Consider the following 72,089-nt stretch of genomic DNA (forward strand, 5'->3'; position numbering starts at 1 on the left):
AGTGAGTAAAATAAGTATTTGAACACGCTGCTATTTTGCAAGTTCTCCCACTTAGAAATCATGGAGGGGTCTGAAATTGTCATCGTAGGTGCATGTCCACTGTGAGAGACATAATCTAAAAAATAAAATCCAGAAATCACAATGTATGATTTTTAAACTATTTATTTGTATGATACAGCTGCAAATAAGTATTTGAACACCTGAGAAAGTCAATGTTAATATTTGGTACAGTAGCCTTTGTTTGCAATTACAGAGGTCAAACGTTTCCTGTAGTTTTTCACCAGGTTTGCACACACTGCAGGAGGGATTTTGGCCCACTCCTCCACACAGATCTTCTCTAGATCAGTCAGGTTTCTGGCCTGTCGCTGAGAAACACGGAGTTTGAGCTCCCTCCAAAGATTCTCTATTGGGTTTAGGTCTGGAGACTGGCTAGGCCACGCCAGAACCTTGATATGCTTCTTACAGAGCCACTCCTTGGTTATCCTGGCTGTGTGCTTCGGGTCATTGTCATGTTGGAAGACCCAGCATCGACCCATCTTTAATGCTCTAACTGAGGGAAGGAGGTTGTTCCCCAAAATCTCGCAATACATGGCCCCGGTCATCCTCTCCTTAATACAGTGCAGTCGCCCTGTCCCATGTGCAGAAAAACACCCCCAAAGCATGATGCTACCACCCCCATGCTTCACAGTAGGGATGGTATTCTTGGGATGGTACTCATCAATCTTCTTCCTCCAAACACGTTTAGTGTTTTAGATGACAATTTCAGACCCTCCATGATTTCTAAGTGGGAGAACTTGCAAAATAGCAGCGTGTTCAAATACTTATTTTCCTCACTGTATATATATATAAAGTTTCTTTTCGGCTTCTCCCGTTAGGGGTCGCCACAGCGGATCCTCCGCACGTTTGATTTGGCACATGTTTTACGCTGGATGCCCTTCCTAACGCAACCCTCCCCAATTTATCCGGGCTTGGGACCGGCACTAAGAGTGGCTGGGGATGGTTCCCTGACCGGGAATCGAACCCGGGTCGCAGCGGTGGGAGCGCTGCATCTTAACCACTAGACCACCAGGGGACCTCCTCACTGTATATATATATGTGGCTGAATAATAAAATTCAGGATTGGGAATTTCAGCTCTGGATCTCCTGGTGCTATTGTTCAAATTCTGGCAAAAACACACGTCTTATCTTCATGGTTATCGACTTTAATGAGTAGTAGGCACCTTTCCAGTGGTTCCAGTAAATTCCTGTATATGCAGGTACCCCGGTTCCCCATTTGTACACACCATTGGGGTTGGAATGGTGGCAGTTATCAAACCAAAATCCTCCTTCATATGTCTTTGCACAGTTGTTGATGTCTTTGTCGAAAGTTCCAAATGCTTTCCCGTTGTGATACGCTAGAGAGTCTCCTGTGGAATAAAAACATTAAGGAATAAGGCACAATTCCATGAATTTGAGAAACTGGAGAAGAAAACAGCACCAGGAGTTTTGATCCTTCAGACAGTTTTGCTCTGCAAACATCAAGGACAGCTTGAACTTCTCAATGCTGAGAAGTGACCATGGTAGAAGGTCATCATTGTTTGATCATCCTTGGCTAGGTGTTAGACCTTACACCATCATCATGCTCTCAGGCCGTTCATCACCTCCACATCATGCACAATGTCCTGAACATACACAGGCAAGTTGCTTCCATCCTCATCTCCCTGACTTATGTTCTGAAATCTCAGTTGTTAAAATGCTGGTGGAAATTCATATGTATATTTCAGCTCGAAGTATAACTTCATCTTATACAGACACATTATCAACACAAATATTATCTAAATCTACTTTTATTTGATTTAATTACATTTCTAGGCTCATTGCAAGTTTCATTTTGTTTTACTGCATTGATATTTTATTACATTGTAAATTATTATTTATTCCTATATTATTATTATTACTTTTTTATTACTAACTTCTCTGCTTTATTTTCTTATTTCATAACAAATATTTATGTACGCCAGATTTTCACTGATTAGTTACTTCCATTAGCCTCATAGCTGCCGAGCAAAACTGAAGCAGAAACCATCAGACATCGATGTCCTTCTCCATCTACTTCTTCACTTTAACCACTGACATCAGATACATTTTCTCATTTACACACAAAAATCTCTTCCAGGAACCTTTTTTATTACATTTTTTATTCACTTTTTTAAATTCATTATGATTTTTCATTCATTATTATCTCTCACCTGCACCTCCGTTGATGAATCCAGAGACGTGCAGCATGTACTTCTCCGACTCGGCATCGATGTAGAAAGACGTGTATCTCGCGTAAACTTTTGCGTGCTCGAAATCTTCAAGGTCCACCCTCAGCTCGTGCTTCTCTCGCCACGTGATCAAAAATATGTTCTCAAGACCTTTTAGATTTAATTAGCACATTTCAGTATTAAATCACTCTGACTTATTTATTCTACCAAACCTACAGAGATTGTGTTTGATTTGTAAAAACAACGATAGAGAAAACCTGACCAAGCCAATATTCGCCTGCGGTGTCTCCAAAGCCACGTTTGTACGCTTCCCATGGCCGGTAGAAATTCACAGTGCCATCAATTCTCTTCTGAATCACCTGCAAGGAAGAAGGAAAAAGTAAAAAAAGATTAGATACTAATCTACAGAATCCACAATTTAAACATCAATCCCAGTTAAAATCCACATACTGTCCATTTCCCTTCACTGCGTTCATCATTTTCAGCACAGCCCATATCACAGTACACCTGCAGCGGTCTCTTCGGGCCTACAGGGTAGATGGTATAAACTCCACTGTGGATGGAGCCGTTATTGAAAATGTCCTGACAGTCCAGCGGCAGGAAATTCTGGTTAATAACATGGCACTGCACCAGCAGGGGAAGGGCTAGACTCCATAACACGTACATCGGAACCGAAGGAACCGTGACGTGAAGGACGTTCTGTTGTATACAACCCATTACTTGTAGTGCAAAGGTCAAATCTAAGAAATCAGTAAATGCATAAAAAATACACATTAATTCAAACACCACATGTTCATCTTTTACCTGGTAAATTAACAAGCACTTTATGATGTAGGCTGTAAATTATAAATCCCTGCAACCCATTCAGGGTTAAAAACGGTAAAAAAAACGATAAACGGTTACAGTAAAAAACTGTAAAATATTAATGGATCAAATTCTGAATAGGTTTTAATCACAGCTGCATTAGGTTTTGTTAATTCTTTCCAGATTTAATTCATGTACACAAATAATCATGTTAAATTAGTCAAGTAAAATTAGTTTAAATTGCTGGTTAAAAAGTATAAAAAACTAATTATAATTCTATAAATAAATCCTTGTTTACCTGGTGCTAAACGTTGCCTCCGAGTAGATACCTGATTTAGGGATGTCACTTCTGACATTCAGCAGGATTTTATATCCTCTCTCCGCCGTGCTCAATAAATAAAAATAAGTCGATTTATTATCAGTATCCATTTCAGGGATTCAGACCCAATCCTTTCCCAGAAACACCGGCGAAAGAAAACACCTGTATTCCCTGGAATATTGGATTCTCCAAAGTAACACTGTACAAAGACAGTAATCAGAGCTCAGGATCAGGCCATAGATTCATTTGAATGCAGCCAATTGTCTGTCCAACGAGCAGGAAGTAGCTTTGTGTAAAATGTTCTATTTAGTTTCTTTTTTTTTTTATGCCCCATGAGGAAACTGACCTTGTTGTTGTGTGGGTTTTATTATGGATTTTACAGATACACGATTCCCCAATAAAATCTCTCTATTGTTATTCTTGGCATCGCGTTACCTTTCACAGAACACCTGCGATGCACATGGTGTAAACATTATTGTGAATAATAAGTTGATCAGTCACACCATGAAGTTATGGGAAAGAGTAGTGGAAGCCAGGCTGAGAGAAGAGGTGACCATCTGTGAGCAGCAGTATGGTTTCATGCTGTGGAAAAGCACCACAGACGCATTATTTGCTTTGAGAATGTTGATGGAGAAGTATAGAGAAGGTCAGAAGGAGTTGCATTGTGTGTTTTTGGATTTAGAGAAAGTGTACGACAGGGTGCCGAGAGAGGAGTTGTGGTATTGTATGAGGAAGTCTGGTGTGTCAGAGAAGTATGGGGTCAACAGTGCAAAGTAATGGAGAGTGTGTTAGAGAAGTGAGGAAAAGAGTAAAGGCAGGGTGGAGTGATAGCAGGAGTGATGCAGGATGCTCTATTACATGCACTTTATGCTCTCTCACATGCACTTTATGCTCTCTCACATGCACTTTATGCTCTCTCACATGCACTTTATGCTCTATCACATGCACTTTATGCTCTATCACACGCACTTTATGCTCTATTACATGCACTTTATGCTCTATCACATGCACTTTATGCTCTCTCACATGCACTTTATGCTCTATTACATGCACTTTATGCTCTATCACATGCACTTTATGCTCTATCACATGCACTTTATGCTCTATCACCTGCACTTTATGCTCTCTCACATGCACTTTATGCTCTATTACATGCACTTTATGCTCTATCACATGCACTTTATGCTCTCTCACATGCACTTTATGCTCTATTACATGCACTTTATGCTCTATCACATAGAGTTTATGCTCTCTCACATGCACTTTATGCTCTATTACTTGCACTTTATGCTCTATTACATGCACTTTATGCTCTCTCACCTGCACTTTATGCTCTATCACATGCACTTTATGCTCTATTACATGCACTTTATGCTCTATCACATGCACTTAATGCTCTCTCACATGCACTTTATGCTCTCTCACCTGCACTTTATGCTCTATTACATGCACTTTATGCTCTCTCACATGCACTTTATGCTCTATCACATGCACTTTATGCTCTCTCACATGCACTTTATGCTCTATCACATGCACTTTATGCTCTATCACCTGCACTTTATGCTCTATTACATGCACTTTATGCTCTCTCACCTGTACTTTATGCTCTATCACCTGCACTTTATGCTCTATCACATGCACTTTATGCTCTCTCACCTGCACTTTATGCTCTATCACCTGCACTTTATGCTCTATCACATGCACTTTATGCTCTATCACACGCACTTTATGCTCTATCACACTCACTTTATGCTCTATCACACGCACTTTATGCTCTATCACACTCACTTTATGCTCTATTACATGCACTTTATGCTCTCTCACCTGCACTTTATGCTCTATCACCTGCACTTTATGCTCAATCACATGCACTTTATGCTCTCTCACCTGCACTTTATGCTCTATCACCTGCACTTTATGCTCTATCACAAGCACTTTATGCTCTATCACACTCACTTTATGCTCTATCACCTGCACTTTATGCTCTATCACATGCACTTTATGCTCTCTCACATGCACTTTATGCTCTATTACATGCACTTTATGCTCTATCACATGCACTTTATGCTCTATCACAAGCACTTTATGCTCTATCACACTCACTTTATGCTCTATCACCTGCACTTTATGCTCTATCACATGCACTTTATGCTCTCTCACATGCACTTTATGCTCTATTACATGCACTTTATGCTCTCTCACCTGCACTTTATGCTCTATCACATGCACTTTATGCTCTCTCACATGCACTTTATGCTCTCTCAACTGCACTTTATGCTCTCTCACCTGCACTTTATGCTCTATCACATGCACTTTATGCTCTATTACATGCACTTTATGCTCTCTCACATGCACTTTATGCTCTATTACCTGCACTTTATGCTCTCTCACCTGCACTTTATGCTCTATTACATGCACTTTATGCTCTCTCACATGCACTTTATGCTCTATCACATGCACTTTATGCTCTCTCACATGCACTTTATGCTCTATTACCTGCACTTTATGCTCTCTCACCTGCACTTTATGCTCTATCACATGCACTTTATGCTCTCTCACATGCACTTTATGCTCTATTACATGCACTTTATGCTCTCTCACCTGCACTTTATGCTCTATCACATGCACTTTATGCTCTATCACATGCACTTTATGCTCTATCACATGCACTTTATGCTCTATTACATGCACTGTATGCTCTCTCACCTGCACTTTATGCTCTATTACATGCACTTTATGCTCTCTCACCTGCACTTTATGCTCTCTCACATTCACTTTATGCTCTATTACCTGCACTTTATGCTCTCTCACCTGCACTTTATGCTCTATCACATGCACTTTATGCTCTCTCACATGCACTTTATGCTCTATTACTTGCACTTTATGCTCTCTCACCTGCACTTTATTCTCTATCACATGCACTTTATGCTCTATCACATGCACTTTATGCTCTATCACATGCACTTTATGCTCTCTCACATGCACTTTATGCTCTATTACCTGCACTTTATGCTCTATCACATGCACTTTATGCTCTATTACATGCACTTTATGCTCTCTCACATGCACTTTATGCTCTATTACCTGCACTTTATGCTCTCTCACATGCACTTTATGCTCTATTACCTGCACTTTATGCTCTCTCACCTGCACTTTATGCTCTATCACATGCACTTTATGCTCTCTCACATGCACTTTATGCTCTATTACCTGCACTTTATGCTCTCTCACATGCACTTTATGCTCTATTACCTGCACTTTATGCTCTCTCACATGCACTTTATGCTCTCTCAACTGCACTTTATGCTCTCTCACCTGCACTTTATGCTCTATCACACGCACTTTATGCTCTCTCACATGCACTTTATGCTCTATTACATGCACTGTATGCTCTATCACATGCACTTTATGCTCTATTACATGCACTTTATGCTCTCTCACCTGCACTTTATGCTCTCTCACATTCACTTTATGCTCTATTACATGCACTTTATGCTCTCTCACCTGCACTTTATGCTCTATCACATGCACTTTATGCTCTATCACACACACTTTATGCTCTATTACATGCACTTTATGCTCTCGCACATGCACTTTATGCTCTCTCAAGTGCACTTTATGCTCTATTACATGCACTTTATGCTCTCTCACCTGCACTTTATGCTCTATTACATGCACTTTATGCTCTATTACATGCACTTTATGCTCTATCACATGCACTTTATGCTTTATCACCTGCACTTTATGCTCTATCACATGCACTTTATGCTCTATTACCTGCACTTTATGCTCTCTCACCTGCACTTTATGCTCTATCACATGCACTTTATGCTCTATCGCATGCACTTTATGCTCTATCACCTGCACTTTATGCTGTATCACCTGCACTATATGCTCTATCACATGCACTTTATGCTCTCTCACATGCACTTTATGCTCTATTACCTGCACTTTATGCTTTCTCACATGCACTTTATGCTCTCTCACCTGCACTTTATGCTCTCTCACATGCACTTTATGCTCTCTCACCTGCACTTTATGCTCTCTCACATGCACTTTATGCTCTATTACATGCACTTTATGCTCTATTACATGCACTTTATGCTCTATCACATGCACTTTATGCTTTATCACCTGCACTTTATGCTCTATCACATGCACTTTATGCTCTATTACCTGCACTTTATGCTCTCTCACCTGCACTTTATGCTCTATCACATGCACTTTATGCTCTATCGCATGCACTTTATGCTCTATCACCTGCACTTTATGCTGTATCACCTGCACTATATGCTCTATCACATGCACTTTATGCTCTCTCACATGCACTTTATGCTCTATTACCTGCACTTTATGCTCTCTCACATGCACTTTATGCTCTCTCACCTGCACTTTATGCTCTATCACATGCACTTTATGCTCTCTCACCTGCACTTTATGCTCTATCACACGCACTTTATGCTCTATCACACGCACTTTATGCTCTATCACACGCACTTTATGCTCTCTCACATGAACTTTATGCTCTATCACCTGCACTTTATGCTCTATCACATGCACTTTATGCTCTCTCACCTGCACTTTATGCTCTATCACCTGCACTTTATGCTCTATCACATGCACTTTATGCTCTATCACATGCACTTTATGCTCTCTCACATGCACTTTATGCTCTCTCAACTGCACTTTATGCTCTCTCACCTGCACTTTATGCTCTCTCACATGCACTTTATGCTCTCTCACCTGCACTTCATGCTCTCTCACCTGCACTTTATGCTCTATCACATGCACTTTATGCTCTATTACATGCACTTTATGCTCTCTCACCTGCACTTTATGCTCTATCACCTGCACTTTATGCTCTCTCACCTGCACTTTATGCTCTATCACATGCACTTTATGCTCTATCACATGCACTTTATGCTCTCTCACATGCACTTTATGCTCTCTCACCTGCACTTTGTGCTCTATCACATGCACTTTATTCTCTATCACACACACTTTATGCTCTATCACACACACTTTATGCTCTATTACATGCACTTTATGCTCTCGCACATGCACTTTATGCTCTCTCACCTGCACTTTATGCTCTGTTACATGCACTTTATGCTCTCTCTCACCTGCACTTTATGCTCTATTACATGCACTTTATGCTCTATTACATGCACTTTATGCTCTCTCTCACCTGCACTTTATGCTCTATTACATGCACTTTATGCTCTCTCTCACCTTCACTTTATGCTCTATTACATGCACTTTATGCTCTATTACATGCACTTTATGCTCTCTCACCTGCACTTTATGCTCTATCACATGCACTTTATGCTCTATTACATGCACTTTATGCTCTATCACATGCACTTTATGCTCTCTCACATGCACTTTATGCTCTCTCACCTGCACTTTGTGCTCTATCACATGCACTTTATGCTCTATCACACACACTTTATGCTCTATCACACACACTTTATGCTCTATTACATGCACTTTATGCTCTCGCACATGCACTTTATGCTCTCTCACCTGCACTTTATGCTCTATTACATGCACTTTATGCTTTCTCACCTTCACTTTATGCTCTATTACATGCACTTTATGCTCTATTACATGCACTTTATGCTCTCTCACCTGCACTTTATGCTCTATCACATGCACTTTATGCTCTATTACATGCACTTTATGCTCTATCACATGCACTTTATGCTCTCTCACATGCACTTTATGCTCTCTCACCTGCACTTTGTGCTCTATCACATGCACTTTATGCTCTATCACACACACTTTATGCTCTATCACACACACTTTATGCTCTATTACATGCACTTTATGCTCTCGCACATGCACTTTATGCTCTCTCACCTGCACTTTATGCTCTATCACACGCACTTTATGCTCTCTCACATGCACTTTATGCTCTATTACATGCACTTTATGCTCTCTCACCTGCACTTTATGCTCTCTCACATTCACTTTATGCTCTATTACATGCACTTTATGCTCTCTCACCTGCACTTTATGCTCTATCACATGCACTTTATGCTCTATCACACACACTTTATGCTCTATTACATGCACTTTATGCTCTCGCACATGCACTTTATGCTCTCTCAAGTGCACTTTATGCTCTATTACATGCACTTTATGCTCTCTCACCTGCACTTTATGCTCTATTACATGCACTTTATGCTCTATCACATGCACTTTATGCTTTATCACCTGCACTTTATGCTCTATCACATGCACTTTATGCTCTATTACCTGCACTTTATGCTCTCTCACCTGCACTTTATGCTCTATCACATGCACTTTATGCTCTATCGCATGCACTTTATGCTCTATCACCTGCACTTTATGCTGTATCACCTGCACTATATGCTCTATCACATGCACTTTATGCTCTCTCACATGCACTTTATGCTCTATTACCTGCACTTTATGCTCTCTCACATGCACTTTATGCTCTCTCACCTGCACTTTATGCTCTCTCACATGCACTTTATGCTCTCTCACCTGCACTTTATGCTCTCTCACATGCACTTTATGCTCTATTACATGCACTTTATGCTCTCTCACATGCACTTTATGCTCTATTACCTGCACTTTATGCTCTTTTACATGCACTTTATGCTCTATCACATGCACTTTATGCTCTCTCACCTGCACTTTATGCTCTCTCACATGCACTTTATGCTCTATTACATGCACTTTATGCTCTCTCACATGCACTTTATGCTCTATTACCTGCACTTTATGCTCTTTTACATGCACTTTATGCTCTATCACATGCACTTTATGCTCTCTCACCTGCACTTTATGCTCTATCACATGCACTTTATGCTCTATCACCTGCACTTTATGCTCTATCACATGCACTTTATGCTCTATCACCTGCACTTTATGCTCTATCACCTGCACTTTATGCTCTATTACATGCACTTTATGCTCTATCACCTGCACTTTATGCTCTATCACACGCACTTTATGCTCTCTCACATGCACTTTATGCTCTATCACACGCACTTTATGCTCTATCACACGCACTTTATGCTCTATCACATGAACTTTATGCTCTATCACATGCACTTTATGCTCTCTCACCTGCACTTTATGCTCTATCACACGCACTTTATGCTCTCTCACATGCACTTTATGCTCTATCACATGCACTTTATGCTCTCTCACATGCACTTTATGCTCTCTCAACTGCACTTTATGCTCTCTCACCTGCACTTTATGCTCTCTCACATGTACTTTATGCTCTCTCACCTGCACTTTATGCTCTCTCACCTGCACTTTATGCTCTATCACATGCACTTTATGCTCTATTACATGCACTTTATGCTCTCTCACCTGCACTTTATGCTCTATCACCTGCACTTTATGCTCTCTCACCTGCACTTTATGCTCTATCACATGCACTTTATGCTCTCTCACATGCACTTTATGCTCTCTCACCTGCACTTTGTGCTCTATCACATGCACTTTATGCTCTATCACACACACTTTATGCTCTATCACACACACTTTATGCTCTATTACATGCACTTTATGCTCTCGCACATGCACTTTATGCTCTCTCACCTGCACTTTATGCTCTGTTACATGCACTTTATGCTCTCTCTCACCTGCACTTTATGCTCTATTACATGCACTTTATGCTCTATTACATGCACTTTATGCTCTCTCTCACCTGCACTTTATGCTCTATTACATGCACTTTATGCTCTCTCTCACCTTCACTTTATGCTCTATTACATGCACTTTATGCTCTATTACATGCACTTTATGCTCTCTCACCTGCACTTTATGCTCTATCACATGCACTTTATGCTCTATTACATGCACTTTATGCTCTATCACATGCACTTTATGCTCTCTCACATGCACTTTATGCTCTCTCACCTGCACTTTGTGCTCTATCACATGCACTTTATGCTCTATCACACACACTTTATGCTCTATCACACACACTTTATGCTCTATTACATGCACTTTATGCTCTCGCACATGCACTTTATGCTCTCTCACCTGCACTTTATGCTCTATTACATGCACTTTATGCTCTCTCTCACCTACATTTTATGCTCTATTACATGCACTTTATGCTCTATTACATGCACTTTATGCTCTCTCTCACCTGCACTTTATGCTCTATTACATGCACTTTATGCTCTCTCTCACCTTCACTTTATGCTCTATTACATGCACTTTATGCTCTATTACATGCACTTTATGCTCTCTCACCTGCACTTTATGCTCTATCACATGCACTTTATGCTCTATTACATGCACTTTATGCTCTATTACATGCACTTTATGCTCTCTCTCACCTGCACTTTATGCTCTATTACATGCACTTTATGCTCTCTCTCACCTTCACTTTATGCTCTATTACATGCACTTTATGCTCTATTACATGCACTTTATGCTCTATCACATGCACTTTATGCTTTATCACATGCACTTTATGCTCTATCACATGCACTTTATGCTCTATTACCTGCACTTTATGCTCTCTCACCTGCACTTTATGCTCTATCACATGCACTTTATGCTCTATCACATGCACTTTATACTCTATCACATGCACTTTATGCTCTCTCACATGCACTTTATGCTCTATCACCTGCACTTTATGCTCTATCACATGCTCTATCACCTGCACTTTATGCTCTATCACCTGCACTTTATGCTCTATCACCTGCACTTTATGCTCTATCACATGCACTTTATGCTCTATCACATGCACTTTATGCTCTATTACCTGCACTTTATGCTCTCTTACATGCACTTTATGCTCTATCACATGCACTTTATGCTCTATCACCTGCACTTTATGCTCTATCACCTGCACTTTATGCTCTATCACATGCACTTTATGCTCTATCACACGCACTTTATGCTCTGTCACACTCACTTTATGCTCTATTACCTGCACTTTATGCTCTATCACCTGCACTTTATGCTCTATCACATGCACTTTATACTCAATCACATGCACTTTATGCTCTATCACCTGCACTTTATGCTCTATCACCTGCACTTTATGCTCTATCACCTGCACTTTATGCTCTATCACATGCACTTTATGCTCTATCACACACACTTTAGGCTCTATCACCTGCACTTTAGGCTCTATCACCTGCACTTTAGGCTCTATCACACGCACTTTATGCTCTATCACACGCACTTTATGCTCTATCACTTGCACTTTATGCTCTATCACCTGCACTGTATGCTCTATCACCTGCACTGTATGCTCTATCACCTGCACTTTATGCTCTATCACCTGCACTTTATGCTCTATCACATGCACTTTATGCTCTATCACCTGCACTTTATGCTCTATCACATGCACTTTATGCTCTATCACCTGCACTTTATGCTCTATCACACGCACTTTATGCTCTATCACACGCACTTTATGCTCTATCACCTGCACTTTATGCTCTATCACACGCACTTTATGCTCTATCACACACACTTTATGCTCGATCACACGCACTTTATGCTCTATCACCTGCACTTTATGCTCTATCACCTGCACTTTATGCTCTATCACATGCACTTTATGCTCTATCACCTGCACTTTATGCTCTATCACACGCACTTTATGCTCTATCACACGCACTTTATGCTCTATCACACGCACTTTATGCTCTATCACAAGCACTTTATGCTCTATCACACGCACTTTATGCTCTATCACAAGCACTTTATGCTCTATCACACTCACTTTATGCTCTATCACACGCACTTTATGCTCTATCACCTGCACTGTATGCTCTATCACCTGCACTGTATGCTCTATCACCTGCACTTTATGCTCTATCACCTGCACTTTATGCTCTATCACATGCACTTTATGCTCTATCACCTGCACTTTATGCTCTATGACACGCACTTTATGCTCTATCACACGCACTTTATGCTCTATCACACGCACTTTATGCTCTATCACAAGCACTTTATGCTCTATCACACTCACTTTATGCTCTATCACATGCACTTTATGCTCTATCACATGCACTTTATGCTCTCTCACCTGCACTTTATGCTCTATCACCTGCACTTTATGCTCTCTCACATGCACTTATGCTCTATCACCTGCACTTTATGCTCTATCACCTGCACTTTATGCTCTATCACACGCACTTTATGCTCTATCACACGCACTTTATGCTCTATCACACGCACTTTATGCTCTATCACACGCACTTTATGCTCTATCATATGCACTTTATGCTCTATCACACGCACTTTATGCTCTATCACACTCACTTTATGCTCTATCACCTGCACTTTATGCTCTATCATATGCACTTTATGCTCTATCACACGCACTTTATGCTCTATCACTTGCACTTTATGCTCTATCACCTGCACTGTATGCTCTATCACCTGCACTGTATGCTCTATCACCTGCACTTTATGCTCTATCACCTGCACTTTATGCTCTATCACATGCACTTCATGCTCTATCACCTGCACTTTATGCTCTATCACACGCACTTTATGCTCTATCACACGCACTTTATGCTCGATCACACGCACTTTATGCTCTATCACCTGCACTTTATGCTCTATCACCTGCACTTTATGCTCTATCACATGCACTTTATGCTCTATCACCCGCACTTTATGCTCTATCACATGCACTTTATGCTCTATCACACGCACTTTATGCTCTATCACACGCACTTTATGCTCTATCACAAGCACTTTATGCTCTATCACACGCACTTTATGCTCTATCACAAGCACTTTATGCTCTATCACACTCACTTTATGCTCTATCACACGCACTTTATGCTCTATCACCTGCACTGTATGCTCTATCACCTGCACTGTATGCTCTATCACCTGCACTTTATGCTCTATCACCTGCACTTTATGCTCTATCACATGCACTTTATGCTCTATCACCTGCACTTTATGCTCTATCACACGCACTTTATGCTCTATCACACGCACTTTATGCTCTATCACACGCACTTTATGCTCTATCACAAGCACTTTATGCTCTATCACACTCACTTTATGCTCTATCACACGCACTTTATGCTCTATCACATGCACTTTATGCTCTCTCACCTGCACTTTATGCTCTCTCACATGCACTTTATGCTCTATCACCTGCACTTTATGCTCTATCACACGCACTTTATGCTCTATCACACGCACTTTATGCTCTATCACACGCACTTTATGCTCTATCATATGCACTTTATGCTCTATCACACGCACTTTATGCTCTATCACACTCACTTTATGCTCTATCACCTGCACTTTATGCTCTATCACACTCACTTTATGCTCTATCACCTGCACTTAATGCTCTATCACACGCACTTTCTGCTCTATTTGATGTACAGTCCCATTTGTTCTAGTTAGTTTTGTGTTATCTTGTGTTAATTTGTGTTGTGTTGAGTAGCACCTTGGTCCTGGTGCAAAGTTGTTTTATTTCACTCTACTGTATATGGTTGAATGGATAACAAAGACATGATGTAGTTGGGAGGAGTTTTGAAGTTCAGCAGTGTTTATAAAGGAGAACATTGGGAAATGAGAGGAGAGAAGATCAGTAGGTAAGATCTAATGTTACATTTCATATGAGATTTTCCTTTCAGCTTTGGGAAGAGAAATCGGTATATAATGGAAAACGTTTAATAATAATCATGTTTTCTCTAAATTTACAGGTGTTTTGGGTTTAGAATCTCTGCTTTAGAATCAAGACCTCATTTTCTTGAGGAAGCTGGAAAAGACTAAAATGATGAAAAGTCACAGTGTAATTACTGAATTTGTATTAGTTTTTTATTTTATTGAATTATTACTTAGTCAGACTGATAATTTTTTTATTGTATGTTGTAAATTTGTAAATTTTATTTGTATTTTTCTTCTCCAGTTCTTGGTGTTTTCGGTGGTCTCTGTGTTCGGTGTTCTGCCCCCGCTGGTTGAAAGTACTCCTGTTTCTCAGGATGGTCTTCCAACAGACTGCTCTGATGTTTATGCTAGTGGGCAAAAAGTCAGTGGCGTGTACACAATCTACCCTACAGCAGATACACCTGTCCAGGTCTACTGTGATATGGGCTGTCTGTGGAGCAAAGCTGAAGATGGGTTTTGGACGGTACATATGGACATGTTTTATTTTTATTTAAATTAAATGTAGTCCATAGCTGCCCTTTTGCACCAAATTCACAGGAATAGATTTTTGTAATGTTACTGTTCCACCAGGTGATTCAGAGGAGAATGGACGGCAGTGTGAACTTCTACAGACCATGGGAACACTACAAGAAAGGGTTTGGGGACAAGTATGGAGAATACTGGCTGGGTGAGAAGTGACAGGACAGATCATTGGGGTTATTCGAAAGACTAACTACATTTATAATATAATAAAAATACCAGATAATAAGTGTGTTAAAGATCCACTCAAATATGCTAATTCAAATCTAGTTCTAATTAGACCATTTAGGACAGTTCTATTATAAATCAATTGAAATGAAGCCTTATTATCATTCCACGACATGTGGAGACATTGTTGTCTCACAGGACCAAGTTTTATATTGAATGTTGTTTTATATTGTAAATGCAAAACGCTTCAGCTCAATGCTTCCCCCATGTGGACAGACTGAGTAACACACTTTATAGACTGTTTATTTAGTAAAAAGGGGCACTACATTTTCCCAGTCTTTCTTTCTTTCTCTTTTTCTAAAATCATTGATGTACTTCAAATACCACTGCATTATATACAGTTTATTCATAATTATTTATCAACACATGATTTTTCTTTTATCCCCAGGATTAGAAAACATCTACCAGCTCACACACAAGAGGAAATACGAGCTGAAGGTGGACCTGCAGGACTTTGATGGAGCAACAGCTTCCGCTCGCTATTCCTCCTTCTCTATAGACTCTGAAGCTGGAGGCTACAAACTGCATGTTAGTGGTTTCATCAACGGAAGTGCAGGTGAGAGAGATTGAGAGATTTGGAGAAAACTACAGGAAGTGGAAGTTCAGTAGGTTGGACTTCCGACTGGAAGGTCGTAAATTCAAATCTCAGCATCACCAAGCTGCAAGCTAGATCAGATGTTTAAATGAGATCATTGTTGAAAAGTTTGATCTAGTTAAAGGTGTCTACTCAATAAGTATACTCGATAAATGTAAACTACAGAGACAGAGGAGGAAGAACACTGAAGTAAAGTGATGATGCAAATATTGTGCAAATAATCCAGAGAGTGTGTAGTGACAGGTGTTTGTTGGTCTGCAGGAGATTCTCTGGCTTTCCACAATGGACAGAAATTCTCCACCTTTGATAAAGACCAGGACTCGTTTGCAGCGGGGAACTGTGCTAAAACCTACCTTGGGGCTTTTTGGTACAACAACTGCCACCAAGCTAATCCTAACGGGATTTACCTCTGGGGACGTGATGGGACTCTGTTTGCCATCGGAGATGTTTGGTACACCTGGAAAACCTATGATTATGGTCTCAAGTCCATTGCTTTAAAGATCAGACCTGTAGCAGAATGATGAGTTTCTCTTTATAACATCATTGTTCTTCATGTTGTTCTTTTCCTTTCTTTCATTCACATTTAGAGACAGAAGGAAAACACAAATATATCACTGAATAAGAAATAAAAGAATATGCTACGACCTGGTTGTTGTACTGTGTATGATTGTGTATGTGACAAATAAAAGTGCATTTTGAAAAGGGAAGTCGTGCAGCTCAGCATAACGGCGGTGGAACAAGAACACAAACCATGTCGTTGAGTTTAAGTAGAGACACTCGGGAAAATATTACTGTAGGAAACGTAAAAAAGTTTTTGCCTTCAAATGAACATCAGTCTCCAAAGTAGTGATTTATTATAACTCTAATGTTCCTGTGATCATTTTTATCACAAGACTCTTCACTTAATCACCTCAGTTTCTGTGTAAAGACTCGAATGTGACTCTCAGCACACTGATCTATTAATAGAATGATATTAATGACTCAAACACTGATTGATTTCTATTACAATCATCATGAACACAAAACCTTCTTTAATAAAACGTGTAAATGAGGTCACGTGTGTGGTGGTGAGTTCCAGTCTGGAGTTTCTTCATCATTTATTCCTCTCTAAATGTTCTGCTTGATGTTGAACTGATGCTGAACTGTATGTTGGTGATCAGTAGATGCACCGAGCGCCGATCAGAACACGTGTAAAACAGAGCGTGCGCTCGATCCTGATTGGTGACTCGCTACGTGTTTCAACGTAACTGGTGAACAACATTCATCAAATATATCCGTCAGAGTTTCAGCTTCATGAGCTGCTGCTGTGCTGTGATCAGAGTCGAGTGTTCTTCTGGTTTAGTGTACACACAGCTGCTCATCAGGGATAAACACACATCGCTCACCTTGTGAAAAGCGCAATAGAAATAAACTTGATTTGATTTGATTAGACTTGAAGATCTGGAACAGTGTTCAGGCTTCTTATTTCCAGTGAAGGGAAACTGTTCATTAGAGATGCATGTAATTATGACTATTTGGTGCAGCTTTTGATTTTGCTGTACTGCTTTCAGACAATAAAGTTAAATTAAAACCCAACTACCTCCGACTCTGAACCTTTTTAAAGTGGGAGTTCGGTTCTGATCTTTTTCTTGCTTTTATCATTCATTATATAATTTAAGAAGATTTTTAGGGTCAGTCTTTTAGTGTGATCTGGTTGCAGGGTGTTGCTGTTGTTGTACATGCATCATTGTCTTTATATTTTCATATCTTTCACAAAGGTTTCTGCATCATAACCAACATATATTTAGCAAATAAAATCACAATTTATTAAGTTCACAGGCGCCTTTTATTTTAACAGATTTGCAGGTTCGTATATTTTCCTTTAAATATCAGGTGGACCTTTTAATTTAAATAAAACTTTAATGTCATAATTATAATATTCTTATCTTTGATGATTATACCCATGTTTATTTTATTAACAAAAAATTATTTGTTATTCAAAATTAATTAGTGGACCCCCTGCAGTACCGCCGAGGACCCCCTAGGGGTCGCGCACCCCTGGTTGAAGACCAATTCATTAGAATATTTATCTTGAAACCCATTTCTTTGCTAAACCCTAATCCTCAACCTAAATATTTTAGTAAATACAGGAAAAGAGGTTGGAGTTAAGATATGGTTAAAGCCAGTGGTGGGCCGTGTATTTGGTACCTGGACCTTCAGTGAGGACGTACTCGACTTAATCCACCTCTTAATACCACCACCATCACGTCACAATTATAGAAACCATCAATACTGCACAAAAACACAATATAACAACACGTGGCATTACAGAGAGACGTTTCACATCTGGAGGTGAAAACCATTTTACTAAAACAACAAACCCAGTTACACTCCAAACCTCCACACTACAACCACAACTGTGCACCTACAACATCTGGAGCAGTTCACAATCAATATTTGTCTAATAACATGACACAAACATAAAAATCTAAATAAAACACAACCCACTCACCAGAGATGCAGACTCATAAGTTGCAGCGCCCCCCAGAGGCTGTAATCCAGTGGTACCGCTCGTATTCACTGGTCTGGAAGTGTAGATCAAACCCTTTTTCTCTTCCTCCATAGGTGTAAAAAAGTCAAACTCAGATGTGTTCTGATGTGTGCTTCTGTTTATTACAGCAGAGAAGGCTTTGAAGACCCTGACCACCCACCAGTAATTAAAGCTAATATTCAATACTTTTTTTCTATTAGAGGAGTTTTCTTTCTGTGGCTGAAGTTCAGTTGGACACAGTTGTACATGTAGTGCACTGATAATCTCACTGTATGAGCTGCAGGGCTCCTAATAAAGTTCCAGCTTTATGTCATATACACAAACAAACACAATACAACGTGAAGTAAAATGCTATTTTTTTATTTATTATTTTTCATGTGTGATTTTATTCTGCTTCTGAATTGTGAGTGACAGAAAAAGAGATTAAAAGAATGATGGGAAAGAATCCACCACCACTTCCACCATGAACAACAATGATGTTATAAAGAGAAACTCATCATTTTGCTACAGGTCTGATCTTCATCGCGATGGACTTGAGACCATAATCATAGGTTTTCCAGTGGTACCACACATCTCCGATGGCAAACAGAGTCCCATCACGTCCCCAGAGGTAAATCCCGTTAGGATTAGCTTGGTGGCAGTTGTTGTACCAAAAAGCCCCAAGGTAGGTTTTAGCACAGTTCCCCGCTGCAAACGAGTCCTGGTCTTTATCAAAGGTGGAGAATTTCTGTCCATTGTGGAAAGCCAGAGAATCTCCTGCAGACCAACAAACACCTGTCACTACACACTCTCTGGATTATTTGCACAATATTTGCATCATCACTTTACTTCAGTGTTCTTCCTCCTCTGTCTCTGTAGTTTACATTTATCGAGTATACTTATTGAGTAGACACCTTTAACTAGATCAAACTTTTCAACAATGATCTCATTTAAACATCTGATCTAGCTTGCAGCTTGGTGATGCTGAGATTTGAATTTACGACCTTCCAGTCGGAAGTCCAACCTACTGAACTTCCACTTCCTGTAGTTTTCTCCAAATCTCTCAATCTCTCTCACCTGCACCTCCATTGATGAAACCACTAACATGCAGTTTGTAGCCTCCAGCTTCAGAGTCTATAGAGAAGGAGGAATAACGAGCGAAAGCTGTTGCTCCATCAAAGTCCTGCAGGTCCACCTTCAGCTCGTATTTCCTCTTGTGTGTGAGCTGGTAGATGTTTTCTAATCCTAAGGATAAAAGAAAAATCATGTGTTGATAAATAATTATGAATAAACTGTATATAATGCAGTGGTATTTGAAGTACATCAATGATTTTAGAAAAAGAGAAAGAAAGAAAGACTGGGAAAATGTAGTGCCCCTTTTTACTAAATAAACAGTCTATAAAGTGTGTTACTCAGTCTGTCCACATGGGGGAAGCATTGAGCTGAAGCGTTTTGCATTTACAATTCTTCTTTTTCTTTCGGCTGCACCCATTATGGGTCTCCACAGCGGATTATGCTTCTCCATACCCCCCTGTCCTCTACATCTGCCTCTTTCACACCAACTACCTGCATGTCTTCCCTCACCACATCCATGAACCTCCTCCTTGGCCTTCCTCTTTTCCTCCTTCCTGGTGTCTCCATCCTCAGCATTCTCCTACCAATATAACTTATGTCCCTCCTCTGCACATGTTCAAACCATCTCAATCTTGCCTCACTCACCTTGTCACCAAAACGTCCTACATGTTCTGTCCCTCTAATAAACTTATTTCTAATCCTGTCCACCGTTGTCAATCCCAACGAAAACCTCAACATGTTCAGCTCTGCTACCTCCAGGTCCACCTCCTGTCTTTTACTCAATGCCACTGTCTCTAATCCATACAACATCTCAGGTCTTACCACAGACCTATAAACTTTCCCTTTCACTCTCACAGATACTCTTCTATCACAAATCACTCCTGCTATCACTCTTCTCCACCCACTCCACCCTGCCTGCACTCTTTTCTTCACTTCTCTAACACACTCTCCATTACTTTGCACTGTTGACCCCAGGTACCTGAACTCCTCCACCTTCTCCACCTCTTCTCCCTGCAACCGCACCCCTCCACTGCCCTCCCTCTTATTCACACACATGTACTCTGTCTTACTCCTACTGACTTTCATTCCCTTTCTCTCCAGCGCATATCTCCACCTCTCCAGTCTCTTCTCCACCTGCTCCCTACTCTCACCACAAATCACAATATCATTCGCAAACATCATAGTCCAGGGAGACTCCTGTCTGACCTCGTCCGTCAACCTGTCCATCACCACTGCAAACAAGAAAGCTCTCAGGGCCGATCCCTGCTTCACCCTGAACCAGTCTGTCGTTCCTACTGCACACTTCACTGCTGTCACACTGTCCTCATACATGTCCTGTACCACCCTCACATACTTCTCTGACACACCAGACTTCCTCATACAATACCACAACTCCTCTCTCCACCCTGTCGTACGCTTTCTCTAAATCCACAAACACACAATGTAACTCCTTCTGAACTTCTCTATACTTCTCCATCAACATTCTCAAAGCAAATAATGCGTCTGTGGTGCTCTTCCTCGGCATGAAACCATACTGCTGCTCACAGATGGTCACCTCTTCTCTCAGCCTGGCTTCCACTACTCTTTCCCATAACTTCATGGTGTGACTGATCAACTTTATTCCCCTGTAGTTACTGCAGGTCTGCACATCTCCTTTATGCTTAAAGATCAGTACCAGCACACTCCTTCTCCATTCCTCAGGCATCCTCTCTCCTTCCAGAATCTTTTTAAACAAACTTGTTAAAAACTCCACTGCATCTCTCCTAAACATCTCCATGCTTCTACGGGTATGTCATGTGGTCCAACCGAATTTCCACTCTTCATCCTCTTAATCGCTGCTCTCACGTCCTTCTTACTAATCCTATCCACATCCTGCTTCACCATCTCCACATCATCCAACCTTCTTTCTCTCTCATTTTCCTCATTCATCAGCTGCTCAAAATACTCCCTCCATCTTCTCAACACACTCTCCTCACTAGTCAACACATTTCCATCTCCATCCTTTACTGCTCTAACTTGCAGTACATCCTTTTCAGCTCGGTTCCTCTGCCTGACCAATCACTTCAAATCCTTTTCTACTACCTTAGTGTCCAACCTCTCCTACAGCTCCTCATATGCATTTTTCTTGGCTTTCGCCACATTCCTTTTTACCTGCTGCCACATCTCCTTGTACTCCTGCCTACTTTTCTGTTTCTCCAACCTCTTTCTCCTTCTGCTCTCCTGCACTTCCTCATTCCACCACCATGTCTCTTTCTCTTTCTTTCTATTTCCAGATGTTACACCAAGTACCTTTCTAGCTGCCTCCCTCATCACTCCTGCAGTAGTTGCCCAATCATACAGCACCTCTTCACCACCACCGAGCCCCTGTCTGACCTCTTCTGCACCTTCCTCCACTCTTATACCCTATGATCCTCCTTATTCTTAAAATAAGTGTTCACCAACGTCATTTCCATCCTTTTAGCAAAATCTACCACCATCTGCCCTTCCACATTCATCTCCTTTAGGCCATACCTACCATCACCTCCTCATCACCTCTGTTCCCTTCACCTACATGCCCATTAAAGTCTGCCCCAATCACCAATCTTTCATTCCTAGGTACACCATCTACCACTTCATCTAATTCACTCCAAAATCTTTCCTTCTCCTCCATCTGACAGCCGACTTGTGGAGCATAAGCACTGATGACATTTATCATCACCTCTTCAACTTCCACCTTCACGATCATCACCCTATCAGAAACTCTCTTCACCTCCACTACACTCTTACTGTACGCTTCCTTCAGAATCACCCCTACACCATTTCTCTTCCCATCCACACCATGATAGAACAGTTTAAACCAACCTCCAATGTTCCTGCTCTTACTCTCTTTCCACTTGGTCTCCTGAACACACAACATATCTACCTTTCTCCTCTCCATCATATCAGCTACCTCTCTCCCTTTACCAGTCATAGTACCAACATTTAAAGTACCAACCCAAACCTCCACTCTCCTCCGCTTCTCCTTTCCCTGCCGTCTCTGTAGACGTCTTCCTCCTCTCCTTCTCCTCCTTCGGCCAACAGTAGTCCAATTTCCACCGGTACCCTGTCAGCTAACGATACCTGTGGCGGTCATTGTTAACCCGGGCCTTGACTGATCTGGTATGAAATTCTTAATCGTGACCCCCATATTTGATTTGGCACATGTTTTACGCTGGATGCCCTTCCTAACGCAACCCCCCCCCCATTTACCCGGGCTTGGGACCGGCACTAAGAGTGCACTGGCTTGTGCAACACTAATGGCTGGGTTCGTTTTGCATTTACAATATTCAATATAAAACTTAACTTTGTGTTTTGCGTCTCAAAGAATCAGAAATCAGTCAAATGAAAATAAATTATAAATATAATTACAATGCAGTATTTGTAAATGATATAACAGAATGTTATTTGTATTATCTTTCATTAATTGGTAAAAAGGGGGGGGGGGGGGGGAGTGGTCGCTCCAGCGGTTAGGGCACTGGGTTGCCGATCGGAAGGTCTGGGGTTCGAGCCCCGGCATCGCCAAGCTGCCGCTCTTGGGCCTTTGAGCAAGGCCCTTAACCCTCTATCCTCCAGGGGGTACCTTACGAGGGAAATTTCAAGGTCCGTGATGTCGGAGTGATGTGGGGCCGCCTTCCCGTGGGCTCACCACCTGCAGGAGGGACCGTAAGGGACGGTGCTGTAAGGATTGGGCAGCAGTCGAAGGCGGGGACCTGCTTAGACTGCTGCCCCCGCGACCCGAATTACGGATAAGCGGGAGAAAATGAATGAATGAATGAATAATTGGTGAAAGTAGTTACCTTCATATGTTTGTGTCTATGTGCTTATGTCTGTTCATATATGTTTACATGTGAAGCACCGTGGTCCTGTGATACAACAATGTCTCCACACGTAGTGGAATGACAATTAAGCTTCATTTGACTTGATTTAAAATAAAACTGTCCTAAATGGTCTAAATAGAACTCTGAGAATATATGAGTGGATCTTTAACACATTTATTATCAGGTCTAATAACCCCAATGATCTGTCCTGTCACTTCTCACCCAGCCAGTATTCTCCATACTTGTTCCCAAACCCTTTCTTGTAGTGTTTCCATGGTCTGTAGAAGTTCACACTGCCGTCCATTCTCCTCTGAATTACCTGGTGGAAAGGTAACATTTAGCATTTTAGCTGATTTTTGTCTGGTGGGACACCTTGGACCTGGAAAACGGGCACTGCATATGGTTGGAATGATAAATCCTACTTGACTTGATATTAAAATAAAGTTTTAAAGTATAATAAATGATAAAATAATAAAAACATTTGAAATATATAGGTTTTTTTTTTAAATATGAAGAGACAGTCATACCGTCCAACTCCCATCATCAGCTTTGCTCCCCAGACAGCCCATATCACAGTAGACCTGGACAGGTGTATCTGCTGTAGGGTAGATTGTGTACACACCACTGACTTTTTGCCCACTAGCATAAACATCAGAGCAGTCTGTTGGAAGACCATCCTGAGAAACAGGAGTACTTTCAACCAGCGGGGGCAGAACACCGAACACAGAGACCACCGAAAACACCAAGAACACCACGTCCTGGGGGGGGGTAATCAGGTTTCCTTCATATAAACACATACAATTGCTAATTTGTCAGAATGAATGTGTTTAACTGAATAAAGCAAAAACTAATCAAAATACAGTAATTACTCTGTAACTTACCATCATTTTAGTGTCCAACTTCAACTTCCTCCAGAAAACGATCCCTTGATTCTAAAGCAGAGTTTGTGGTCCCAAAACACCTGTAAATTAAACAGCAATTAAAAGTAAACATGAATATTCTCAGAGATTTCAACTGTATTTCTTTGATTTTGACTTCTTATTTCTCTTCCAAACGCCGAAAGGTAGATTTTTGTAAATGAAACATAACACTAGATCTTACCTACTATTCTTTACTCCTTTCTTTTCTCGATGTTCTCCTTTATAAACCCTTCTGAACTCCCAAACTACCGCCTATCTATGTCATACCTTTTCTTCAAAATGGATCTTTCTGAAGAACATCAGAACATTAAACAGAAAAGAATAAACATAAAGTTAGTTTACAAAGCGAGAAAGTCAAATGTTGGGTTACCAGAATTTGTAAACACATGTGTTTGTGTTTAAATAAAGAATACAAAATACGGATGATGAACTTGAAGGTTAATCAGTTAAATGGTATCCAGGTGTTATACTATGTCAATGATCAGCTGCTGACCACACAGGACATGTCACATGTTTGCTTCTGCACCTGAATGATCTTTAACTTTTTATTTTTTTATTTTTTTATACTGATGCTTTATTTTCAACTTTAAAAGAAAAACGAAAAACTAATATTTCTTTGTTTTACTGTTCAGTTCAGTTAAATCCTCCCGCTAATACACCACACTGAGATGCCCTTAGGGGCAGTAGTATGCAGCTGCTCCTATCATTTGCTCAATCACAAATAATATTAAATACTAAAAACCTAAAGTTACCTTATTTATACAACTGAGGGTTAAGGACTTGCACAAGGGCCCAGAACTGGCAGGTTGGTGGTGCTGGGATTAAACTCCAACTTTTGGTTCAGAAGCCCAACATTGTAAAAACTGAGCTGTTACTTCCACTAAACAAAAGATTTAAGACAACAAAGAAGCTGAAGACTTAAACCTCCAGACATGACCTTCACTGCAAGCTTTTTGCCTTTATAACTGTTGCTAATCAACAAATGTTAATCATTTAGTATTATTTGTACAATTTTGTTGTACTGTCACATATATAATGCTCAGTGTAACACTGGTACTGTGCTGTTGTGCTGTGTTGTGCACTTTTTATAGTTCTATGTACAGGTCTGAATGTTCTAGTTAGTTTTATTTCATAATTGTGTACATTTTGATTGTTGTTTTAGCACCTTGATCCTGCTTAATTCATTTTACTATATACTGTACAAACAAGGCCACTCACTTCTACAACTTGGACAGCAAGATTTTAGAAAATGGAATAAAAGTGGTTTCTCCAGAGCAAAATCGCATAAACACAATAATTGTAACTCAAATCCAAACCTCAGGACATGGAACCATTCATAGGAAGCCATTAAATCCAACCAACGAGCAGGAAGTATTTGTTAAGGTATCGGATTTACCAGAAACTTAGAATAATTTCAAAAGAATCTCCATCAGCTCAGCGAGGTTATTGAGTCCCTGTAAAACAGGCTTTCTATTGTTACACTTGTTGTTTTAAGCTGTTTGAAAGGAGAATGAATTTCTCAAACCGAGCAAACAGATCGGTGGATGACGCAGTCAACATGGGGCTAAACTACATTCTGCAACACTGCCCAGGAACATATGCCCGGATTCTGTTTGTTGACTTTAGTTCGGCTTTCAATGCAAAAATTCCGGGAATTCTCCACTCCAAACTCCTAAACCTCACTATACCCTCTGCCATCTGTCAATGGATCACCAGCTTCCTGACAGGCAGGAAACAACAGGTGAGACTGGGAGGTGTTACCTCCAGTATTCGGACAGTCAGCACTGGTGCTCCTCAGGGATGTGTCCTTTCCCCACTGCTATTCTCCATTCATACAAATGACTGCACATCAAGTGATCTAACTGTCAAACTCCTGAAATTTTAGATGACACCACGCTTATCGGACTCATCCAATATGGCAATAAATCTGAATATGAGCAGGAGGTGAAGCAGCTGGTGCTATGGTGCTGTCAGAACAACCTTAAGCTAAACACACTTAAAACTGTGTAGATGATAGTGGACTTTGGGATACACCCTTCAACACTACTCCCCCTCACAATATCCAACATCCCTGTGTCATCTGTGGAGAACTTCAAGTTTCTGGGCACTACCATTTCCCAAGACCTGAAATGGGAATCAAACATAAGCTCGATTCTGAAAAAGGCCCTGTAGAGGATGTACTTTCTAAGGCAGTTAAGGAAGTACAGTCTGCCACAGGAGCTGTTGATGCAGTTCTACACTGCCGTCATTGAATCTGTCCTGTGCTCATCCATCACCATCTGGTTTGGAGCAGCAACAAAACAGGACAGAAACAGACTACAGAAAACTGTTAAAACAGCAGAAAAAATCATTGGTGTTCCTCTGCCCACTCTCCAGGACTTGTACCAAACAAGAACCAGAAACCGGGCAGAAAAAATCCTTAATGACCCCTCACACCCTGGTCACAACATCTTCCAGCTCCTCCCTTCTGGCAGGGAGAACCTACAGAACTTTGCTCACTAAAACTGCCAGACACAGGAACAGTTTCTTTCCCCAAGCAATCACCCTCACTAACAACTGACCATAATTATATTCCCTGCTCATATCTATCTCAGTATCACACAGAACTGTCAGTCATCACATTATCTGTATATGTTGCACACACTTTTGCTGCTATATACTGTACAAAGTTGTATAGTAACCTCTCTAATCATACCTGACACACAATACTGTTATTACTGTCTCACATTGTCTGTATTGTCTTGTCTTGTCTGTATTGTCATGTATAGGTTTTATTTATATCTGTACTTGTGTCATTAACAGCTGGAACCAAATTCCTTGTGTGTGTCAACACACTTGGCCAATAAACCTGATTCTGATTCTGATTCTGATTCTGAAAACTCAACTCCTGGACTGTTCACACTTTCATTAATTGACCTCTGATATAAAGACATTTTGTAATTTTGCAGTTTTTTTGTAAGCAGAGGGAAACAACACTTGGGTTACATGAATTAGTCAGTGCTGGAATAAAAACAAATTACAAACAAAGGATTGTTAAGAAAATATAACCTACTAGAGGAAATGAAGTAAACCGAAGAACTCTCAAATAACAGCCTTTATATATTTACTTACATTATATTTATTTCAGATTCTCCTTCAGGCTTGTCACAGTGCACCTGCAGTGTAGAACCTCATTGTGGATGGAACTTTTATCTCACAGTCTTGTAGCATGGTGGTGCAACAACAGTGGCTGAAAGCTGCAAATACCTGCAGAAGCATGCGCACTGCCTCCATGTTGACAGAACATATAGTCTGCTTTGGATCATGAGCCCTGACTATTCTGCTCCATATTCTTCCCTCACTTTAATTCTTTTATACTTTCTTAAAGTATAATCTGGCCTTTCTGTTCTTTCTGTCTATCTAGTGGTTTGCATATTGAGAGAAATGAAGGTGTCTCTTGATTGTAGAATTTCACAATGACATTTCATTCTCCACCAGAGGGTTTTTGACTTGGGCAGATATTATAAGGAGCTTTTCTTCACCAAGAAAACAATTGTGTGAACATCCACTTTAGTTTTGACCTTCCAGGATTTTTGACGAGTTTGAGCTTTACTGTGCATTCTTTCTTTCTTTTGAATATTTTTTTTATTGTTGATTTTGCCATTGCTAAATGTTTTGCTATCTGTCTGTTTTGTTGAATGATGGCCTCCTTCACCTGCATCCTACGGAAAGTTCCCAGGAACAGCTACCAAAGCAAATCCAACACTTATCTGGAATCAACTTCAGACTTAATATTAAGTAATACATTAAATATGGAGGGAATAATGGTGGACAAGATTGCTTTACATCATAAATATGTTGTTCTTAAGATATTTCCTGCTGCTAGAATAATGAAAACTCATGTCTACAGTTTATGGCCATCCTGCTCTGAAGTCACAATAGAACTTTGAGTATATGAGTATACACATATATCCTTCTAGAAGGTCATTCCATTGACCATTGACAGCTGTTGTCTTCTTTGTTCATGCAAAGAGATAATGTTGTCATTTCTCTCTTGTTGTTTTGTTTTGTGTGAGTTTGTACAACACAGGTTTCTCAATCTTCAGGACTCCTGGTGGGATGCTATTACTCCTGGTGACTTTCCCCACAAGCAGGTCACTCAATAGCCGCATTTATATTCAGCATTAACATACGATCATCGTAATGCAATCAAGCAGATCGGATCATCAGTCAAACAGGATACGGTGCGTTTACACTCTGCATCATCAACTAATCTGGAAAACTGATCGGATCTGTCTTTCCCCACGCAGCATTCAAATAAGGGACATTTTACAAATCCTGCAAAATGAGGAGAATGAAACAATCCGTATTGTATAAAGTGCAATACTGCATAAATAAAGGTGACTTAACTTCTTACTTTCAGATTCACCAACAATAATATTGGATGGAGAGGAAGTATACATGATGCATGTGTGTTGCAGAACGCTGTGATATGTGATAGAATATCAAAAGAGGTGGTGGGGTTTTGCGTGTAACCGACCAGCGAATGCAGACACAATGGCTGGATTGCGTTTACATTACCCTGAGATCTGATTACAATGCATCCTCGGCTACCTCCTGACCAGGACATGCTGATCGGATAACATTCCAATGAGAAGTGCGTTTACACTTGTCTTTCCAATGTGTATGTGGACAACATCCAGATACTGTTTACATGTATTTGCCAGGTGTAAATACAGACAATGCCTTTGTTAGGGCCTTTCAGAGTGAGTGGGTGTCTAGCTCCTCCTTAGCAGGTGAATCAGAGATCAAATCCAATGTGGTGGTGAGTGTAACCAGATTTTGGGTCCTTTTTCTAAGTGTTTCAATTACTTTTTAATTTTGACTTAAAGTTGAAAGGGGGGTTGATTTAAAGTTGATATTGGTAGTTGAGGGGCCTGTCACCTTCTTGATGCCATCATACAGCCTACTTACAACAGCGCTGCAGAGGTCTCGCCAAAAGTGTTAGCATAGTGGTGACATGCACATAAAGGTCCTGCATATTAACATTAACAAGTTTGTGGTTAAGGTACAATAATTTATTTAAGCTAAGCTAAGACAAGACAAGGCAAGACAAGACAAGACAAGACAAGACAAGACAAGACAAGACAAGACAAGACAAGACAAGGCAAGACAAGACAAGACGAGACAAGACAAGATAAGGTAAGATAACCCTTTATTTGTCCAACAGTGGGAAAATGTCTGTGTTACAGCAGCGGACAAAGAAATGTGCAAATATATAAAAAAAAGTAGAAACATAATAAAATAAAATAAAATGATATTCATTACAGTGTATAAATACAAAAGTGAAAGAAAAAAGAGACCACCGATAAGAAGTTACACTTTCAGACATATTGCACACAGGTAATATTTCACGGTTTTAAATGATTGTTATTGCACATTTATTGCATAAAATACTTTGTTATTGTTGTTATTGCAGTTGAACAGTAATATCAGTGTATAATTTGGTGACTGGTTCACTGGGAGCAGCTCTGATTATAAAGTCTAATAGCAGCAGGAAGAAAAGTGCTTCTGTATCGCTTCAGACACTCAGGATGTAACAGTGTGTCACTGAAGGAGCTGCTCAGAGGTGAAACTGCTTCATACAGGGGGTGAGAGACGTTCTACAGTAATGATGATAGTTTAGCTCCCATCCTCCTTCTCCCACCTCCTGTACAGTATCCAGAGAAATCTCCAGGACTGAGCTGGACTTCCTGATCAGCTTGTCCAGTCTCTTCCTGCCTGCAGTAGAGATGATTCTGCACCAGCAGACCACAACATAGAAGATGGCTGAGGCCACCTGTTAGGCGAGTGACTGAGGCGGAAGCCGAAGCACCGAAAACAAGGAAGCTTTAAAAGAGAACTTGCAGCAAAACACATAGACACCAACGAAAACAATAACGGACGCAGAAGTGGGGAGACAGAGGTGGTTATATGGGCATGATAAATGAGAGGCAGGTGTTCGGAATCAGTAGGATGGTGATGAGCTCCTAACGGGCGGGGCACCTGCAGGAGAAGAAGCAGGGTGTACCCTGACACCACCACAGAGTTAAAAAAGGTCTTCAGTAGCTCTTCCTGCACTCCAAAAGACCTTCAGCATAAAGAGGCTCCTCAGCAGAAAGAGTCTGCTCTGTCCTTTCTAACCCAATTCCAAAAAAGTTGGGACACTGTACTGGCCATTGTAAATAAAAACAGAATGAATGATGTGGAAGTTTCACATGTCAATATTTTATTCAGAACACAACAGATGACATCAAATGTTTAAACTGAGAAAATGAATCATTTTAAGGGAAAAGTAAGTTGATTTTAAATTTCATGGTATCAATACATATAAAAAAAAGTTGGGACAAGGCCGTGTCTCCACTGTGTGGCGTCCTCTCTTCTCTTTATAACAGTCTGTACACGTCTGGGGACTGAGGAGACAAGCTGCTCAAGTTTAGGAATAGGAATGTTCTCCCATTCTTGTCTAATACAGGCTTCTAGTTGCTCAACTGTCTCAGCTCTTCTTTGTCGCATCTTCCTCTTTATGATGCGCCAAATGTTTTCTATGGGTGAAAGATCTGGACTGCAGGTGGACATTTCAGTACCCGGATTCTTCTTCTACGCAGCATGATGTTGTAATTGATGCAGAATGTGTTCTGACATTGTCATGTTGGAAAATGCAAGGTCTTCCCTGAAAGAGACGACGTCTGGATGGGAGCATATGTTGTTCTAGAACTTGGATATACCTTTTAGCATTGATGCTGCCTTTCCAGATGTGTAAGCTGCCCATGCCACACACACTCATGCAACCCCATACCATCAGAGATGCAGGCTTCTGAACTGAGCGCTGAGAACAACTTGGGTTGTCCTTATCCTCTTTAGTCCGGATGACATGGCGTCCCAGTTTTCCAAAAAGAACTTCAAATTTTGATTCGTCTGACCACAGAACAGTTTTTCACTTTCCACAGTCCATTTTAAATGAGCCTTGGCCCAGAGAAAGCACCTGAGCTTCTGGATCATGTTTAGATACGGCTTCTTTTTGTGACCTGTAGAGTTTTAGTTGGCGATGGCGAATGGCACGGTGGATTGTGTTCACGACAATGTTTTCTGGAAGTATTCCTGAGCCCATGTTGTGATTTCCATTACAGTAGCATTCCTGTATGTGATGCAGTGGCGTCTAAGGGCCCGAAGATCACGGCATCCAGTCTGGTTTTCCGGCCTTCATTGGTGATCCTCTGCCCATCTGGACTTCTGAGAGACTCTTTTTATACTCAATCATGTTGCTAATTGATCTAATAAGTTGCAAATTGGTCCTCCAGCTGTTCCTTTAATGTACATTTCACTTTTCTGGTCTCTTTTTGCTACCTGTCCCAACTTTTTTGGAATGTGTAGCTCTCATGAAATCCAAAATGAGCCAATATTTGGCATTTCATTTCAAAATGTCTCACTTTTAACATTTGTTATGTTTCTATAATTCTATGAATAAAATATAAGTTTATGAGATTTGTAAATTATTGCATTCATTTTTTATTCACAATTTGTACAGTGTCCCAACTTTTTTGGAATCGGGTTTGTATAAATTACCTCAGTATTATTTGTGCAGTCCAGTTTGCTGTCTAGATGAACACCCAGGTATTTAAGAGTTCACTTTCACAATGTCCTTTCCCTGAATTTATTTTTATTCCTCCCACGCCATGAGGCACATTGGCTGAAAGAGCCTAATGGCCTACTTGCCGTTTCTAGGAAGACATCACGAAGTAAGGAGGGGTTTTGGAGTCCAGCAGTGTTTAAAAGGGAGAACAGTGATCTAAAAAAGAGAGGAGAGAAGAACTGGATGTAGGATCTAGTGTTTCTTAATAGATTTGCTTTTGAACTGTTCAGCTCATGTTAAATCCACAGTCTCTGCTTTAGAATCAAGGCATTGTTTTCTTGAAGCTAAAATCATGGTAAGTCACTGTATTTCGATCAGTTTTTACTTTATTAATTTAATCTAATTTAGTCTGACAAATGTTCAATTGTATTTTTTTATATAAATGAAACCTGATTTTTATTTTCCCCCAGGATGTGGTGTTTTTGGTGTTTTCGGTGGTCTCTGTGTTCGGTGTTCTGCCCCCGCTGGTTGAAAGTACTCCTGTTTCTCAGGATGTTCTTTCAACAGACTGCTCTGATGTTTATGCTAGTGGGCAAAAAGTTAGTGGACTCTACACAATCTACCCTACAGCAGATACACCTGTCCAGGTCTACTGTGATATGGGCTGTCTGGGGAGCCAAACAGATGGGAATTGGACGGTATGTTAGGACGTGCGTCTCCTTCACATGAAATATACAGTTGCACTTAAATTACATATTTCAAACATTATTTTATTGAGATGGAATGCGTTCAGATCTGCTGTTTTTGAATATATATACTGTGTATCTTTAATTCAGATAAAATCCTCAATGTTACTTTTCCACCAGGTGATTCAGAGGAGAATGGACGGCAGTGTGAACTTCTACAGACCATGAAAACACTACAAGAATGGTTTTGGGGACAAGTATGGAGAATACTGGCTGGGTGAGAAGAGACAGCACAGATCACTCACAGCATTTTAAAGACTGACATGAAACACAGAACTAATCAATGTGTTACACATCCATTTGCATATGCAATGAGTTTTATTTAGACCATTTATTGTTTTTTGTTTTTTAATACACTACATATAATTTCATCATGGCCTCTGCAGGCTACTCACACAAATGAGTAATTCTTAGGTTTTTCAATACCTACTTTTCTCTTATTTCATGTAAATTCTGTTATTTTTATAATTTTTAATACGCATGCAGAAAAAGGACATTTAGTTTGTATTTTATTTTGTGATTCTTTTATATTTACTACTTAACATAAAATTTTTTACACATAACACTAACGTTTTATATTGAATATTGTTTTATATTGTAAAAACAAAATGCTTAAACTCAATGCTTCTCCTATGTGGCCACTAACAAATTTTGAAGATTATTCAAAAAACAAACAAACAAAAATGGGCATTTAAATTTCCCAGACATTTCTAAAAACGTATTTTTTTTTACAAATGGCTACCACATTATGTATAGTATTGCACTTGGCACAAACTATTAATACAAATCAGCACCTCATATTTCTTCTACCCCCAGGATTAGAAAACATCTACCAGCTCACACTCAAGAGGAAATACGAGCTGAAGGTGGACCTGTGGGACTTTAGTGGAGCATCAGCTTTCGCTCGCTATTCCTCCTTCTCTATAGACTCTGAAGCTGAAGGCTACAAACTGCATGTTAGTGGTTTCATCAATGGAGGTGCAGGTAAGTGAGAGTGGGAGATGTGGAGATAATTATGGAACTATCACCAATCTGCAACTGCTGGGTTCTTAAACAAGGCCCACCAAATCAAACTACTTTCTATTTTTGTATAAACGAGGTATTCAAAAGTCAATCTGGATATGAGCAACTGTCAAAAATAATGTAAATGTACATACATACATAATACATAAATGTAAATGTGAACTTAAACTAAAGACGATGAACATTGAAATACAGCAACAAGGCAAGTGATATTCATATAATACAGAGTGTACTAACAGCTTCTGGTATCTGCAGGTGATTCTCTGGCTACACACAATGGACAGAAATTCTCCACTCCTTTGATAAAGACCAGGACATGAATGCAGCGGGGAACTGTGCTAAATCCTACCTCGGGGCTTTTTGGTACAACAACTGCCACAATGCTAATCCTAACGGGATTTACCTGTGGGGAAATGACGCCACTCATTACGCCATTGGAAATGTGTGGTACCACTGGAAAGCCTTTGATAATGTTCTCAAATACATCGCTATGAAGATCAGACCTGTAGCACAGTGAGGAGATTTTCTTTAAAACATCATTGTTGTTCATGGTGGAAGTGGTGGTGGATTCTTCTCTTTCTTTCTCTCTCTCTCTCTCTCTCTCTCTCTCTCTCTCTCTCTCTCTCTCTCTCTCTCTCTCTCTCTCTCTCTCTTTCTCTCTCTCACATCTTAGAGACTAAAAAAAAACAAACAAAAAAAAACAAACAAAAAAAAAAACACACACCAAATAAATAAATATGAAGCATTTTACTTCTTTTTGACTTTTAGGATGTGATTCCTGACATGATGGTGATTGAGTTACAGCCACAATAATGACATTACTCAGTGGAGCAACTATAATATAACAACCTGGAGGAGTTAAATATCCAGCAAAGATAATTAAAAAGGTTAAAACCCTGCAAACATATTACCCTTAAACTAAAAAAAAAAAACGTCATCACTGAAAATTAAAATATTTCATTCTTTTACTCAAAATATAAGAGAAGGTCCCACGGTGGTCTAGTGGTTAAGATGCAGCGCTCCCATCGCTGCGACCCGGGTTCGATCCACGGTCAGGGAACCATCCCCAGCCACTCTCAGTGCCGGTCCCAAGCCCGGATAAATTGGGGAGGGTTGCGTTAGGAAGGGCATCCAGCGTAAAAACATGTGCCAAATCAAACGTGCGGAGGATCCGCTGTGGCGACCCCTAACGGGAGAAGCCGAAAGAAAGTTACTCAAAATATAAGAGAAGAAAAAGAGGCAAGAGAAATATCAGAACCAGAACATTCCAGTGCATTCACCTCAAAACTGAGATTAGGAACAACTGAGTAATAAGAATTTAATTCCAGCATGAAGAAAAGTTACACAATATAAAAAGAAATATATACCCCCCCTGCTGAAGATATAAATATATACCCCCCACACGTGTAGGAAGCCTCTGCAGGCTGTAGCTGATGTCAATCAGTCAGTGGTATGTGACTAGAACCCAACTTTACAGATTTAAATTCCAAGTAATTTTTTACTTTTCCGAGTAACATTTACTCAAATAGAATTGAAAACATAGAGGACCAGAATCCACAAAGGGCTGATTATATATCAAAACCCCAAGCAAAGAAACTGGGACACAGGGGAACTTAAATACACTCAGGGAAAGTGAAGACAGGTGTCAATAAATATGCGAACAACGAGAGGACAGACCAGCATGGGGACCAGTGTTGGGGGGTAACGCGTTACCTGTAACGTGCGTTACGTAATAATATTACTTTTCTGGAGTAATGAGTAAAGTAGCGATTTACTTTATAAATGTACACATTTATATCTGAGTTACTTTTCAGTTAAATTATTTTGCATAAAAATAAAATAAAATACTGAATTAAAAAATAAACAGTCACGTAGAATCGGAATAATAGTTAGGTGTAGATTATGTGTTGGTGAAAAGCTTTTGTCAAATGCAAAAAAGACCACTTTAAATTTAAAAAATCATCTGCATGCAAAGCACAGCACTACAGATGTGGAAGAAAGAGAGGAATGAAACCTGCACCCTGCCTCAAGATAAACAACAAAGGCTTGATTTCAGTTCACCTTCACCACCAGTTAAAAGTCAAGTCAAGTCAAGTCAAGTTTATTTGTATAGCGCTTTTCACAACAGACATTGTCTCAAAGCAGCTTTACAGAAAACAACAGTGAAGGTGAATGGTGTGTGTTTGTCCCTGATGAGCAGCCGTGGCGACAGTGGCAAGGAAAAACTCCCTTAGATGATATGAGGAAGAAACCTTGAGAGGAACCAGACTCAAAGGGGAACCCATCCTCATATGGGTGACATCAAAAGTTTGGTCATAAATCTTTCAACAATACAGAACAATTTGTGATCATCATAGATCCAGCATCAGCTTCTCCATGCCAGGGCCTTTAAACACTCGGCATCTACTTCTCCATGATCATCCAAAACAATTAGTTCAACTGAACTCAAGAAATTGGTTGCTGCTTTTATACTTGAGGAGATGCAGCCGCTGTCCAGTGTGGAGGCGCCACATTTTCGTAATAATATCAGCAAAATCAGCAAAAAGGCCGGGGGCCATGCTGCCCAATCACAAAATCTTTACAAACTATATGGACAAGGCATATATGGAAATAGAGACAGAACTTTGGGAATTACTGTACACTGGATCGATCCTGTTACTCTGCATCACCAAAGAGCTGCAATCGCCTGCAAACGTTTCCGCGGGAGACACACGTACATTGGAGATAGAGAGCAAATTCACAGCTTATTTCACAGCTTAGGTAAGATAACTGCCACGGTCACTGATGGCACGAACTTTGTAAAAGGATTTAGAATGTTTCAAGCTGATGATGAAGCAGGTAATGATGTAGACGGGGATGAGGTCGGAATTGCAAGAGGTTTTATGAAATTATAGCGAAAGGTATGTTCTCCCTCCACACCACGGGTGTGCATCCCACACCCTTAACCTTGTAGGCACGAACTACATAGTTAAATTTTCTCTCCGGAAGAGCTGTAGCACTACAAAGATCCTCCAAAAGCGATGTCATGCTCCAAGGTCCCTCTAAAGGCGACGTTGCGGTCCCATGTCTCTCTGGAGGTGCCGTCATGCTTCAAAGTCCCTCCGAAGGTGACGCTGCGCTTCTACGTTCCTCTGAAGGTGCTGTCATGCTTCAAAGTCCGTCTAAAGGCGAAGTCACGGTACACGACTCCTCTGCAGGCGCCATCGTGCTTCTAAGTCCCTCTGAAGGCGTCGAAGGGGGGGTAATGTCATAGATCCTCCTGCCACACCTCCCTCGGAGGCTCCCTCTCAGCCTCTCACGGTGCTAATCGCCTTGCCCCTTTGTGATTCCTGTGATTTAGGAACAGCTGAGGTGTGTGATGTAATAAAAAATCTCCTTCTCCAATTCTCTCAATGAGAGACACACTCTTGCTACGTCACACGTCTTATCGTAATGATTTTTTTTTTGGTCTTTCCTATAAACTCCTAAAGAAGTTACCAGTTGGGGCAGAACTCAGGTGCACAAATACTCGCTAGAACTCCTATGATAAATCTCCTGATCTTCAACAGCTGCTCTGGCTTCCTGTTAAACAGAGCATTTTGATCTTTTGTTTATACAACGTTACATAACCAGGCTATATCAGTGATACTGTATACATACTTCTTATTGTTTGTGTAGTGTTTTTGTTATGTGTAACTGCTGTTAATTGTTTTGTAAGGTGTCCTTAGGTTTCATGTAGCCTGCCCAAAAACAAAATGTGTTATTATTATTATTATTATTATTAATATTATTATTATTATTATTATTATTATTATTATTATTATTATTATTATTATTATTATTATTATTAATATTATTATTATTATTATTATTATTATTATTATTATTATTATATTTTCCCTAAATATCCATTATTATTGTTATTATTGTTAATTATTATTAATTATTCCATAATATGCATGATTAGTTTTAATTATTAATATGAGTAATAATAATAAATATTACAGCTTTTCATGCATGGATTCTGCTGTAGTATTGTGTTAGATGTTATGAAGGAAGTTAACAGGAGTAAAAGGAAATGCCTCAGATCAGAATTCGTATTTTCACCCTTCCTGTTTATTCTTTGAAAACATTTCTTACATTAATAAAAATAGACGGAGTGGAATCCTATCTCAACATAATGCTGTCCTGCAGATGTTTCTGGTGTGATTCTTAAAGCTGATGTTGGATATTTATCTAAAAGGTTTTCAGAAGTTCTGGACCAACACCAAGGAAGTTTTGATACTGAAATGTATTTACTGATTATTTCATTCTTTAATGTTGTTTATATTGTTTTCACAAGTACAATGAATACACATGATTAACATATTTTGAAAGAGAACTTTTTTCCAGAAGTAAAATATTTAGAAAAGGAAATTGAATAGAGTTAGGATTCGAGAGCGTTATAGGAATTATTGATGAGTAGTTTAAGCATTTTACTTAGTCAGAGATATTACACATGTTCCTCTCTGTTCTACTCTTCTACAATTCGAGGTCTGGGAAGCTAAAGATTTGTAATATCTTCCAGACCCAACCTTCTGATCTTCATCACAATGTTCTTCAGAGAGTAGTAGTTGCCTTTCCAGGTCTGCCACATGATCCCCGTGTTTGCTGTGGCCACATTCCCATGCTTGTACAGGCCATTGGGGTTGGCGAGGTGGCATTGCCCCCAGTAGTAATAGTTGTACCAGAATCCTCCACTGAAAGTGTCTGCACAGTATCCTGTTGGGTCTTTGTCAAAGGTTGCAAACTCTCTCCCGTTTACATAAGACAAAGAATCACCTGGAAAAGACAAAGCAGGCGACAATGAGGAAGATACAAACATTCTGGGAAGATGTTCCACAAGGTTGTTGTGGAGATTTGTGGAGATTATTTCAGTCACAAGTGTGTGAGTAAAGTCAGGTAGTGATGTAGATGAGAAGGTGAGAAGGTCAGGTCAATGTTCACATTAAATAGGGTTGGTGCTCTATAACAGGAGATCTTCCACTCCAAACCATGCAAAGCAGATCTTCAGGGATCTGGGCTTTGTGCACAGGGTTATTGTCATGCTGGAACAGGTTTGAGCCACCTAGTTCAAGTAAGGAAAATATTTTCTGGAAGAACCATATATGGCTAACAAAGTGAGGTGTCCCAAAACATTGCCTGTATAATTTATATATTTAGCTGGTATAAATTCTTAAGGGAATCAATAGTTGTCAGATCTTCTTCTTCTTCTTCTACCAGCTGCTCCCGTTAAGGGGCGCCACAGCGGATTATCCGTCTCCATACCACCCTGTCCTCTACATCTTCCTCTTTCACACCAACTACCTGCATGTCTTCCCTCACCACATCCATAAACCTCCTCCTTGGTCTTCCTCTTTTCCTCCTTCCTGGTGGCTCCATCCTCAGCATTCTCCTACTGATATACCCCATGTCCCTCCTCTGCACATGTCCAAACCATCTCAATCACACCTCCCTCACCTTGTCTCCAAAACGTCCTACATGTGCTGTCCCTCTAATAAACTCATTTCTAATCTTATCCATCGTCGTCACTCCCAAAAAAACCTTAACATCTACCTCCAGCTCCACCTCCTGCAATTCCATCTGTCCTTCTCAATACTTCTTCATCAACATTCTCAAAGCAAATAATGCGTCTGTGGTGCTCTTCCTCGGCATGAAACCATACTGTTGCTCACAGATGGTCACCTCTTCTCTCAGCCTGGCTTCCACTACTCTTTCCCATAACTTCATGGTGTGACTGATCAACTTTATTCCCCTGTAGTTACTGCAGGTCTGCACACTCCTTCTCCAATCCTCAGGCATCCTCTCTCCTTCCAGAATCTTTTTAAACAAACTTGTTAAAAACTCCACTGCATCTCTCCTAAACATCTCCATGCTTCTACTGGTATGTCATCTGGTCCAACCGACTTTCCACTCTTTATCCTCTTAATTGCTGCTCTCACTTCCTCCTTACTAATCCTATCTACTTCCTGCTTCACCAACTCCACATCCTCCAACCTTCTCTCTCTCTCTCTCTCTCTCTCTCTCTCTCTCTCTCTCTCTCTCTCTTGCTCTCATTTTCCTCATTCATCAGCTGCTCAAAATACTCCCTCCATCTTCTCAACACACTCTCCTCACTAGTCAACACATTTCCATCTCCATCCTTTATTACTCCAACTTCTCCTACAGCTCCTCATATGCCTTTTCCTTGGCTTTCACCACATCCCTCTTCACCTGCTGCTGCATCTCCTTGTTCTCCTGCCTACTTTTCTCATCACTCTGTCGATCCCAATTCTGTTTCTCCAACCTCTTTCTCCTTCTGCTCTCCTGCACATCATCATTCCACCACCATGTCTCTTTGTCTTCCTTTCTATTTCCAGATGTTACACCAAGAACCTTTCTAGCTGTTTCCTTTATCACTTCTGCAGTAGTTCCACAATCATCCAGCACCTCTTCACCACCACCGAGCTCCTGTCTGACCTCTTCCCAGATATATATATATATATACTAGTTGTCATATATATAAATTTAATCAAGATATTTTTGATAGAACTGTTGTCTTTTAGCAGCTAACTAGCGACACTAAAACTGAATCCAAGCTTTGAAAAGAACTAAAAATACAGGATTTTGAAGAATATTACAGGTAAAAATCTGAGTTACAAACTCCTTCTGATGAATCTTTTTAAATGAATCTCCACAAATCTGCACAAAATCTAGTGGAACATCTTCCCAGAAGAGTGGAGCTCATTATAACAGCACATAGAGAAGTTTTAAAAGTACAACCCAATCTTTTAAAGACTGTCATTAGGTTTGTGGTCTGAATGCTCATGGGTATATTTATTTATTGTGTTAAATCTTATGACATATACTCAGCTTTGAGGTCAACCTTTTACTTGGTCGGTTCAGCTGATGGATATTGATGTGCAGCAGATCATCTCTTTCCTGCTCCTATTACAATTTCAGTTAATGTGAATTGATTCAATTTATTACAATTTGTTCTTTTATCGATTGCTCAGTCATTTGACTGCTTCATCACAGCATATCAGTGATTTAAGAGGGTCCTGTCCAAATTAAGTCTTATCAAAAGTATCTCTGCTGTATGACTTAGTTATAAGTGGTTATTATTGATCTGCTCACCTGCTCCTCCATTGATGTATCCACCAATATTCAGCCTGTAATTGTTGGACTCCGTGTCAACGTAGAAAAAAGTGTACTGGGCGTAGGCATTGCCGTCCTCAAAATCCTCTATGTTCACTTTCAGCTGATACTTCTCCCTGTAGGTCATCAGGAAGATGTTCCTCAAACCTGGAAATGATCAAATCATTTTGACTTAACGTAAACACACATTGTGTTGGAGAACCAGTACATTAACAAGTTTCTCCAGTGAATCAATCTTCAGAACTGGCTCGTTCTTCCATTCGGCATTAAGTATATTATACGGTCTTTCAAACACCCAGCAAAACAATAAACCATAAAATATGTGCTCCTGAAGAATGAGCATGGAGGTCATTATGATTAATCAAAGCTGTGATTAATATGACCATTACAACTTCATCTATTTATGAAGCTAGATTTCAGTAATAATACAGTAAAACCGCAATAAACAGACACAATTTTATGTTTACAGTACTGTACTGTACTAACATTTTACTTCATTTTATAATTATTTAAACATAAAACTCCATAAAAACAACTCCCTATAAGTGTTTTGGTCTATCATGCTCCCCGCGAGAGACCGGAAAAATCAGCCAAACTAATACGCTATGTGGCAAACGCAATTCCGTGAAAAAAACGATTTAATTCAACTCTCTGACATCTTCGCATTTGTAATCATCATATTATTCTTTAAGGTTAACGAGCAGTGTTTTGGTTTAAACGTTAAATGCTGCTGAAGAAGAATTCTGTCTCTGATGCTTCTGATCCAATAATTCTGGAAATATATTTGAATAATTTATTAGATTTTGTTCATTCATTTCCAACAATTCTGTAATTCCACAGTGGTCTCTTACCTATCCAATATTCACCATTGGCATCACCAAATCCATTCTTGTACTGTTCCCATGGCTGGTAGAAACTCACATTACCATCAATTCTCCTCTGAATCACCTGGTTGGTGGATTAAAAAATATCACATTTACATTTATTGTAAATACATTTATATTTATCAAGAACACAATCTTAGCCACCAAAGCTACCACTTCCCCCGGCACAGTGTACACATCAAAACTAAACAATAAAGAGAAAAATGTACACTTTATAAAATCTAAAGCAAAGAAACTGTTACCCTCATGCTAATCCTGTATTACAGTATTCTCATAAAACATTAAACAGATTCATGTTCTCACTCACAGTCCATTTCCCATCCTGGTGGCTGTTGTTTTCTCCACAGCCCATATCACAGTACACCCTCACCGGTTCATTAGGACCCGCGGGGTAAATGGTGTACACTCCACTGGGAACTGAAGCGCTTTTATTTGTGCTTATCTTCAGGTTGTAAATGTCTTCACAATCCAGCGGCAGGGAAATGTTGATGTCTGGAGCCGAGTGGACCAGCGAGGTCACCGCTACCATCAGCAACACCAGCATGGCTTTATTCTGCAAGAATCACTCTTAGATCAAATATCAAAAATGATATTAATAATAAAACATTCCATCATCTAAAACAGTAAATATTCCACAACAACAGTTTAACTTTGGTTATGACCCTCACCTGTGCTGATACTAATGTACAGGAGTCACAGCAGTCGACTGCAAACTGATTCACCTGCGACATTTTCGTCTCTTTTATATTGATTTGTTACCGTCGTTGCAAAAATACCCAAATATTTTAGAATGAAGGTGGAGCTGGAGGAAATCTGCCAATAACAATGCATTCCTCTATTTCCTAAACACTGAACTGTTGTATTACATTGTAATGGAACTCACTCTATTCAGATGTATAATGTTTTAAGGTTATTACACAAAGGGAACTGTTTATTTCCACACCCAAGCTATTTACAGCCACACAAACTATACTTCAGCTAAGCTTCTGGTTCTTCAACATTCCTGCCTCATCCTGCATTGTGTGTGGGTTTTGTTTACAAATCAATTTTTCTCATTATGTTTGAGGCCCCAATTAGACGTAGTGCTTTCTGTGGATGAAAAGATTCAAAGATGAGGTTGAAAATCGATTTTCTCTGTTTTTTACAAAACATTTCACTTCACCACGCCTCCTCAGATCATCCAGCACTGCTCCACTGGTTCCACCATCTCTCAGGGTAACAGTCAAGTCTAGTTTATTTGTATTGCACTTTTCACAACACACATCGTCTCAAAGCAGCTTTACAGAATGTAACAGTGAAGGTGAATGGTGTGTGTTCATCACTGATGAGCAGCCGTGGCGACTGTGGTGAAGGAAAAACTCCTTTAGATGTTATGAGGAAGAAACCTTGAGAGGAACCAGACTCAAAAGCAGAACCTCATCCTCATTTGGGTGACATCAAGAGTGTGATTATAGTCTTTAAACACTACAGAACACTGGAGAGTGAGAACTAACATGAGCACTGGAGTGTGTGATTATGACTGATGATCTTTCTACAGTCTTTTACAGTCATTATGGTTATAAAACTAGGAGCTACTGAGCAACTCAAAAAATAGCTCAACATCTGCGATCATCACAGATCCAGGTAGGTATACATCACAACTCTTTTCTGGCACCATGGTGGAATGAACTCCCCCTAGCTGTCTGAGTCACTGAATATCATCCAAGGATGCGTAAAGTTCTACCTCTTCATCAAACAATTATACTAGAACCCAGTGAACTAAGAACATCTAAAATGCCTAAATGCCTGCTAAAATGCCTTACATGTAAATGGATATGAAAAAAAGAACACATTTCATTTAAATGAACTACATAAATTCAACTACATTTTATATCTTGGATGGTCTACTTGAGTTTTAGGAACAGCACCAATTCTTCTAGATACTGAATGAACAAGCTGTGAACTTACAGCTACATCTATATTTCTCCATTCTTGAAGAACAAAGTCTGATGTCTTTCAGAACTCTACACAAATGTTCTTCTGGGTGGAGATCTGGTGACATGCTTGGCCATTGAATCTCCTTCTCCTTGTTCTTTCTCTGAAACAAAACTGTAACCTTAGATGGACATTAAAGAGCGGTTATCGTTCTCGCATCACAAAATACACTTGATCTGTTAACTTACACGGACCACCTGGACGTCTCAGTGAGCTTCCCAAAAGTCCATCCTTTTCAATGTATTTATTTGGTTAAGCTTCTTTCTCAGGTCTTGTGACGTTTCTTTTCCATGTGGCGCCATTTTATCGGCATTATAGCGGAGTGAATTTTCTCTCATTAGGAGAACTCTTAACTGTCAAGTACCCTGTTTATAAAAATCATCTTCTGGTGGTTATTTTTTGTTTTTTTTCTTCTGACACAATAACTGAGATGATCAATGAGATGAAATTATTTGTGATAATAGTTTTAAATAGTTTCAATAGTTTTTGGTAATTATTAATCTAATTTATAACCAATAATCCAGATTTGCACAAATATCTAATTGTATAGAATTCCATAAAAATCCTATACACACACACACACACAGACACACACACAGACACACACACACACACACACACACACACACACACACACACACACACACACACACACACACAAACACACACACACACACACGCACACACACACACACACACACACACAAAACGTGAAGTATTGGATAAGTTGATGGCTACTAATCTTGTATTTATTTCCCCACAGCAGTGTTTGGCTTATAAAGAATCAAACATTGGCATTTAATGTGGTCTAAGAGAATGATGTTAAACACAATCACATCGCTGTAGTGAAACTCAAAGCTACACTATTGTACCTTCTCCAACTCTCCAAACACACCACCTCACCCCTGACTCTTACATCATAACTAAACAAAGCTGTATCTTTGCGGTGTGTGTGATTGGGTGTGTTTGATGTTTTATCTGAAGAACTCGAACACTATAGTAAAGAGAAGAAAGTTAAACACTTTTATATTTATATAAATCGGTATTAAAGATCAACATTTTAGTGGTAAGTTATATGAATTTACTTTTCTATAATGTACAAAAATAAAAATCATTTCTATCATTTCAACTTCAATTTATTATAGTTTTTTTTTTTTTTTCAAAACTGTTAAACTGTGAATTTAATTAAAAACTAATCAACATATATGCAGAACAATAAAAACACATTCCTTAATTCAAATAAATACAATACAATTGATTAATGATTGAATTAATAAAACGAGACAGACAGTAGAGCCAACACGTGGACAAGGTTTTAAAGAGCAATTTCTGTTTAAATTGAAATAATCAATATTTACTGTATCAAACTTTGCTTTCTTTAAGAGAAACCTCCTGCACCAATCTAATTCTCTCTAGCAGAGATTTCCCTCCAAGCCTACTGAAGCACCTTCTGCATACTGGATTGAACTAATGGCTTTTTTTTATAGGTTTAAAATCTGGTGATTGTGATGACCAATCCATTATGGACAAACCAATATTCCAGATGATAGCTTCTTTTCATAATACATTTATTTGGACCAGTGTTTTGTGTCATCATCCTGCTGTTGGATAAAACCGGGTTTTTTTTTCACCTTGTACAAATTTCCCCACAGTGAAGCACCCCAGAGCATCCCATTTCCCCCACCATGTTAGACAAAATAACACCAAGTTCTCCTCCAGCATCTTTTTTATTTATTCTATTATGCACACGTTCTTCGCATTTTTTCCCGACTGTTCTCTTTCCAGTTTCTGAGTTTTCTCACACATTTGAACTCTTCATATTTATTGGCCAAATTAATTGAAGATGAGACTTTCTGGGTATTATTTAATAAATGAATCTGATATTTGAGAACCTGCAGGGCATCTGATTCTCAACACTGCCCTGGAGCCTCACACTCCAACCTGCTTTGATTCGGTTTCTGCACTTCTGTGAAAGGGAAGTGAATTTCTTTTGTGGAATGACCTACGAGTTTCTGAAGACAATTTAGAAATGTAACAGTTGCATTACTGCATTAAATCATACTGTAATGAAATCTCTCGTAATGATACCTAACAATGAGTAATATCTGCTCATTTGTCTCCACCCACATTATTAATTCAATTTGTTAACCATTAAAACATTCTGACATTCAGTAAATGACATCATTTCCTTCTTATGATCTCTTTGTTGGAACATTAATAAAAGCATTGATATAAATTGTTTTGAAGAAAGGGGTGTGGTCATGAAAGCAAACATGGACATTAACTTAAAAAACACATACACAAACAAACAGGGGCAATATGAAAGTATTTGGTAAGCCACAAAAAATCAATGCAGAAAGTGAAAACGACTCCACCTGCAGTACAATACAGAAAACAAAACTGAGTTTTGTTTTAAAGAAAAGGCCTTTGTCTGTCAGTTTTACAGACAGACTGAACACACTAAAGTTTCTTTTCGGCTTCTCCCGTTAGGGGGCGCCACAGCGGATCCTCCGCACGTTTGATTTGGCACATGTTTTACGCTGGATGCCCTTCCTAACGCAACCCTCCCCAATTTATCCGGGCTTGGGACCGGCACTGAGAGTGGCTGGGGATGGTTCCCTGACCGGGAATCGAACCCGGGTCGCAGCGGTGGGAGCGCTGCATCTTAACCACTAGACCACCAGGGGACCGCAGACTGAACACACTGCTCTGCCCAAATCTTATATACTGCAGTCATAAGTGGGTACAGTGTATAAGAGCCAAACAGAGAAGTTTTAATTAAATGTTTTATTCTTTCAATAGATGAAATTTTTTCATTTCTTCTTTTAACTGCTTCCACAAGGGGGCGCCACAGCAGATCATCCGTCTCCATACTACTCTGTCCTCTACATCTGCCTCTTTTAAACCAACTAAAACCATGAACCTCCTCCTTGGTCTTCCTCTTTTCCTCCTTCCTGGTGGCTCCATCCTCAGCATTCTCCTACTGATATACCCCATGTCCCTCCTCTGCACATGTCCAAACCATCTCAATCTCACCTTCCTCACCTTGTCTCCAAAACATCCTACATGTGCTGTCCCTCTAATAAACTCATTTCTGAACCTGTCCATCGTCGTCACTCCCAATGAAAAACTTAGCATCTTGTAATGATTAACTGAAATATTTTTGAATGTATACTGTCTCAAAGCAGCTTTACAGAATGTAACAGTGAAGGTGAATGATGTGTGTTTATCCCTGATGATGGAGTCTGGGGCGACTGTGTTGGAGGAAAAACTTCTTTAGATGTTATGAGGAAGAAACCTTGAGAGGAACCAGACTCAAAAGCAGAACCTCATCCTCATTTGGGTGACATCAAGAGTGTGATTATAGTCTTTAAACACTACAGAACACTGGAGAGTGAGAACTAACATGAGCACTGGAGTGTGTGATTATGACTGATGTTTGTGGGCATCTACTTCTTTAAAGGTCCACAATCTTCATGAGGTGGGAGGTGACTGGAGCTGGAGCAACCTCAGGAAGCCTCGGGATGGGGAGAGAAAGAGAAGCAGTGGAGAGGAATTAGCGTAGCTGCTGTTCATGATATTACAGTTTTTTTGGATTGCTTAAGCACGATTTTCAAAACAGGGCCCGTGTTTTCAAAACACTACACACAATTAGCACAACCACACACCCAATTAGCAAAACACTACAGATCCCTTGCATAATTAAACACTCTTGTAAAAACTATACACTTCTGTGTAAAAACCACACTTTGTTACTATATGAAACACACACGTTTCACATTACTATACTTTGTTTGCACGAGTTTCACTCTGCTGTGATAAACCTAAAACACTTTTAGCACTTCTACTTTCCTAGAGTCAGCTACCATCAATAAAGTACAAATAGAATGAAAATATACCAAACACTACACAAGACCAATGTTGCAGACTGAAAAAACTCATTTATTTGTCAACACGCCCAAATTGTTGACATGGAGATTCATAATACTGTAACAAAACGTCACTTCACGTATTGTACTGTAAGTTCACTGTAAAAAAAAAAAAAAACGAACTAGACATTGTCTCTTCGCCTAGCTGGATCTGCCCAGAGAATCTCATCAACATCGCAGGCAATGTTGTCATTAGCAAGACACCTTGGAAAGAAACGTCTTGAATGACGAATCCATCCTTGCATTGCTGCTACCTCCATCTGTTCACAGGCCTCCTCCATGGCTTGGATGAGGGGTACCTCAGCCTGGAGAAGGAGATCATATACCTTCCACCGCCATGCAGAGAAAAACTCTTCTATAGGGGTTGAGGAATGGAGAGTATGGTGGAAGATATAGGACAGTGAAATGTGGATGTTGCTGAAACCAGTTCTGAACCAGAGCAGAGCGGTGAAAAGACACATTGTCCCAGACAACAATGTATTGCATATGATCGTTTTGATTTGCTGCTGTTATGTTGTGCAATCGGTTCAAGAATGTAAGTATGAGTGCTGAGTTGTAAGGGCCCGTATGGGCATGGCGGTGGAGGACCCCATTCTGTGTAATGGCTGCACAGAGTGTTATATTACCCCCACGTTGCCCTGGGACATTGACTATAGCCCTGTGGCCAATAATGTTTCTTCCCCTCCTTCGTGTTCTCGACAGGTTGAACCCAGCCTCATCTACGTAAATGAACTCATGCTGGATCTCCTCTCCATCCATTTGTAAAACTATCTGAAAAACAGTGTCATGCAAAATTGTGTAGTTCAGTGTAGATCTGGTATACATATTACAGTACAGTAAAAGATTATGAGACAGTATGCAAGAACACACTGCTAAAGTGAATACATCCTCTGCAGAATCATGCCGCAGTCGTTTCACCCTTTCGGAATTGCGCTCGAAAGGCACTCGATAAATTTGCTTCATTTGAAGATGTCTTTTTTGTAGGATGCGTGCCAGTGTTGATGTTGAGACCTGATGGATATCGTTGAAACTGGCATGGTTATTGACAATGTTAGCTTGGAGCTGATTGAGTGTTATAGCATTGTTGGCCAAAACCATGTTCACTATCTCCCTCTCTTGCTGTTCTGTGAACATAGGAGGTCTTCCCCCTTATTGTTCCTGACCCTCAATCCTATGTAGCAAAAGAAAACAGTATACAATAGTTCAGTAATTTCACAGGAAAAGGTAACAGAAGTGCTGATAGAATACATTACTGTGAGCAGTTACTAAAACCGTGCAGATGTTTTTGATATGATGATATTTTTACAAAACCTATTTTCCAGTCGAAATGTTCTTATCACACTCGCCACTGTGTATCGGCTTAGATTCGGCTGTACTCGCAGTCCAGCCTCGCAGTCCAGCCCCCCTCAGCGTCAGGCCGTGGTTGACAACGTGGTCAACCAGTGTTGCGCGGATCTCATTTGTCAGATTCGGTCCTCTTTGAGCACCTTCTTGTCTTCCTCTTCCTCTACCTCTACCTCCAGCATGGCCTCCATCTCTTCCTCTTCCTCTGTTGATTCCTCCTCTGTCGACTCCTCTTCCTCCCCTTCCTCCTCTGTTGACTCCTCTTCCTCCTCTGTTGACTCCTCTTCCTCCCCTTCCTCCTCCTCCTTGTCCTCCTCCTCGTTCTCCTCGTTCTCCTCCTCGTCTTACTCTTTCTCTGACTCTTTCCATTGTGCTTGAAGACCGATGAACTCACCTGCTGCTTTTTATAGTGCTTATACACCTGATTGGTGTGTCTACAATTAAGCAAACAAGTGTTTGCACACCTGATGACTGTGTTGAACCAATTGGTTGGACGGTGCAGTAATTTGACAGTCAGTGCTTTGGTATTGGAAGGATGTGACTTCATGATAGATTTTTGTGTGTAATGTATGTTAAATGTGTTTAGTGTTTTGCAAATCACTGTTTGTAGAGTTTTGCAACAAGTGTGAGGTTGACATTGTTTTTATAGTTGTGCAAATATGGGCTGATGTTTTGCCACTTGAGTGTAAGGTATTGCTAATAGTGTACTACTTTTAATTTTAGTGTGTAAGCAATCCAAAAAAACTGTAACAGCACAAGTTGATAATGTGATGTGATCAGATGTTCTGGAGCACAAGGTTATGATGTGATGTGTGTTATGTGTAGAACTCGCTAAAAACATACGTCTTTAATCTGCACTTAAACTGGGAGAGTGTGTCTGAACCCCGAACACTGTCAGGAAGACTATTCCAGATGTTGTAAAGGCTGTGCAGTGGTGAAAATGCTGCATATACCGTTAAGTTGTCTATTGAAGTTTAACTTGTATTGAAAAGGTAAAAAAGGTTAAGTTAAATGCTTTAAATTTAAAAGTAAAATTGAATGCTTACTCTGGATTAACTCTTGGCACCTTTGCTGATCACATGATCAGCTCATGCAGAGAGGTTGGTAATGGCCACCCGTATAGCTGTTAATGCTAAACATTGTTCATTGAATTGAAACATTTGCGCATTGACGCAGCTTGAGTTCCTAAAAAGGAACATCTATAGATTACGTATGTAACCCTGGTTCCCTGAGGGAACGAGACGCTGCGTTGGAAACACTTTGGGAATGCTCTGAATAATGTGTGTAATCAGTCAAAATTGGAGGTGGGCTGTCACCGGCGGGGTGAAGTCACGACCAGGAAGTTAAAAAAGCACATGGAGTGAAACGAATGTGTATCATAGAGACGCAGCGTCTCATTCCCTCAGGGAACTAGGGTTACATACGTAACCTAGAGAGGTTCCCTTTCAGCTGGGTCGGAACGCTTTGGGAACGAGAGTCCAATACCACCACACCGACCAGACAGAGCTAGGCTGCAGGACAGAGGTGCCTGGAGTGGGACACTCCAGAGGACCAAGTCTTAGAGGCTACCACACTCCGGGTCGAGTGAGCTCTGACCCCGAATAGAGCATGAAAAAACATGAAATCAGTCCTGGAGCAATCCAGAAAAGTCCTGGGTTGTAAGCCACATGTCACATGAGTTTAAATTACATTTAGATTACATAAAGCTTTTTATCTACTAGTGTAGATGTTTGGAGTCTTAACTGGGTTTCTTACTTTAGTATCTCACTTTTATTGAATATTTGCAATTAGGCACACTGTATGAAAGGGTGATCTGATGTTCTCTTTATATATATAAAGTTTATAATGTAATATAAAAGATATTAATGTAACTAAAATAAAAATAAAATCATTTATTGAATTTGGATAGAGAGAGAGAGAGATAGAGAGAGGGGGGGGGGGGGGGGGGGTTACTATACCAAGACTATACTATACCAACATACTATAAAGTAAAGTAAAAGTTCATAGTGGTTATACAAAATACAACGCCACAGAAATGTTCAGAAGAAAAACAAAGATTTGCCTTTTGTTCATTTTGCACTTAAGAAAGACACTGACATGCTAGGTTACGCTAATGTCCTCGATGTTCACCCGGCAGATCTTCATCGAAATTGACTTCATGGAGTAGTAATTTTGCCAGCTGGTCCACAGGACCCCATTGTCTAAGTATGCTGAAGCAACGCTCTCGACCTTGTACAAGCCGTTGGGGTTGGCCACTCCATTACTCCACCAGCAAGTGTACCAAAAGCCTCCATAGAAACTGTCTGCACAGCTGCCGTACGGAGTTTTGTCATAAGTCGAAAATATTTTGCCGTTAATGCTGCTCAGAGGATCTCCTAGAATCACACAGCACACATCCATCCTGTTCATTCCACATGAAAACTTCACTGATTATGTCCTATCACAAATTTCCAAAGATTTCTGTGGTCTTTAAAGTCTGCACAAAGCAGGAAGGTAAACCATAAGCAGGTGTTTTGCTCACCTGCTCCTCCATCGATGAAGTCGCTGATGTGCAGTGCGTAACTGCTGGCCTCCGGCTCGATGTAGAAAGATCTGTACTGGGCGTAAGCGCTGCCTCTGTTAAAATCCTCCATGTCCACTTTCAGCTGATACTGCTCCATGTTTGTCAATAAGTAGATGTTCTCCAGACCTGGAATAATAATAATAATAATAATAATAATAATAATAATAATAATAATAATAATAATAATAATAATAATAATAATAATAATAATAATATATGTACTACATCTTCATCAGCCTCAGCAGTACCAAAGTGGAATCTTCTGTTTAAATGGCCATGTTGGTGCAGACAATAATAATAAATGCTGCAGGTTTTTGTTCTAATCAGGAAATAATCTGCACAACCAATATAATCCAATTGCACAACTGGAATTAGGTGTGGCTTCTGATCCACTTGGCTGGAATGAAAACCTGAAACCACAGCAGCTCTGTTCCAAGCATATCATGTGAGATTTATGTTCCTCAAACCTGCCAGAGATGATCCTGATCGAGGTGTTCTCTACATGCCGTACGTAGCTCATGGAGCTCTGGAGTTCTGCTTTAATGTTATTTAATCATGTTAAGTCTCCACCTCTCAGTCTCACTTCTCCATTCTAATGAGTTTCTGTATTTGTACTTTTGTTTTCCTTAAATCATTTTTCCGCCTGTTCAGAATGTTATTTGCTTCATGTGGATTATTTCCCTGCGTTTGGCCTTATTTTGGTTCCTCGCTCTTCTCTTGCTCAATTTATTTAGTTACTGACTCAAGCCTTTATCACGTTTATGCCTCACGATTAGTATTCGTCTGCTTTATTAATACTGCCAACACGTCTCACGGCATTTGGTGATGAAGTCACAAACTTTAATCTACTGACTCGTTTTCATGGACACGAACTTCTCTCTTTTTTTCCGTGTCACTCAGCACAACTGCCTCCGTCTGGCTCTGTCTCCAACGGAGGCAGAGGATCATGGGTAATGCTGACTGAAATGCCATATGTTAAACCCCCCCCCCCCCCCTCATTTTTATCAGAGAATAAGATACAATTAGAGAAATATATGCTTAGGGGTTATTCTGTAATAAATGTGTGTGCCTCTAATTAACACAGTTTCCTTAATTACCTGGGGGAGTATATTTACTGTGTGCTGACTGGAAGGAACCACTGACGATGGTTTATAATAGCGAGTTTACCGAATATAATTAAATAAAAACAAGGATAAAATCTCCTGCCTAAATGTTGAGTAATGACGCTTGGAAATGAAAAAATCAACAACAAACGGAAAAAGAAGATACAGCGTCTGTGGTATCCAGTGGCAGAAAGAACATTTTGGCAAAGGCACCAAAAATACTTCCAATTGAAATACATCACATAGAAAGTCGTCTCAGTGACACGGAAACAGAGGGAAATTTCTTTCCATGAACACGATAGATTCCATTTCGCGACTAAATGAGGACATGCCATGGGACTGGGCTGCACCTGCATCTACACACTCCTGTGTCTTCCCATAGTCCTGTTCCACAGACCTGAGTACTGTGTTCTCTACTTCTAATGAAGTTTTGACTGCAATTGATCCATTTGTCTGTCCAAATCTGACAGAAATTCATTTCTAATGGTGTGTGTTACAGTGAACATGACCAAATGAAACAGTAATAGCATTGCTAATAATAATAATAATAATAATAATAATAATAATAATAATAATAATAATAACATGCTAGAGTTGAACTGAAACCAAAGTGCTGGTGTAAGTGCAGGTTTTCATTCTGATCCTGCAGGAGCCCCACCTGATCACCTGATTCTACCTGTCTAATGAGTTGACCTTGGCTTTAAATAGACTATCAGAAGTGGATTCTGATTGGCTGGAATGAAAGTCTGCACCCACACCTGGCATTTGCAGATTAGATCAGATGCCTCTGTAGTGTAATGAGTAGTGAGGATTTTAAATGATGTAGAACTACAACTATAGAAAGTAATAGAGCAGAAGTGTGTGAGATAAAATGTGCATATTCAGCGATTTTCATCTCTCACCCAGCCAATATTCTCCATTTGCATTCCCAAAGCCGTTCTTGTACTCCTCCCATGGCTGGAAGAAGTTCACACTTCCATCAAACCTCCTCTGAATCACCTGGAGGTTGGATTGCAAAATATAAAACAGACTTAAATACCACATATTGTCTTTAAACAATTGAGACTGACAGACGTACAAATAAAATACAATTCAAATGAGCACTTCATCTTCAGCCAGAACATTTCACTCACGGTCCATCTTTCATCCCCATGGCTCTCGTCTTCCTTACAGCCCATATCACAGTACACCTGCACAGGCTGACCTGCAGACCCAGCAGGGTAGATGGTGTAAACTCCATTGTGGATGGAGCCGTTGTTGTAAATATCTTCACAGTCCGCAGGCAGGGAGTCTGTCCTGTTGGGAGCCGAGTGCACCAGCAGCGGCAACGCTACGAGCAGCAGCAGCTAAACAAAAAATACAACAACGAACACATCAAGAACACATCAACTCACATCACATCACAGCAATGCATATTTATTACATCATTAATATTATCAACTCACCATATCTGTAAAGTCGTTTTATTCTATTTAAGATAAAAACATAAAGGATTATTGCAGCAGTATCTGTTGCTTTTAACACACAATGAGGTTTTAATGTTGAAAATGTGCACACGTGTATTTAGACGTACAAAGTCCACAAAAAATAATGATGCAGGTGAATTTAATCATATGAATAAAAAGCAGAGAAAACCTTAAACCCCAAAAGCTGCTTAAACTGATTTTAAACCCTGGAAACTTTCCCTGAATTAGTATTCCTATATTTGAAGTCGTTAATGAAGCGTCAGCTTCAACCAGCGTCACTTTAACAATAAAAATCAGAAATATATCATAATCATCATATTCTGTACTGTAGTTTTTTTGCAACTCTGAAAAATAGACATTATTTACATGATACTTGAATAAACACTCACCCTGTGTGTCTGCCTCAGTCTACAGAGCAGTTTAAAATCAGCAGCAGCTCTGCCACACTTATATACCGTCTCTCATGAACTTGGCAAAAGGAGCAGGAGTGTTTTTATGATCAGGCAACCAGGAGGCACAGAAGATCTGGTTGCTTGGCAGCATTTTTTCATGAGACGTGACTTCATTGTCTCAATTGATGTGTGCATGTAGTTAGTGTAGTTAGTTTGAGTGAAAAACAAAGTGGTTTGTTTTGTTTCCCATCAGGAAGTAATGGTTTACTATGCAACATATGCATCAAATTCTCAAAGGAGAAATCATAAAGTATTCAACACATTATTCATCCAATGAACATTGGTACAGAAGACAGAAATCCAGATTAGAATATATTGGAAAAGTAATCAGACCGCTGACACTCACCCCCATATGTTGGCCTTCTTTAAACTGCTACAACAAAGTTGGAACCTCACAATTGTTTTCTTTAGAGCTAGGAGATTAAAGCCTGTTCCAGCAGGACAATACGCCTGTGTACAAATCCAGCTCTATGAACATCTGGTGTGAAAAAGAACGATCAGGAACAAACAGCCCTGACCGCAATCCCATCAAACACCTTTGGGATGAACTGGAACACCAACTCAACCCCAGACACCTCAACAACAACAGTGCCTGATCTCACTAATGTTCTTGTTGCTGAATTACAAATCCTCAGTCACACTCAAAAACCTACAGAGAGTGGAGGTTCTAAATGTGGAATAACATGGCAGGTGTCCAAAAATGTGTGATCCTACAGGTAGGTACATGTACCTAATTCCAGAGTAGGTCAAATCCATGTACATAAATTGAATGTATATGCAGTGGTCCCCCGGAACGTGGTGGTTACGTTCTAAGACCCCCAGCGAGTTCCGAAAATCCGCGGATTCTGGACGCACCCCTGCAACCCCTATGGTACCTTAGTGAATTCATCCAGATATTACGCCCGTAAGTTGGTTCATTTTTGATGCAGACTCAGCAGAATATGTGAAGTAATGAAAATACATACTTTATTTATCACTTAAAATTAATAATACAATTCTTCTTCTTCTTTCGGCTGCTCCCATTAGGGGTCGCCACAGCGGATCATCCGTCTCCATACCACCCTGTCCTCTATATCTGCCTCTTTTACACCAACTACCTGCATGTCTTCCCTCACCACATCCATGAACCTCCTCCTTGGCCTTCCTCTTTTCCTCCTACCTGGTGGCTCCATCTTCAGCATTTTTCTACCAATATAATTCATGTCCCTTCTCTGCACATGTCCAAACCATCTCAATCTCGCCTCCCTCACCTTGTCACCAAAACATCCTACATGTGCTGTCCCTCTAATAAACTCATTTCTAATCTTGTCCATCCCCGTCACTCCCAACGAAAACCTCAACATCTTCAGCTCTGCTACCTCCAGCTCCACCTCCTGTCTTTTACTCAATGCCACTGTCTCTAATCCATACAACATCGCAGGTCTCACCACAGTCCTAAAAACTTTCCCTTTCATTCTTGCAGATACTCTTCTATCACAAATCACTCCTGCTATCACTCTTCTCCACCCACTCCACCCTGCCTGCACTCTTTTCTTTACTTCCCTAACACACTCTCCATTACTTTGCACTGTTGACCCCAGGTACCTGAACTCCTCCACCTTCTCCACCTCTTCTCCCTGCAACCGCATCACTCCACTGCCCTCCCTCTCATTCACACACGTACTTTGTCTTACTCCTACTGACTTTCATTCCCCTTCTCTCCAGCGCATATCTCCACCTCTCCAGGCTCTTCTCAACCTGCTCTCTACTCTCACCACAAATCACAATATCATCTGCAAACATCATAGTCCAGGGAGACTCCTGTCTGACCTCGTCCGTCAACCTGTCCATCACCACTGCAAACAGGAAAGGGCTCAGGGCCGATCCTTGATGCAGTCCAACCGTCACCCTGAACCAGTCTGTCGTACCTACTGCACACTTTACTGCCGTCACACTGTCCTCATACATGTCCTGCACCACCCTCACATACTTCTCTGACACACCTGACTTCCTCATACAATACCACAACTCCTCTCTTGGCACCCTGTCGTACGCTTTCTCTAAATCCACAAATACACAATGCAGCTCCTTCTGTCCTTCTCTATACTTCTCCATCAACATCCTTAAAGCAAATAAGGCATCTGTGGTGCTCTTCCTCGGCATGAAACCATACTGTTGCTCACAGATGGTCACCTCTTCTCTCAACCTGGCTTCCACTACTCTTTCCCATAACTTCATGGTGTGACTGATCAACTTAATTCCCCTGTAGTTACTGCAGGTCTGCACATCTCCCTTATGCTTAAAGATCGGTACCAGCACACTCCTTCTCCATTCCTCAGGCATCCTCTCCCCTTCCAGAATCCTGTTAAACAATCTGGTTAAAAACTCCACTGCCATCTCTCCTAAACATCTCCACGCTTCTACCGGTATGTCATCTGGTCCAACCGACTTTCCATTCTTCATCCTCTTAATCGCTGCTCTCACTTCCTCCTTACTAATCCTATCTACATCCTGCTTCACCAACTCCACATCCTCCAACCTTCTCTCTCTGATTTTCCTCATTCATCAGCTGCTCAAAATACTCCCTCCATCTTCTCAACACACTCTCCTCACTAGTCAACACATTTCCCTCTCCATCCTTTATTGCTCTAACTTGCAGTACATCCTTCCCAGCTCGGTCCCTCTGCCTGGCCAATCGGTATAAATCCTTTTCTCCTTCCTTAGTGTCCAACCTCTTATACAGTTCCTCATATGCCTTTTCCTTGGCTTTCGCCACATCCCTTTTAACCTGCTGCCGCATCTCCTTGTACTCCTGCCTACTTTTCTCATCACTCTGTCGATCCCACTTCTGTTTTGCCAACCTCTTTCCCCTAATGCTCTCCTGCACTTCCTCATTCCACCACCACGTCTCCTTGTCTTGCTTTCTATTTCCAGATGTCACACCAAGTACTTTTCTAGCTGCCTCCCTCATCACTCCTGCAGTAGTTGCCCAATCATCCGGCACCTCTTCACCACCACCGAGCCCCTGTCTGACCTCTTCCCTGAACCTCACACTACACTCTTCCTCCTTCAGTTTCCACCATCTTATTCTTCTTTCAAACCTTACTTTCCTCCTCTTCTTCTTCGCCTCCAAAACCATCCTACAGACCACCATCCGATGCTGTCTAGCTACACTGTCCCCCGCCAACACCTTACAGTCTCCAATCTCCTTCAGGTTGCATCTCCTACACAGAAGATAATCCACCTGTGTGCACCTTCCTCCACTCTTATACGTCACCCTATGATCCTCCTTCTTCTTAAAATACGTGTTCACCACTGCCATTTCCATCCTTTTAGCAAAATCTACCACCATCTGCCCTTCCACATTCCTCTCCTTAAAACCATACCTACCCATCACCTCCTCATCACCTCTGTTCCCTTCACCTACATGCCCATTAAAGTCTGCCCCAATCACCAATCGTTCTTTCCTAGGTACACCATCTACCACTTCATCTAATTCACTCCAGAATCTTTCTTTCTCCTCCATCTCACAGCCAACTTGTGGAGCATAGGCACTGATGACATTTATCATCATCCCTTCAACTTCCACCTTCACGATCATCACCCTATCAGAAACTCTCTTCACCTCCACTACACTCTTACTGTACGCTTCCTTCAGAATCACCCCTACACCATTTCTCTTCCCATCCACACCATGATAAAACAGTTTAAACCCACCTCCAATGTTCCTGGCCTTACTCCTTTTCCACTTGGTCTCCTGAACACACAACACATCTACCGTTCTCCTCTCCATCATATCAGCTCCCTCTCTCCCTTTACCAGTCATAGTACCAACATTTAAAGTACCAACCCGAACCTCTACTCTCCTACACTGCTCCTTTTCCTGCCGTCTCTGTAGACGCCTTCCTCCTCTCCTTCTCCTCCTTCGGCCAACAGTAGCCCAATTTCCACCGGTACCCTGTCGGCTAACGATACCTGTGGCGGTCGTTGTTAACCCGGGCCTCGACCGATTCGGTATGAAATTCTCATTTATGATCCGCATATTTGATTTGGCACATGTTTTACGCTGGATGCCCTTCCTAACGCAACCCTCCCCATTTACCCGGGCTTGGGACCGGCACTAAGAGTACACTGGCTTGTGCCCCCCTAATGGCTGGGTTAAAATTAATAATACAATAATGTAGTTTAATATTTTTCTGATATCTGCTAGTGAAAACAATTTAAAATGTTATTCCCAACGTTCCTGAACATTCGGTTTTGCTGCGGATTCCGAATTTTAGGATTAAGCAACTTGCTGTCAGTTAGGTTCCAAATGAGAACCCGCAAATTTTCTGAGCCGCGAATTTTCGGGGATTGACTGTAAATCCAATGTACAAACATATTAACAATATATAAAGACAATGCTGTTAAGGTTTTGAGGCGTTTTTTTTTTATCCCAGTAGATAATTATAACAAAAGTTATGTAATCCAAATAGTTCAGCTGCTATGTTAAAAATGCTTTCATGGGTTTGTGTTCTTACCCCTCCCAGGGAAAGAACTGAGGAACGCTAGCGTTCATTTCTATTGTTGAATTATGTGTGAATTATTGTGATGACAAACACAAACCTTTACTTTTACATTTTTAACTGAAAATATTACAGACGATTAAAAATGATCAAATTGATGTAAAAAGAACACAAACTCTTAAAGAACGAGGAAACGTCTCTGTTTTTCTTCTGAGAAACCTCCGAGTTATCAGAACAATCTGAAGTATTACAGGACCAGTCCAACCAGCTGCCTGAAAGCCAGTGTTGATATATTTGCTGAATCATTTCTAATGATTGATGCTACCAGATATATATTATTTGGATTAAAAAAATGTGGATGATAGACACAGAATCTTCAAGAGACTTGGATCTTGCTTTCTTCTCAAATGCATTTATTCATTTTTTTTGGAAAGTAATATTTGGAAATATATTAAAAAAAAAAGGTCAGTAATTTAAATTACACATATATACATATGGCCTTAAGTATTGTGAAACCTGACTTCTCCAACTACATATCTTCTCCAAACTGTTCGCACAATCCTGCAGGACAACGTTGGATGCTACGATCTGCTTTACATAGGTTATACTGGAATGAATCTCCACAAGCACACTCCAACATCTTCCCTGAAAAGTGGAGCTCATTAGAACAGTGAATGAGAACTATGGAATGGAATGTTAAAAAAAAAAAAACACATATCAATCTTATGGTTTCCATACATTTTTGGCTAAATAAGGTATGTGCTTAGAAACCGATTGCTATAAATGTTCTGATATTGAAGGTTATTTTACATGTATACAAAACACTGAAGATTTAATTACATGATAAATAATAATGACTCCATTAAAGAAATATTCAGGTTATAGAACCTTCCACTTTAGTCTGTGACCAAGTGAACCACGAGTAGGATGTGTGTTTATGTACAAGGATTTTATTTCAATTCTGCTCCCAAGTTGCTCCAAATTGCATCAGTCATAAACAGGAGCTGAACGTGCATACTTTTATCTCTTTCGGATGAATTATATAACAAATTCAATACTTTAAAACTTGGTCTACCAGGACAAATAAGGACAAATCAGCTGCCCGGATGTTCCATGTCCAGGTTTATGTTTTTCTGCCTACATTTTACTCACAAAGAAACATATAAAAGATCTAGAATCGTTCAATCACATCCCAGTTTTAACATTTAAAAGAGAGGATTCTTCACACAGATCTTACATGCAATGGTATGTCATTTTCTTGTAGACATCTCTGTTAAACCTCTTCAATCTGATGTGTTTTGATATTTTTTAGTTCTTAAAATAGGTATTTTCTTTAAATGTGCATATCTACAATAATACCAAGAACCTTCTGAGACTTCCAGTGCTTCATGTCTTTTTAATTCAATTCAATTTCTATGGCGCTTTTCACAACGGACATTGTCTCGAAGCGGCTTTCCAGAGTGTTAGAATTCTAGAACAAAAAAATTATTTGAATGAAACTCCCTCAGATGTTATGAGGAAGAAACCTTGAGAGGAACCAGACTCAAGGAGGAACCTCATCCTCAGTGACATGGCCACCAGTAGTACCAGAATCCTCCACTGTAAACCTCTGCACAGTTTCCTACTGCTTCTTTGTCGAAGGTTGCAAAATCACGGCCATTCACAAAAGTCAAAGAATCACCTGAAAAAAAAAAAGTAGAGGACAGTGTGAGGGACAAGCAAATCAAACTTTGTGTAAAAACTGCTATGAAAATGTCCATTGTTACAAATAAAATTGATTTTCAAATCCTATGTCGAAGAAAAACATTTATGCTGAAACATCTAAATTGTCAGCGAATTGTTGCCAACCAAACAGCCGATTACATCGATTTTATGAGCCAATCAAGAACAATCAAGAGAACACAACACACTGTTAGCACTTAGGAAATGAAAGTCCAGATGAAACTCTCTGAAAACATTTTTTTCTGATCAGTCTGGAACAATTTATTTGTTTTGGTAAAAGGAAACCAAGATTCATCTTGTTTAAAAAATATAGGAAGAGAAAAGTAAGGAGGAAAAGAAAAGGAATGGGTCATGATCCAAAGTATACAACATCATCTGTGGAATGGACAAGTATGGGTTCCAATTGAAATGGGTCACTGGTGTGTAGTGATGATGTCATTGCTGATAGAAGGAGCAGGATGAATTCTAAAGTGTATCAAGTTTTACATTCCAAAAATTTTACAAAACCAAAACGATTTTTAAGACAAAGGAATTAAATGTTCTTAAATGTATGAATCAGTCACCTGACCGGAAAGACCCACTGATATGCTAGTGCAATACAGTACACATGACATGATGTTTCTCCTGTAACTGCTGAATAGAGCTGAAAAGCCTTTAGTTACTTTTGAGAAGTGAATACTAATGTGTATAATTTTAGTTTTAGAAAGTGTTTATTGACCTGCTCACCTGCTCCACCGTTGATGTAGCCATTGATATTCAGTCTGTAATTGCTGGACTCTGCATTGATGAAGAACGAAGTGTACTGGGCGTAGGCACTGCCTCTCTCAAAGTCCTCCATGTCCACTCTCAGCTGATATCTATATCTGTTGGTCATTAGGAAGATGTTCTCCAGACCTGAAATGTATTTTAAAAATAGTTTTGTACATAAAAAGATAATACGTTTTTATTATTATTCCTTAATTCTAGAAATAGCTTAGAACGTGGTAGTACAGTGTTTAAGACTCTGGTTGACTGATCGTAAGGTTGGGGATTCATGCTGATACTCTTAGGGGCCCCTGAGCAAGGCCCTTAACCCTCAGTGCTCCAGGGGCGCTGTATCCTGGCTGATCCTGAGCTCTGACCCCAGCTATAAATATAATGGGGATATGTGAAGAAAGCATTTCTGTGAGCTGTAATTTACATGTGACAAGTAAAATAGCATCTTTCTTTGTTTTTTTCCAGTAAGGTGAGTTTTGCTATTAAGATGCTCTAGGTAATGAACATAATAAGATTTCAAAGCATGTGGAAACATCTACAGGATCTAAAATCAGAGTGATCTGTGAGTTACACATACATTTTTCTGGGGAAAAAAAAGCTCTGAATTACTTACAGAGTTCACTTCAGAAGATACCAGGGTGGTCTCCATAACAGTCTTGCTCTTGCTGCAGGCCAACAGCACAGCCCTCTAAGTCCTGTTTTTCTACGGTCCAATAGCAATGCCTCCTAAGTCCTGCTTATGCCAAAGGCAGATTGCATGGCCTCCTAAATCCTTCTTACAACAGATATCTCTGGTGCAGCCTCCGATATCGTGTTCCACTCTGAGGCTAGTGGCTTGGCCTGGTAAGACCTGCTCACTACAGAATCTAATGGAGCTTTTAATGGTCACCTGTCCTTTTTGCATGTGCAGTGTTTTGAGTTCTGACTTGCTGAGCCATTTGTTTTGTGCCAGCATTACTCTTACCTTCATGTTTTTGGATTACCTGAATACTGCTGTTTTTGGAGGCCTGACATTTAAATGTTTCACGAGCATGATTGCATTTGAACTGTTTCATGCTACAAGCACTATTCTATAAGCTGCAGAATAGTGTGTGTATAAAGAGTTACATTTGCAGTGATTCATTTGATCATTTATGGAACAAGTTCAAGCTGTGGATGCTGAATTGCAAAATTCCTCAGTGTTTTCTTACCTAGCCAATATTCACCGCTGGCATCACCAAATCCATGTTTATACTGCTCCCATGACCGGTAGAAACTCAGATTGCCATCGATTCTCCTCTGAATCACCTGATTGGTGTGTTATATAGCGTAGTGTACACATCAAAACACAACATTGCAAAAACATTTTAGACAAGCTGAAAACAGAGAAACTGTTACCTTAAATAAATCAACCTGAAACATGTGTAATGTTCTCACTCACAGTCCATTTTGCCTTCTGATGGCCATCGAGTTTCACACAGCCCATATCGCAGTACACCTCCAGAGGTTTATTTAGACCTGCTGGGTAAATGGTGTAGACTCCACTGGGGACAGAGGCGTTCTTCACTGCGCTTGTCTTTAGGATGTAAACATCTTCACAGTCCAGCGGCAGGGACACGTTAGTGAGAGGAGCTGAGTGGACCAGCGAGGTCACTGCTACCATCAGCAACACCAGCATGGCTTTATTCTGAAATAATAATAATGATAATAAGAGGGAGAAGAAAAATCTATCTTAACAGAGTAAAGTCTTGCCATTTGAAATGACATTAATAAAACAATCCACAAACATAAATATATATTTAATGGGATAAAGAGCCTAGATCTTTGATGATCATTTATAGGAAAAAAGGGTTAAACCCAAAGTTATAAATTAATTACAGGCAAATAGTTTTTATTTCAGTATTTAATAATAAAAATAATAATAATACATTTCTCACACGTACATAATGCAAATTTTGTCTAAATTCTTCCCTCCGTTTTATTTCTCTGTTAGCAGGGATAAATTGACTTGTTATAGTACTCACCTCTGCAAATTCTCGCGTACAGTGTTCAGGAGAGTCGGCTGTAAACTGATTCGCTAACAACACGTGAGTCTTGTATATTGCTATGTTACTATTTTGGCAAAAATCCTAATTTTTTTTTGTAAGAGACAGAGGTGGAGGTGTGAGCTTAAGAAAATTTTTTAAATGCCATCATCACCATGGCATATAATTATAAATTCGTCACACTTAAAATTATATTCCATTAACAAATATCCCAGGGTATCTACAGTATGTAGACCCTTAGGTCTTTAATACTTTGAGTTTTTACTTTTTATTTAAATGTAAATAAGAACAATACGAATTGTATATTTTTACACCATGTCATTTACAGCAGTACAACACGTTAGCTGACAATTTCTGGTTCATCTGCATTCCTGTTCTATTCTGCATTGCACTTTTTGTTTTGTTTTTTACTGTAGCATGTCAGATGGGCGGCCGTGTAAATCACATCTGAAATATACAGTCCTACCTGAACCCGTCCACCTCTTCGATACAGACGTGGAGAAGTTTATGGAGGTTGTAACATGTGCTGTTGCCAAGCTCCATATAACTTGGCCAGCTCATTAACAGAAAGTGTTTTTATCCAGTAAACACCAGTGTCACAACCATTCTTTCCCGACTTGCCGACCAAGGTGTCCAGATCATGGGTTAAGCCTTTTTCGGCCAGCCCCTTTACCCCCAGTTTTACTGTATATTCTCGGAATATTGTGGAAAGAACATATGTACGAGGCGATGCCGCAAGTTGAAGAGATGCTTGTCAGCTATCTCTCTCCCTGGATCGCCTCCTCCCTTAAGACCCCAACACTACCCACGAAGCCCCAACATAATACGTCGGCATTTGAGGGTAAAGCTTATGCTATGGCAGGTCAAGTTGTTGCGTTCCTGCACACCATGGCGGTGCTTTAGTTAGCATCAGGCTGACCTGCTGGATAAGTTGGATATGGGAGGTGCCCCGGGCATCCATTTTTAAGAGATCCGCCGCATGGTACCTCCCACGCTGCTCAAACGCGGCTGCTGTCAGCCCCAACTGCAACCCTCCACAGAGATACAGTGTTGCAACCTGTTGTGAGGGATCCTGTGTGGTGCTCGTCGAAAAAGTCCTGACACGGGACTTTCTGGGGATCCTGCCCTGTCCCGGCCCCCCAGGACCTGGTTCATTAACCCTGCCACCCTTGGTGTTTTAGGGCATGGCCAGCTCCAGCAAGCTGTCTCCTCATTCTCCACCCGGCATCATAGTGGTCCAGGAGATCTCACCGCCTCCTTCGAGGCCCCTAGAGTCATTTCAGGGCACTGCCCTGGCTCTAGGCACACCAGAGAATAGTCTCAAGAGACTAATACCCTTAAGGCACTTTCTGGCAGCTTGAAAAGCTCTTTTAGAGGTGTCTCAGTGGGTCCTGCACACTGTAGCTACCTGATTCAGTTTGGGTCTCATCCACCCCGTTTTCACGGCATCCTTCCCATCCTGGTGGGTAGCCGGAAGGCTCTGGTCATGGAATAGGAAGTTAACACTCTCCTGAGGAAGGAGGCCATTAAGGTGGTCCCTCTATCAGAACAAGATTCCGGGTTATACAGCCAGTACTTAATAGTTCCCAAAAAGGACAGAGAGTTATGTCCTATCTTAGATCTACGTCAGCTGAGCTGCTCTCTCATGAGATTCAGGTTCAATATGCTGAGTGAGGACTCAAATGCAGGATGTGAGCATGGGTAAGGAAAATACAGGCTTTAATAAAAGGCAAACTGAGCAAAGGGGCAAGGCAAAAACAAAGTCCAATAAAAGGTCAAAACAAAGACAAACAGGGTTAGGGTGCAATGCAAGCCGAAGAAAAATCCAAAACATCCAAAAACAGTCCAAAAAACAAAAACCAGCGAACAGAACTAGGAAGGGCAGAACAGAAACAAAAAACGAAAAAACAGTCCAGAGTCCAAACCAGAAGCAGAGCAGAACAGGGGTCAGAAACAGGAAAAGGATCAGGATCAGGAACTGGAACAGGAATCCAGAGCAGACAGAGTGGCAAGAATGATCTCAGGGGCTAGGGAGCCAGTAAGATAATCTGGCCTCGAGCTAAAATCAAGATGTACTTATATACCGGGTGGCACGGGATAAACGGCAAGATGGCTGCCAACCCAGAAGTGCGCACCATGTGTTTGGAAAATCCTGACAGAAATGTGTGGAGTAGTGTGGAGGTGTATTGATAATATACACATTTGGGCATTTGAGTTAGCTCTTAGAGGGCATGATGAGACCAAAACCTCTGACAATCCTGGTGTTAATTTACAGGTTTTCTCCAATTTCTTACCAATAGATATCTCTATCTCAAGGTGTACATTCTGAGATAATGTGCTATTTGAAGATCAAACCTGCTAATCAATGTTAGAGTGCCACCCTCAGGCTAAATTATGCAAGAACAATAGAATTTGATTGATTTAATTGATAATCTGCCTTACCTAAATTTGCTCAGTTGGGTTTTGTAAGACAGTCATTTAGCCTATTAAAATAATATTATGTGCCAATAGTTTAAATGCATTATTTTACAATACATTCTATTTCTTAAATTGGGCGGTATATATATATATCATGGTTTGGTCATCACACTGCAAATGAATGATAGTCACAGCAATGTAAGTGTGTTATCTGATAACAAGATCAAGCAGTCAAGTCCATCATGAGGATGGCAATCATTCTAACAGGACTCTTGTGAGTACAAGCTGCACAGAAGTTTCCACTCCAGGCCAGTGGAGACGCTCATGCTTAAAAATTTGCCTCATAAAAATATACTCCAAGTGCTCCAGTGACATTGCCATCAAAGCCTATGTAATTCTTTGAGGATGGAAGAGTTCTAATCTCTCTTCTATTACATATTGAATGTCATGAAGTCTTAAAGACAGAGGTTTGCTATTTGTACTGTCTGAAGCTGAGGCAACTGATTGATTAAACTTCCATTTACATAAGTTTTGAAATCTCAGACAGTCAAGGAAGCTTTCCCACCCAAAGGTTGTGCTTCAGCAATCAGTAGGATATAAATCTAAGTGGAGAAACTTCACCCACACAATGGAGTTTAGGTCTGTTGTTGGAGATCATAACTGGCACATTTACTTTGCATCAACCAATAACAAACCATGGACCCGCTGTGGAGTCCTTTCCTCTGTCTACAGGGTTTTTGATTTCCCTGCCATCTGTCCTGCTGACCTTAGTAAGCAGAGTTGTCAGTAGAAGTTAGCATCTCTTCAAATCGTCAGTCATAAGTCAATGACTATGATGTTTACAGATTATATTGTGATTTGTGGTGAGAGTAGTGAGCAGGTGGAGAAGATCCTGGAGAGGTGGAGGTACACGATGGAAAGAAGAGGAATGAAAGTCAGTAAAAGTAAGACAGAGTACATGTGTGTGAATGAGAGGGAGGGCAGTGGAGGGGTGCAGTTGCAGGGAGAAGAGGTGGAGAAGGTGGAGGAGTTCAGGTACCTGGGGTCAACAGTGTAAAGTAATGGAGAGTGTGTTAGAGAAGTGAAGAAAAGAGTGCAGGCAGGGTGGAGTGGGTGGAGAAGAGTGATAGCAGGAGTGATTTGTGATAGAAGAGTATCTGTGAGAGTGAAAGGGAAAGTTTATAGGACTGTGGTGAGACCTGAGATGTTGTATGGATTAGAGACAGTGGCATTGAGTAAAAGACAGGAGGTGGAGCTGGAGGTAGCAGAGCTGAAGATGTTGAGATGTTCGTTGGGAGTGACGACGATGGACAGGATTAGAAATGAGTTTATTAGAGGGACAGCGCATGTAGGACGTTTTGGGGACAAGGTGAGGGAGGTGAGATTGAGATGGTTTGGACATGTGCAGAGGAGGGACATGGGGTATATCAGTAGGAGAATGCTGAGGATGGAGACACCAGGAAGGAAGGAAAGAGGAAAAACAAGGAGGAGGTTTATGGATGTGGTGAGGGAAGACATGCAGGTAGTTGGTGTAAAAGAGGCAGATGTAGAGGACAGGGGGGAATAGAGACGGATGATCCGCTGTGGTGCCCCCTAATGGGAGAAGCCGAAAGAAGAAGAAGAAGAAGAATTGAGGCAGAGTGAATTCACAATTTTTATAGTGCTTCTTAATAATGGTTCAGCATGTGTCTCAGTTTCTCATTTTATTTAATTTATAAAACTTTAGATAACCCAGGAAATAAGATAATCAACAGAGACTGTGTTTTGTTACAAAAATAAAGAATTTTATTTCATATAAAAATTTGTTTATTATATTTCTTAAAAACAATCATATTTTTTATTCATTCTAAGACGTACAAAGGAAATGAAAGATCACAATCATAATCACAAGAAAGAATCTATTCATTAAAGAAGCTACTGTTCACATATTTCTTTAATGAGGAAAACTCATAGAGTTAAGAATTGAGAACAATAGAGAGAGACAATAAAACTGAAGATCTATTAAACAGAAGTTTTGCAAGATTTTTTACATCTTCCAGACCTTTATTTTGATCTTAATAACGATGCCCAAAACCCAAGCTGTTGCCATGCCAGAGGTTGGTGAGGTGCCTTCCATGTCCCATTTTAGCCAAAAACAGAAGACACAACCTCCCATACCTTGTTGTAGGAATCGCAAGTATAGCAAGCCAATCCTTAACCCACAAGATGGTCCAAGCCTGCCTTGGGCTTTTAATATAGACAGTGAGCCCCCCGGGGACAGACTGCTGGAGAGGGACCTTGTTATAAGCACTGTAAGGGGAGTTTGGTTAATAAAACGTTTTTAATCTACATATAGTAATGTTAAAAATGTTCATAAACACCATAAACATTTACAGTGAGGAAAATAAGTATTTGAACACTCTGCTATTTTGCAAGTTCTCCCACTTAGAAATCATGGAGGGGTCTGAAATTGTCATCGTAGGTGCATGTCCACTGTGAGAGACATAATCTAAAAAAAAAAATCCAGAAATCATAATGTATGAATTTTTTAACTATTTATTTGTATGATACAGCTGCAAATAAGTATTTGAACACCTGTCTATCAGCTAGAATTCTGACCCTCAAAGACCTGTTAGTCTGCCTTTAAAAAAGCAGGTGAGCAGATCAGTAAACACCATTTCTAAGTAAATGTAAAGTGTAATAAATGCATCGGTGTCCACATTATGGATTTATGGCCCATATTTAGTATCTCATGATTGTTAAGCTCTGAACTTCAGAACAAAACAGTATAAACCCTGAGGCCTAAACTATATGCAGAGAACTTAAGCTGAAGCTCGAGAAATCCACATAAGCAGGTTTTTTTCATTCCTGTTACAGAAGGTTGGATTTACTTGAACTTCACATTGTCCTCTGTTTGTCTTTTCCAGGTGATTCTTTGTCCTATGTGAATGGAAGACCTTTTTCAACCTTTGACAAAGACCCAACTGGATTCTGTGCAGACACTAATGGTGGAGGATTCTGGTACAGCTATTACTACTGGTACAACTACTCCTACTTCAACTACTACAACTACGGGTATTGCCACATTGCCAACCCCAATGGCCTGTACAAGTTAAAGAATGTGAATGCAATGAACGCGGGGATCGTTTGGCAAACCTGGAAGGGTAACTACAACTCTCTGAAGAGCATCGTTATGAAGGTCAGAAGAATTGGTCTGGGAGATATTCAAAATCTGTAACTTCCCAGACATACATTTAGAGGAGAACAGAAATAAGTGTAATATTTCTGACTGCTCGAAAATGGCTAATCTACTGATCATGTAACCTTCTGTCTTTGTGTTTATCCTGTGGTACAATATATCTGTATATCTTTAATGTTCCGTTTTCAATGCAAATTATGACCTTTGTTATGGAAAATGTGTAACTCCTTTAATAAAGTTGCCATGAATTATCTTTTTTTTTCAAATGATTTCTCTATAATTAATAATCTTTTTTCTTCATCTGTAAATCCTTTGTATAAGGAATGAAATAAACTTTCAGAAAATAAAGTATGAGTTCAACACACCTTCCCTGTTATTCCCTTTTTGTTTCTTGAATCATTCATAATACTTCCTAATAATATGGATCTAAACTGTAAACCCGAAAACCAGACTTACAGTGAGGAAAATAAGTATTTGAACACCCTGCTATTTTGCAAGTTCTCCCACTTAGAAATCATGGAGGGTCTGAAATTGTCATCGTAGGTGCATGTCCACTGTGAGAGACATAATCTAAAAAATTAAATCCAGAAATCACAATGTATGATTTTTTAACTATTTATTTGTATGATACAGCTGCAAATAAGTATTTGAACACCTGAGAAAGTCAATGTTAATATTTGGTACAGGAGCCTTTGTTTGCAATTACAGAGGTCAAACGTTTCCTGTAGTTTTTCACCAGGTTTGCACACACTGCAGGAGGGATTTTGGCCCACTCCTCCACACAGATCTTCTCTAGATCAGTCAGGTTTCTGGCCTGTCGCTGAGAAACACGGAGTTTGAGCTCCCTCCAAAGATTCTCTACTGGGTTTAGGTCTGGAGACTGGCTAGGCCACACCAGAACCTTGATATGCTTCTTACAGAGCCACTCCTTGGTTATCCTGGCTGTGTGCTTCGGGTCATTGTCATGTTGGAAGACCCAGCATCGACCCATCTTCAATGCTCTAACTGAGGGTAGGAGGTTGTTCCCCAAAATCTCGCAATACATGGCCCCGGTCATCCTCTCCTTAATACAGTGCAGTCGCCCTGTCCAATGCGCAGAAAAACACCCCCAAAGCATGATGCTACCACCCCCATGCTTCACAGTAGGGATGGTATTCTTGGGATGGTACTCATCAATCTTCTTCCTCCAAACACGTTTAGTGAAATTATGACCCAAAAGTTCTATTTTGGTCTCATCTGACCACATGACTTTCTCCCATGACTCCTCTGGATCATCCAAATGGTCACTGGCAAACTTAAGACGTGCCTGGACATGTGCTGGTTTAAGCAGGGGAACCTTCCGTGCCATGCATGATTTCAAACCATGACGTCTTAGTGTATTACCAACAGTAACCTTGGAAACGGTGGTCCCAGCTCTTTTCAGGTCATTGACCAGCTTCTCCCATGTAGTTCTGGGCTGATTTCTCACCTTCCTTAGGATCATTCAGACCCCACGAGGTGAGATCTTTAATGGAGCCCCAGTCCGAGGGAGATTGACAGTCATGTTTAGCTTCATTCATTTTCTAATGATTGCTCCAACAGTGGACCTTTTTTCACCAAGCTGCTTGGCAATTTCCCCGTAGCCCTTTCCAGCCGTGTGGAGGTGTACAATTTTGTCTCTAGTGTCTTTGGACAGCTCTTTGGTCTTGGCCATGTTAGTAGTTGGATTCTTACTGATTGTATGGGGTGGACAGGTGTCTTTATGCAGCTAACGACCTCAAACAGGTGCATCTAATTTAGGATAATGAATGTAGTGGAGGTGGACATTTTAAAGGCAGACTAACAGGTCTTTCAGGGTCAGAATTCTAGCTGATAGACAGGTGTTCAAATACTTATTTGCAGCTGTATCATACAAATAAATAGTTTAAAAATCATATACTGTGATTTCTGGATTTTTTTTTTTAGATTATGTCTCTCACAGTGGACATGCACCTACGATGACAATTTCAGACCCTCCATAATTTCTAAGTGGGAGAACTTGCAAAATAGCAGGGTGTTCAAATACTTATTTTCCTCACTGTAAGTCTGGTTTTCGGGTTTACAGTTTAGATCCATATTATTAGGAAGAATTATGAATGATTCAAGAAACAAAAAGGGAATAACAGGGAAGGTGTGTTGAACTCAGACTTTATTTTCTGAAAGTTTATTTCATTCCTTATACAAAGGATTTACAGATGAAGAAAAAAGATTATTAATTATAGAGAAATCATTTGAAAAAAAAAGATAATTCATGTTAACTTTATTAAAGGAGTTACACATTTTCCATAACAAAGGTCATAATTTGCATTGAAAACGGAACATTAAAGATATACAGATATATTATACCACAGGATAAACCCAAAGACAGAAGGTTACATGATCAGTAGATTAGCCATTTTCGAGCAGTCAGAAATATTACACTTATTTCTGTTCTCCTCTAAATGTATGTCTGGGAAGTTACAGATTTTGAATATCTCCCAGACCAATTCTTCTGACCTTCATAACGATGCTCTTCAGAGAGTTGTAGTTACCCTTCCAGGTTTGC

At 40.2% G+C, this 72,089-nt stretch overlaps 6 protein-coding genes and 1 pseudogene across 9 annotated transcripts in view; 2 read left to right on the forward strand and 5 right to left on the reverse strand.

Annotated features, from left to right (window-relative positions):
- Positions 1–1,100: 1,100 nt before the first annotated feature.
- Positions 1,101–2,969, reverse strand: LOC310715370 (microfibril-associated glycoprotein 4-like). Its single transcript, XM_083521756.1, has 4 exons — positions 2,697–2,969; positions 2,509–2,605; positions 2,229–2,396; positions 1,101–1,406 (listed from the first exon to the last, which is right to left on the reverse strand). The coding sequence occupies exons 1-4, from the start codon at positions 2,961–2,963 to the stop codon at positions 1,150–1,152; spliced, it is 789 nt and encodes a 262-aa protein (XP_083377882.1). The 5' UTR covers positions 2,964–2,969; the 3' UTR covers positions 1,101–1,149.
- A 12,053-nt stretch (positions 2,970–15,022) lies between these two features.
- Positions 15,023–17,019, forward strand: LOC310715373 (microfibril-associated glycoprotein 4-like). 2 transcript variants are annotated; one of them, XM_083521763.1, is made up of 5 exons: positions 15,023–15,157; positions 15,275–15,496; positions 15,604–15,700; positions 16,169–16,336; positions 16,637–17,019. In XM_083521763.1, exons 1-5 carry the CDS (start codon positions 15,140–15,142, stop codon positions 16,894–16,896), a joined length of 765 nt encoding a protein of 254 aa, XP_083377889.1. In that variant the 5' UTR covers positions 15,023–15,139; the 3' UTR covers positions 16,897–17,019. The 2 variants fall into 2 exon arrangements, with proteins under 2 accessions (XP_083377889.1, XP_083377890.1); XM_083521764.1 differs by having other exon boundaries at positions 15,070–15,144; positions 15,274–15,496.
- Positions 17,020–19,249: 2,230 nt separating this feature from the next.
- Positions 19,250–42,864, reverse strand: LOC310715587 (uncharacterized protein). The gene is made up of 10 exons (XM_083522100.1): positions 42,782–42,864; positions 42,421–42,680; positions 42,081–42,177; positions 41,209–41,376; positions 38,598–38,874; positions 30,401–30,582; positions 24,322–24,575; positions 24,017–24,113; positions 19,962–20,129; positions 19,250–19,661 (listed from the first exon to the last, which is right to left on the reverse strand). Exons 2-10 carry the CDS (start codon positions 42,655–42,657, stop codon positions 19,402–19,404), a joined length of 1,740 nt encoding a protein of 579 aa, XP_083378226.1. The 5' UTR covers positions 42,658–42,680; positions 42,782–42,864; the 3' UTR covers positions 19,250–19,401.
- LOC310715378 (microfibril-associated glycoprotein 4-like) lies at positions 32,545–34,752 on the forward strand (annotated as a pseudogene). The gene is made up of 5 exons (XR_014538235.1): positions 32,545–32,660; positions 32,776–33,003; positions 33,172–33,268; positions 33,868–34,035; positions 34,330–34,752. The product of XR_014538235.1 is annotated as a microfibril-associated glycoprotein 4-like (transcript).
- An 8,107-nt stretch (positions 42,865–50,971) lies between the features above and the next one.
- Positions 50,972–54,981, reverse strand: LOC310715376 (microfibril-associated glycoprotein 4-like). The gene is made up of 6 exons (XM_083521769.1): positions 54,882–54,981; positions 54,472–54,494; positions 54,160–54,372; positions 53,929–54,025; positions 51,882–52,049; positions 50,972–51,735 (listed from the first exon to the last, which is right to left on the reverse strand). The coding sequence occupies exons 2-6, from the start codon at positions 54,472–54,474 to the stop codon at positions 51,461–51,463; spliced, it is 756 nt and encodes a 251-aa protein (XP_083377895.1). The 5' UTR covers positions 54,475–54,494; positions 54,882–54,981; the 3' UTR covers positions 50,972–51,460.
- Positions 54,982–60,983: 6,002 nt separating this feature from the next.
- On the reverse strand, positions 60,984–63,982 carry LOC310715381 (microfibril-associated glycoprotein 4-like). The gene is made up of 5 exons (XM_083521772.1): positions 63,910–63,982; positions 63,327–63,572; positions 63,097–63,193; positions 61,877–62,044; positions 60,984–61,109 (listed from the first exon to the last, which is right to left on the reverse strand). Exons 2-5 carry the CDS (start codon positions 63,561–63,563, stop codon positions 60,991–60,993), a joined length of 621 nt encoding a protein of 206 aa, XP_083377898.1. The 5' UTR covers positions 63,564–63,572; positions 63,910–63,982; the 3' UTR covers positions 60,984–60,990.
- Positions 63,983–71,676: 7,694 nt separating this feature from the next.
- LOC310715364 (microfibril-associated glycoprotein 4-like) overlaps positions 71,677–72,089 on the reverse strand; it is a 2,173-nt gene continuing 1,760 nt past the window's right edge. For both annotated transcript variants that reach the window (XM_083521749.1, XM_083521748.1), the window contains one exon: positions 71,677–72,089. This exon is cut by the window's right edge and continues 223 nt beyond it. In XM_083521749.1, coding sequence (XP_083377875.1) covers positions 72,002–72,089 — 88 coding nt within the window. In that variant the 3' untranslated portion in view covers positions 71,677–72,001.

Source organism: Silurus aristotelis, assembly GCF_946808225.1.
Source record: "Silurus aristotelis genome assembly, chromosome: 20".
NCBI classification, from domain to species: Eukaryota; Metazoa; Chordata; class Actinopteri; order Siluriformes; family Siluridae; genus Silurus; species Silurus aristotelis.

Excerpts from the sequence above, each read along its gene's own strand:
- LOC310715381 (XM_083521772.1), bottom strand. The coding sequence starts at position 63,563 with ATGCTGGTGTTGCTGATGGTAGCAGTGACCTCGCTGGTCCACTCAGCT. Across the intron at positions 63,194-63,326 it reads ATCAGAAGGCAAAATGGACT|GTGATTCAGAGGAGAATCGA; the intron begins GTGAGTGAGAAC and ends CACACCAATCAG. Across the intron at positions 61,110-61,876 it reads CTACATCAACGGTGGAGCAG|GTGATTCTTTGACTTTTGTG; the intron begins GTGAGCAGGTCA and ends TTTTTTTTTCAG.
- LOC310715376 (XM_083521769.1), bottom strand. Across the intron at positions 54,026-54,159 it reads ATGGGGATGAAAGATGGACC|GTGATTCAGAGGAGGTTTGA; the intron begins GTGAGTGAAATG and ends TCCAACCTCCAG. Across the intron at positions 52,050-53,928 it reads AAATGGAGAATATTGGCTGG|GTCTGGAGAACATCTACTTA; the intron begins GTGAGAGATGAA and ends TTATTATTCCAG.
- LOC310715373 (XM_083521763.1), top strand. Across the intron at positions 15,497-15,603 it reads CTGAAGATGGGTTTTGGACG|GTGATTCAGAGGAGAATGGA; the intron begins GTACATATGGAC and ends CTGTTCCACCAG. Across the intron at positions 15,701-16,168 it reads GTATGGAGAATACTGGCTGG|GATTAGAAAACATCTACCAG; the intron begins GTGAGAAGTGAC and ends TTTTATCCCCAG.
- LOC310715370 (XM_083521756.1), bottom strand. The coding sequence starts at position 2,963 with ATGGGTTGTATACAACAGAACGTCCTTCACGTCACGGTTCCTTCGGTT. Across the intron at positions 2,606-2,696 it reads GCAGTGAAGGGAAATGGACA|GTGATTCAGAAGAGAATTGA; the intron begins GTATGTGGATTT and ends TCTTCCTTGCAG. Across the intron at positions 2,397-2,508 it reads CGCAGGCGAATATTGGCTTG|GTCTTGAGAACATATTTTTG; the intron begins GTCAGGTTTTCT and ends TAAATCTAAAAG.
- LOC310715587 (XM_083522100.1), bottom strand. The coding sequence starts at position 42,657 with ATGCTGGTGTTGCTGATGGTAGCGGTGACCTCGCTGGTCCACTCGGCT. Across the intron at positions 42,178-42,420 it reads ACCAGGATGGGAAATGGACT|GTGATTCAGAGGAGAATTGA; the intron begins GTGAGTGAGAAC and ends TCCACCAACCAG. Across the intron at positions 41,377-42,080 it reads CAATGGTGAATATTGGATAG|GTTTGAGGAACATCTTCCTG; the intron begins GTAAGAGACCAC and ends GATCATTTCCAG.